Source organism: Sabethes cyaneus, chromosome 2 (genome assembly GCF_943734655.1).
Source record: "Sabethes cyaneus chromosome 2, idSabCyanKW18_F2, whole genome shotgun sequence".
Classification (NCBI taxonomy): domain Eukaryota; kingdom Metazoa; phylum Arthropoda; class Insecta; order Diptera; family Culicidae; genus Sabethes; species Sabethes cyaneus.
In genome coordinates, this window is record NC_071354.1 from 48538185 (window position 1) to 48604459 (window position 66275).

Below are 66275 nucleotides of genomic sequence, written 5' to 3' on the forward strand. Positions count from 1 at the left end.
TGCCATCTGGTAGGCTGGGAGGGTACGTTTCCTAATATTCAGACATAAAAGTAAGGTGCTACAGATGGGCATTCCTCTGGTCGTGGCAAGGTTTGAGCATCAGACCGTTTGTTCGAATCAGAGCAAACATTGTTTTGTTAGCAGCAAAGTATTCTGCAGCTTCATACTGTCATTTTAATTTTGATTAACCTTTTAACAATGTACATTTTCTGTTCAACTTACATTCAGTGTTCTCGTTTTAATTGGCTGGCAGTCTGACTGCCAATCAAACGAGAATATCAAATTCTACAGTCGACATAACAAATACATTCAGTGTTTCAGTAAACTTATTCTTCCTCTTTCGCTCAAATCTACTTTACTGTAAATCTCCTACTTTCTCGTTATCTATAAGTTTCCAACTTCTTTCTTCCTTTATCTGTATATCAAGTAATTTAAATACATATTATAATTAATATTTTAAGCCCACCCACAACTTTCGCCAGCACACAATTCCACGTTTTAGTTTTAGTTTAATCAAAATATTCAGCTCTCAACCCGTCAACCGTCATCTGACCTAGAGCTCGGCACGCATACTCACATCAAGCCTTTACAGTGGTCCAAGTTCCAATTTTACTGCAACCCCGTGTGGTTTCGGGAACTTGCTCAGTCTTCTGGCTCGTTTCTTCGTTCTTATCTGCTTGTACTTCCAGCAATGCCAGTCTAACAGCAGGTCGCCACAGTAACCCATCCTTGACTTGAACTAGTGTCGTCTACCACCACTACCAACACCATTATTCTGTATTTCGAACGGATCTTTATTTCGTTCAACTTGTTTCGAACGAGTTGTTTTGCCCATTTGACTTTGCTGGCGGGATGAAGAATACCATCCACTTTCGTTCGAAAAACCAATCCGTTCGAAATAGGGATGCAAATCTCCAGGCTCTAACAGTTTCACTGGATAACTTACTGCTGACTTATTGGTTGCTCGATTCCTTGTGATCCGTATAGAAGGAATTTATTTGGTGTTAGAGCCTCCTGTTGTTCTGTCTTCAGGGGAATATAAGTTAGAGGTCTGCTATTGACGATCGATTTCGCTTCCAATACTACCGTCTCCAAAATTTCGTCACTAGGATGGTCTACCATTTCCATCGCTGTCTTTACGAATCGCACTAGTCGCTCCCACGAACCTCCCATGTGTGGTGCAGACGGGGGTTTAAAATGCCAAGAAGTTTGAGCTCCGATGACGATTTTCGCGTCGTGATTAGGGCAGTCTTCATAGGTCAGTTCTAGCCTGTCGCAGAATTGGGCCTTAACATCATCGGATTTATCGTTTGTCAACGCGTGAACGTTGATTAGACTGCAATTGAAGAACCTGCCCTTAATTCTCATTGGATTGGAGAATGGCAACCAAGTTCCGCCTTTGTACCGCCTCTGTAGTAGATGTGATACTTGCATAAAGTGCCTGTAATTGGGTCTATTGCATGGAAATTCCTTACTCCGGAAATTGGCCATCGAACCTTTCGAAGATCTCTTGCAAGCAAGCCTGCTCGCATCGATTAATGAATTACTTAGGCATTCCAGTAACCGAGTTTCCTTCTCGTTATCCTTTCTGTATTTATGGTGCCATATCAAGCTCTCGTCGCCACTTCACTTGCTTGTCAGCTTTGATTTGGCCGAAATGCACATGGACTTAACAACGTAGAGGTGATAGCAGTATCAGACTACGGGTTTGCAAACCGTCAAATATCGTTTCAGGAAAAATTGTTCTAAAAAATCTATTATATCGTAGAAATTTCTTTCAGTCTAATTCTCTTCTCAAGAGATCGTTCAATAATCTCAAACAGAAAAAAATATAACGAATACTTTTGTTTCGTTCATATCTAAAAAAAATGTATATATTAATTATGAAATTTTCAATCAATACAAGCTTATCGGTTATCAACTATATACTAACGATCTAGTTTTGTGTAATGAACGAAACAACCCTCCCACTAAGAACAGCGCACAACCAACCTCTGGCCGAACCCCCAGGCCTTGGAAAGATGGCGCTTTCTTACACTGCTTTCCTTTGCTAGGTCCTTTTTGTCTGTTTTTTTTAGTCACTCACGCACTTAGATATTCCGCCCGCTTTCAGCAGAGGACTTGGGCGGAAGGGAAGCGAAGATGATCACTAATCAACTTTAGTCACACTTTCCGGTAGATAATTGTCTGTTTGTTTTTCTATCAATACTTATCTCACTATTTCCGATTAGCACCAGAAACCGATTTACTGTTTGTGGGCGAGTTCAACCTGCGCTTCGGCAACGGATTTCATGTTTTCCTGAACAAGGGTAAGATTGGCTTTCCACGCGTGCAACAAATCACGCAGCTGCTGCCACTGGGGCCGCCCGAAGGTTCGGTGCATTGTGCTCGATATGTGCACCTTGCGTGCCTTTTGGTCCATACGCGCCCGGACCAGTTTCGTCTTGAGAACCTCGATTATGAACGGTTCCACCTCGTTTTCACCAATCTGCAGCTCTTCCTGCAGTTGCTGGAACGTCATTTCCGGATTGCTCTCAGCCAGCTGCATGAACGACAGCAGGCGCATTTTCTTAATGTTTTGCTCGTGGTTCAAACCTGCCAAAGAAATTTTGAATTATTTTTTATGAATCCGACACATATGACACTACAGTTACCTTGAGAATTCACAAACTCCTTATGGTTTTGGTAAAACTGCAAATAGCTCGGCAGTTTTTCCGACACAAACACGGAGAGCAGATCATGAATCAACTCTCCCTCTAAGAACCGAACCGGTTTCAACGAGAGCAAAGGATCCAACAGAAAAGTGTTAGGATCAGCCAAAGCCGTTACGATGCATTTCATTGCGTCTTCACGCGCATAGGAAGCATTTTCGGCGGTATAGGTTCCCAGCAATTCGATCATTACCTTAGCAGCCAACTCACTGTTACTGTCCTTGAGGACATCATGTAACAGCCGATAAAGCTTCTGCATCTGCTCGTTCGACGGTGGGCACTGAGTAAATTGTGTTTTAAGCTGTTCTACACCGGAAAACACTTCTTTAACCTGGTCAGCCTGTTTCGCTACCTGAACTAAATGGTAGTAAACATGATATCGCAACGGGGAGGTCGCCTCCAAGTTGCTAAACAGTCGCCACAAACTGAAAACGAATCGGCAAGTTTACAACAGTTCACAGACGTTTGTTTCAATACTTACGATTGAAGGCATACCCGCGCCAGGGTTTGATCCGGCGCTTTGGTCATCTTTTCGCAGAATGCCAAAATTAGGTTTTCGCCGCGCTCCAGTGGAATCGAAACAATTATCGATACAACACTGTTTAGCACGGCATCGATTTCCTCGACCGTGTGCGGACTCGGTTCCTTAAAGCAAACGTCGCAAACACCGATGATTTTGTGCAAATCATCTTCGATGCCCTTAGAAGATTTCTCTTCGCTGATCTCCGCACCAAGCTTTTTGAAGAACTTCCTGAGCTCTTGTGCCTGAAAAACAACATACGTAGCGCTCATTCGAAAAGGTAACCTCACTCTTTCTGTGCGAACGCCGTCGAGCCATAAGCCCGTCTTAAGCCGTTGGGATCATCCCAACGGTATACAATTTCGTCACTAACCTGATCCTCGATCTCGGCATCGATAAATATAGCTACTCCTTGCATTTTTACGCTAGATTTTCACTAAAATTTGCTAGCACTACGACCGCAACACGTCGCGAAAATCGAAAGAATCTTGCTGGAAAGGATTAAGTTTGACGTTTACACTCCGTCAATGAACGGCGCGGGAAAGCTGTCACATTCGTCGATAACGCAGACCGAAGCGTTGCCATCCGTAGGAAAACTCACCGCATCAGCAGACGCGAAGTTTTCTCGTTTGTACACCAGAAAAATTGCATTAAATTTTTCTTGAAATTTTCAAGCGACGAAAACGTTCCTTTCCCCATAAGCAGCAGCAAGGTGCTTCAAGAAAATTTCCCAAAAATCTGTTTGTTTGAGAAAAGAAATTCATAGAATCTCTTTTTATTCCAACAATTTTCTTTTCTTTTAACCGCATTCTGAGCAACTAAAGAGAAAGAAAAATATGTCTGTGGAAAAGGAAAAAATGTAGCCTTTTTTGTTTTCCGCTAGATGATTCCGACAGCTTTTCTTCAGTTCCTCCCTATTATAGATTGAAATAATCTTACTTATTTAATTGGCCTATCGTTTTACGACAAAGCCTGCGCAGTATAATTTCTCCATCTGTTTCGGTCCATGGAAACTGATCTCCAGTTCCGCGGGCACCCAGTGCTAGCCAGATCTCGCTCAAACCTGGTCTTGCCACCTCGCTCACTGCCCAAGCAACCAAAAGTTCGAATATTACTTGACACGCGAACTCGAAAGTTCATAATTAGTTCAGATTCAGTTCCGTGGAACTTTCACGCTGATTAGTAGTGTATATCAAGTATATGTGGAACTAAATGCTTGAAGAAATGCTGCGAGTACTTCATAGATACTTCAAAGCTATTAGGATGCTACATGAAGTTCTGAAGTAACTTTAGTTGCTAACAAGTGTTGCTTTTTTGTTTATATTTCTGGTGATCAAACCAGCAGAACCTGAAACTATTGGAGATTAATTTTTATTTCACTTGAATAAATTTAATCCTCGCACATTTCTAATTACAAATATAAATTAGAATGTAATGCTCTTCATTATTGTGTTGTGTAACATATGCTGTCGGTATCTCACTACTACAGTTAATTGCCTGGTTCCAAACTTTATGTTCTATAATTAACTCGCGCTGCTTAAAGCTGCTGCAAGTTCTAAATCGAACTTTTACTTAACAACTCATTGGCAAAATTCACATTGCTTGTATACGACAAAGGTGACGCAGTGGATCGGTATAGGTTTACAACGCGGAGCACCCGGGTTCAAACCCAACAGCAGGCAAATGCAACGAATATAGAAGTTAGGTAGAAGTATAAAAATAGAACATAGAAGTGCTGCTAAATTTGTTTTTTCTTAGTTTTTGACAGTTTATTTCGAAGCTGCTTAGCGTTCTATGCAGTGAACCCAAGACAGCTTGAAAGTTCGGTTAATTACTTAAAAGTGACGCTGCTTAGCAAGTTATAGATTGATATACATAAAGCTGTTTAACCCTTGTTAGACACCATTATTCGAACTCTTGGTTACTTGGGTGTGCCCCTCTTCGTCTTGTTCCTACCAGATTCGATGCGAAAACCATTTTTGCAGGATAGTTGTCCGGCATTCTAGCAACATGTCCTGCCCAACGTATACGTCCAGCTTTAACCACTTTCTGAATACTTGGTTCGCCGTACGGACGCGCGAGCTCGTGGTTTATTCTTCGCCTCCATACACCGTTCTCTTGCACTCCGCCAAAGATGGTACTTAGCACCCGCCATTCAAAAACTGTGCTACGAGTGCTCGTAGGTCCTCTTCTAGCAGTGTCCACGTTTCGTGCCCGTAGAGGACAACCGGTCTAATTAGCGTTTTGTACAGTGTGCACTTTGTACGGGGGCTCAAATTGTTCGACCACAAGTGTTTGTAGAGTCTGTAGTAGGCCCGACTTCCGCTGATAATACGTCTTTTAATCTCACGACTGGTATTGTATACGGTCGAACTCGTCGACTACCTCGAACTCATCCCCGTCGATTACCACGGTACTGCCCAAGCGAGCCCTGTTGCGCTCGGTCCCACCCGCCAGCATATATTTCGTTTTAGACGTATTTATCTTCAATCCAATCTTCTCTGCTTCGCGTTTCATTCTGATGTGCTGATCTTCCACCGCCTCAAATCTTCTCCAAAATTTTCCATAGCTTTTGTCGGTATACGCTATCATATGCGGCTTTGAAATCGATGAACAGGTGGTGCGTGGGGACTCGTAATTCGCGGCACCTCTGGAGGATCTGTCACATGGTGAAGATTTGGTCCGTTGTAGACCGAGCCTCCATGAAGCCGGCCTGGTAACTTCCCACAAATCTATTGGCTATTGGCGATAGTCGATGGAAGATGACTTGCGACAGCACTTTGTAGGCGGCATTCAGGATAGTGATCGGTAGTTCTCACAATCCAGCTTATCACCTTTTTTGTAGATAGGGCAGATAACCCCGTCTTTCCACTCCTCCGGTAGTCGTTCCGTATCCCAAATCTTGACAATCAGTTGATGCAAGCAGCCGGTCAACTTATCCAGGCCCAAGGGGTGTCTCACTTCGCAATTTTGCATTAGCTTTTTACATCATTTGCATCCATTGCAAAAATGCAAGCGAGATTTTTTTGCTACAAATTTTTTTTTATTGGCTGCAACCTTGGATGCAAAGCGATATTTGCAGTGATTGCAGCAGTGAATATATTTAATATAAATCTAGTGAGACGCCCCTAGTCCAGGCCCATTTTAATAAGTTCGGCTCCAATGCCATCCTTTCCCGCTGCTTTATTGTTCTTCAGCCGCTGGATAGCTTCTTTAACTTCTCTTATCGATGGGGCTGGCACATCTTCGTTGCTTGTTACACCAATATGGTCACTTCCTCCGCTAACATGGTATTCCGCCTGTACGCCATTCAGGTGTTCATCGTAGTGCTGCTTTCACCTTTCGATCACCGCACGGTCGTCAGTCAAGAGACCTCCATCTTTATCTCTGCACATTTCGGCCCGCGGCACAAAGCCTTTGCGAGATTCGTTGAGTCTCTGATAAAACTTCCGTGCGTCGTGAAAGCGGAACAGCTGCTCGAGTTCTTCGCACTGCTTCTCCTCTTGGTGGCGCTTCTTCTCCTTGAAGAGTCGGGTTTGCTGTCTCCGCTTCTGTTTGTATTGCTCCACATTCTGACGGGTGGCTCTACGCAACATTTGTACCCGCGCTGCGTTCTTATCAGCCAATATCTGCTGGCATTCTTCGTCAAACCATTCGTTACGTCGATTTGGTGCCGCACGGCCTAGGACGTTCTCCGCTACGCTGTTAATGGCTGTTTTCGCGTCATTCCTACAGTCCTCAAGAGGTGCAGCCGAAACGAATTTTTTAAAACTCAACATTCATGATTTGGTGAAAAGAAACCCAACATTCTTGCAATGTGCATTGTTTAAAAAATCGTAGTAAATTCTAGAGTCAACGAAAAAATATATTTTTGCACCATTGTCACTCGTATTGGGACTACTTTCGAGAAAAAATAAGAAAAGGAGGGACGTATGATCTGACGGAAAACCTCTATTGAACGGACAAGAAGTTTTATGGATTGTGGCTTCGCAGTTTTCGCAAACTTCAGGGAGAATGTCCAAATTCGCAACGGAAAGTTTCTTATCAAATCGAGACGCGGTTCGAGAGGAAACTTGACAACGGCTCGACCAACATGAAGTTAATGTTTGCGTTAATTTGTAATGTTTCGAATGTTTAATTCGCACGATCGTGAAAAAGTATTCTGAGCCAGTGCCTTCAGCAAATTACGGCCGCAAAGTGGCCGCAAACCACTATAAAAGTTCGAGTCCGTTTAGTTATGTTCCACTTCAGCTGACGCAAAATTAAACAATGTTTACATTTTCAACTCGAACAACAAACAATCATGGATGTTTCCATATATAGTAACTTCTGCAATGAATGTCAAAAGATTGGGCCCACTTGTGCCCAATATCCGCCATTATCGCTCGTGCAAAGCTGAATAGAGTAGATTTTTACATTAAGGGGTGGCTCCGCTCGTTACTCCGAAAATATAATAAATTAGTATTTAGACTCCGACATTTCTTTATTCAACTGAATTATTGAGGAAATCGAGTGAACTGGCAGCTCTGCTGATGGTAAAAAACTTTGCTGTCAAATTTTTTTCACCGGCTGGCTGTCGGACTCCCAGAACACACACACAAACCGACGAGCAGAAATCTTTTGTGCAACACGACACGAGTTGAATCAAAAGAATCGAAACTTTATGGTTTTCCCTTTTAAATACAAAGAAAAGAACGCTTCGCGGAAATCGTGACTAATCTCGTGCTGCATTTAGCTACATTCGTTTCGTCAGTAAAAGGTATGTTTTGATGTTATCTTTGTGATATAAAATTCATTACAAACGTTTCATCAGCCAACAGTTTTTGCAACTGACCAATCTTTATCGTGACAGCATGGCAAAAAGAGGGCAACCAACGTGGCAACTGCCATCTCCGACTCAGGAAGAACCTAAATTACGCTTGTACAATAGCCTAACCCGCCAGAAGGAACTATTCGTTCCAAAAGATGGACGAAATGTGAAGTGGTACAGCTGCGGTCCGACAGTTTATGATGCCTCACATATGGGACATGCTCGATCGTATATTAGTTTCGATATTCTCCGAAGAGTGCTGACGGATTATTTCGGCTACAATGTACTCTACGTGATGAACATAACCGACGTGGACGATAAAATCATTAAGCGAGCCAGACAGAATTACCTATACGACCGGTATGTGGCAAAAACGACTTCACTGGAGGAACTTTTGAATGACAATCAAGAGGTTATGGAAGCTTTCTGTGTAAAACTCGGCACGACCAGTGATCCGGACAAAAAAGCCATGATGGAACGGATGCTGGAAAAGGTAACGGCCGCAGTGGGCAATCTAACGATTGCTGTCAAAGGGGGTGAAGCTGAACAAATCAAAGAAGCGCAGCAGCAGTTTTTGGAGGAAACCCGAGACCCACTTTCGGATTTACTGGACAAAAAAGAGGGAGCTTCGGTTAATGAAAATTCAATTTTCGAAACCCTGCCTCGATACTGGGAGGACGAGTTTCATAAAGATATGAATGCCTTGAACGTACTGGCACCCGATGTGCTGACCCGGGTTAGCGAATATGTCCCGCAGATCGTAGAATACATTCAGAAGATAATCGATAACGGGCTAGCGTACGAGGCCAATGGATCGGTAAGTGAATATGGTTTGAATTGGTTTTTAAGTTTATCCATACCTTATCGGTTTTAGGTATATTTCGACGTGGCTGGATTTGATAAACGTGAAAAACATTACTATGCTAAATTGGTTCCGGAAGCCTACGGCGATACAAAATCACTGCAAGAAGGCGAAGGGGATTTAAGTACTGCTGAAGATAGACTCTTGGAAAAACGCTCTCCTAACGACTTCGCTCTTTGGAAAAGCAGCAAGTCGGGCGAGCCATGGTGGGACAGTCCCTGGGGCAAAGGTCGTCCTGGTTGGCATATCGAGTGCTCTGTTATGGCTTCCGATATTTGCGGGGATTATTTAGACATCCACACCGGTGGTGTGGATTTAAAGTTTCCCCATCATGATAACGAGCTAGCTCAAAGTGAAGCTCATGATGGAACTTCCGAGTGGGTGAAGTACTTCTTGCATACCGGCCATCTCACAATTGCTGGCTGCAAAATGTCCAAGTCACTGAAGAACTTCGTAACGATCCAACAAGCTTTACAGAAGCACACGGCTGCTCAACTACGTCTAGCTTTTCTGCTTCACTCTTGGAAAGATACTCTGGATTATTCGGAGAACACAATGGAAATGGCCGTGCAATACGAACGTTTTCTGAACGAGTTCTTCCTCAATGTGAAGGACTTAACGCGCCATGTGGTAAGTGGTAAACCGCGTGATCAATTCAACCAATGGACTGCCGTAGAAGCGGATCTGCAGAGCAAATTCAACGCCGCGAAAAAATCAGTTCACGAAGCCCTCTGCGATAACATTGACACTCGGACAGTGCTGGACACTCTACGGGATCTGATTTCGCATAGTAACGTCTATATTCGTGACCATAAGCAAATGAATGCCTTATTGTTGAGGCGCATTGCCAGCTACATTACCGATTTACTGCACATCTTTGGAGCTATCAATGGACCCCGTGGAGGAATTGGCTTCCCCGTTGGTGGAACAAGCCAAAATGCTGATGTAGGCAATCAATAAAATATATTAAATTTATCTTGTTTAATTGACTGTGACTTTTTAGCTCGAAGAAACTGTCATGCCGTACTTGTCGGCTTTGGCCGAATTCCGCGCTCGTGTCCGCGAGCAGGCTCGAACACTAAAGGCGACTGCCATTCTCGATCTATGTGATCAATTGCGTGACGATATTCTGCCGAATCTGGGCGTTCGGTTGGAAGATCGCGAGGGTAGCAATGCGGCCCTAAAGCTTGTCGATCGGGACGTACTACTGAAAGAGCGGGAAGCGAAACGTGCAGAAGAAGCTAGAAAGACGGAAGAAAAGGAACGCAAGAAAGCGGAACAGGCGGCAGCTAACGCAGCCAAAGATGCACAACGTAAGATCGATCCGGTCGACATGTTCCGAGCGGAAACGGATAAGTATTCGGCGTTCGATTCGACCGGACTGCCAACGCACGATGCTGAAGGCAAAGAAATCAGCAAAGGGCAGCAGAAAAAACTGCAAAAGCTGCAACAGCAACAACAGAAACGCTACCAGGAATATCTGGATACATTGAAAGCTTGAAACTTATTATATTTATTGGCATTTAATGAACGTGATAAAGGTGATCAACGATGAAAAAAGTACTAACTAAACTATTGTTATAAAATATGTATTCATCGATAAATAAAGTACTAATTTTAATTATTGCTGCGGAAAAGTAACCACATGCACATTCTCTATACATTTTTCCCACGATTTCTCAACTTATCAAACACAGACGACATATGCATATACGAACTAGTTGTAAGACGGGATAAATTCGGATCGCACTGATTAAAAGCAAACACATGGATTGGCTATACAAATTCAACTGACTCGTAAATCTATTTGTTCCCTCACCTGTCACCTTTTATCCAACAATAAGCACAATGACAATCAATACAAAGGTCTGTTAAAGTTTATTAATATAATAGTAAATGCAAGTTAGGGTTGTTCATTAATTAATTTGAAATTCGTATCGCTTCAACATCGGACACCACAGCTTTTATTCCGACCCGGCAATAAGCTAATCTTCACTCGAACCATTAGATTGGGTTTTGTCATCGTCACTGTCTTCGACCAACCTGTTGATTAACCATGGCTTCATCCGTTCTGCAGCGAACACTGTCGACGTTCGACGCTGTGTCAACTGTACCCCAGGAACATCGGCTATCGAATAGCGATCATTTCCTAGCGCTTTCTGAACGACGTACGGCTCCTAGTATCGTGGTTCCAATTTCCGACTCTGCCCGGTGGCCTGCAGATCTTTTTCAACGAGCACGAGATCGCCTTCGTAGTATTTCCTGGGTGGCTTCCTCTGCTCATCGATGTATTTCTTTTGCTTCTGCTGCTCCACCTTTATTCTCGTTTGCACTAACTGTTTTAGTTCATCTGATCGACCTTCAGGGTACTCACTGGCGAACATCATCGTTAGCTGGTTTTCGACAATGTCTCGAGGATTGTAGCTGAAGAGAAGTGTGTTTGGTGACAGCTTGGTTGTGCTGTTGACCATCGAGTTCAACCCCCACTGAATCATTCGCAAATGTTTGTCCCAATTCTTGGTATCCTCCTTCACCATGCACCTTATAGAATCCAAAACGCTTCGATTGGCACGCTCTACTTGACCGTTGACCGCTTCGCATTCGGCGAAACCAGAAATTTTTCTTCACCGCTTCAATCACTTTATCCACTCCCTTATGACCAAGGTCATCATGGTAACATCGTGCCACTCGCCAACGTGCACGATTTGGTACCACCCACTTCAGTCCGTCACTGCATCTTCGCATCACGCCCTCCTCCTTCAGAGCATATTCTTTGTAAATTTGTCTGCCACTGTTATCCACGGATGAAGCTGATAAAATTTTCATAATCTCGTGCAGCTTTTCGTCCTCACGCTGCAACAGCTCCAGCCACTGATCTTCACGAATGCTCACTTTCATGACATGTGCCACTACTGGTTCCGGTTCTTCGCATTCCGGCTCTTCAACTGCATTACGGCTTAAGCAGTTTACATGTTTCATCTTTTTACCCTTCCGGTGCACTAGTTCATAGTCATATTCCTGTAGTTTTAATAACCATCTTGCCACTACTGGTAACATTTGCTTCTTCTCCACAGTCTTTTTAACGGCTTCACAGTCTGTTACGATCAGAAACTGTCTTCCTAGCAAGTATTTTCTATACCTTTCCACTGATTCCACAATCGCTAAAGCCTCTAGCTCATATAGCTATATTTTCGATTCTCGGTGTCAGACGTTTTGCGACTGAAATAGCTGATGGCATGAAGACCGTCATCCATCTTTTGCAGCAGAATGCCCGACAGTCCATGCGAGCACGCATCTGTGTGTAGTTCGATATCTTTTTCGGGATCGTACATAACTACAACCGATCGACTAATGAGCACTTCTTTAGGGTTCTGAAAAGCTTGCTACTGCTGTTCGTTCCAGACGAATTCTGCCTCCTTCTTGGTCAGTCTAGTTAATGGCTCCGCTGTAATACTGAACTCCTTCACAAACCGTCTGAAGTAGTTAGCGAGACCGAGAAACTCTCTAACATTTCTCACGTTCATTGGAATAGGAAATTCCCGAATTGCAACGACTTTCTCAATTCCCTGTCAAATCTCACCTTCACTTATCTCATGACCCAAAAAGTTGATCGATGCGTTTTGAGAAAATGCGTCTTCTCCAAATTAGCCATTAAGCCGTGTTCGCTCAGCCTGCCTAGAAATATTTCAAACTTCTTCATAACGTCTTCGATGCCCATGCGGAATGGAAAACGCGGTAAATTTACGATTGTTTTCCGCGATAGGGATTTGATGATACCCGCGGAATAAATCCATGGCAATAAACAAATGTCCTCCAACCAGTCTGTTTAGACAATCTTCGATTATTGGCATCAGCCATTTGTCTTTCACCGTTCTCGCATTTACGGCCCTGTAGTCGACGGCCATTCTCCAATCACCATTCTTTTTTCGTACAAGTACTGTCGGACTATTATATGGTGACTTCGACGGCTGAATTATGTTCGCTTCCATTAGCTCCTTCACTGTTGATTCAACTGCTTTCTCCCGAGAATATTCCAGGGGATATTGTTTTGTATAAACGGGGTTTTACGAACCAGACATTTCGATCACCATCTCGCAGTCCTTTGCCGTACCCTTTTCATGATAATTTTTTTAAACACATCTCGCCGGTCACCACTAACAGCTGCATCTTCATCTTTATAGTCATTGGAAACAATTTGTTCTATTCTGGCATTACCCTTTTTTTTTGATGAAACGTATGTCTTCACGGTCAAGAATATCTCGACCGATAATTACTGCATTAGCTTGTACGTGATTCGGGACTACATACACAGCCGATTCCAGATTTAAACCATCGACGATTAGCACTTCAGTGCTTTCCGTAACTGTTGACGCTTTTGCCAACATATAGAGATGGGTGGGTGCGCGGTACCTCCTAACCGCTTACTGGTTTGCTGCTAACCAGAGATGCCAGAAGTGAAGACATGTCTTCATTTTGAAGACATTTTGGTTACAAAATAGAGAAATGTCTTCACTTGAAGACATGTGAAGACATGTCTTCACCATGCAATTTAAATGGGCGGAAAGCCGAAAGCAGACAAATGAAGACATTTTTCCTTGATTCGTGAAGACTTTTCAAAAAATCACCTGGCATCTCTGCTGCTAACTGAACAGGTTCAGCGCAGCGGACACGGCAGACTGCTTCAGCGCAGTACTGTACACAGTGTGGGGAAAGCACGCAAAGGACAGTGGCAACAGCGTGCCACACGGAAAGGATAGCGGTGATCAGAGATGCCAGAAGTGAAGACATGTCTTCATTGTGAAGACATTTTGGTTACAAAAAAGTGAAATGTCTTCACTTGAAGACATGTGAAGACATGTCTTCACCATGCAATTTAAATGGGCGGAAAGCCGAAAACAGACAAATGAAGACATTTTTCCTTGATTCGTGAAGACTTTTCAAAAAATCACCTGACATCTCTGGCGGTGATAGCTAACTCGGGAAGCAACGTTCTTAAAAGAACGATGCCTAAAACTCTTCAGACAATGAGCAGCTATTCACCACTAGTACACGAAACACAAATCCAATGCGGCTCTCTTCGGCTTTCTCAGGATACTTGAAATGAGGGAACACTTTATCTTTCGATTAATACCGTATAATGGTCAGAAAACTTATGAACTAAATTGCGCTAGAGCGCCACTATTTATACCTAAAACTGCGCGCTGCAGACGCTGCTGGTCGCTGATTGGCTGGGGGCTGATTGGCTGATCGTATGCGTGGTAGGTTTTCGCTCGCTGTCCAACAGCGCGTACTTGGACGTGTTGGAACGTGTTTGCTTCCTCGTTGATGCGTCGTTCGTTTTGTCTCTGCGGTGGTGGCGTGATGCTTTGCTGCACGTAGAGGAATTTGATGATGCGTGGAATATTCCGTTCGCTAGTGCGAACAGTAACATTCACTTTATTCCCGCCGAACCCGATTAACACTAGATCACATCGTTCAATATTACTCAAAGCACGGCGGCAATTTTGCTTTATGGTAGTAATTGCTGATTCACAATCGTACAGCGAGTCTAGGTTACAGTCACCAATTTGCACACTTTTAACAAAATTGCTCTGTTGGTTGATCTCTTGCATGATTCTGGCTTTTTCCTTAGAACCAAACTTGCCACAGTTTTTCGCTATGTGGCCCGTTTGATTACAGCGAAAACATTTAACACTTTGTATTTTAGCACTGGTTTTCTCACTACAGGTTGCAGCAATGTGTCCCACAGTGCCACAACGATAGCAAGCAAGTTAGATGACCTCTCCAAGTGGACCTAGGCAGCAGGTCTCACAGTGAATGTAGCGAAAACTAAGTCTATGGTAGTGAACACTGACAATTCCACCAACTTCACAGTAGCGGGACTACAAGTTGAGCTGGTAGACGCCTTTCAATATTTTGGCAGCCAGACAACGCCCGATGGTGGTACCAAGACTGATATAGCCACACGGATCAGGAAGGCCAGGGATGCCTTTGCAGGTCAGCGAAACATTTGGCGCTCAAACCAGATCACTCTACGTACGAAACCCCGAATCTTTAATTCAAACGTTAAATCCGTACTGCTGTATGCCTGCGAAACGTGGTTCGTCTCAGCGGAGACAACGCAAAAACTGCAGGTATTTATTAGCCGGTGCCTGCGATATATCATTCGTGCCTGGTGGCCTGGCAACTGGATATCCCATGAGGAACTCCATCGTCGGTCTCATCAACAGCCAATAGTCACAGAAATTCGTGAACGTAGGTGGAAGTTGATCAGACACCCCTTGAGGAAAGGAGCGAACGAGGTCTGCAGAGAAGAACTCGACTGAAATCCACAAGGACAGCGTAGAAGAGGTAGACCCAGAGGCTCATGGCGATGCAGCTTAGCCAACGACATCCGGGCTGTAGACGAGAACCTGTCCTGGCGACAAAAGCCATGGCGGATAACCGTCAGCAGTGGAGATATCTGATTTTATCCCTTTGTTCTGCCGGACCGGCGGACATGGACACATAAGTAAGTAATTAAATCCTCAAAACCAGTCTCGAATCTGCTACAAACTCTACCGCAAGCCAGGGCATGAAGAATTTAACTCCTGGGTTTGGCTGAAATCGGCTTTCTCTGAAGCTTATTCCCCATCGAGTCAGAGACACATGCATCGCGTTTCGTCACCAATCTAGCTTTGTTTATCTTTGTTTATTATTTGGGGCTTCTGCTGGGCTCCCAGTGTTACCGAGCACACTTGTAGCCATTGCGAAACGGATTCGCCGTACAATACAGCGGTCAGTATTCAGTTTTTTCGCCAAAGCACAATCCGTGATGCTGAGATCAGCCTTGATTTTCCGAATGACCCTCAACCGCAGATCAAGAGTTCAACTCCAACGTCTGACCTGTGGAGCCAGCGCTTTGCAGACAGCCCTGAGAGTTTCATTGCACCCCTCAATTACTCACACCACAGCTCTTTCCGAATAATCCGTCAGCTCCGCCGATAATTATCGGCATCACGCATCAGCTTTGAATTTTATCACGAACAGAACCTCATTGTGAACATCAGAATTCGTTCAAAAATTGAATATTGACCATTGAGTGTGTTCGATTTAGCGGGTATAGGATGCCTGGGGACACCAGGAAGTATTCAAAATATTATAACCACGAAAAGGGAATACTTTAAAGTAGTGTTAGTGGCTTTAAAGGCAGCAGAAGGTGCTATTTTGCACTTTTACGTTGCACCCGATATTCGTATATTCAGCGATGCTATGAAACGTGAATGTATGTAGCTCATTGTTATAGGCGAGTTGAATCACTCGCGTCGCTGTTTTCTCATGATAAAGTGATAAAACCGTTTACCGATGCTCGGTGTATATATTCATTTTACGCGTTTTGCAACCTCTGCTCAACCTGCATGATGAATATCTCGAAATCACGTGTCCTTTAAACTTAAAAAATATACCGAGCAAAACTGTTTACAAATAACACAGCGCTACTAAAAGCTAGCCCCACGGCCACCGGGAGCGCCGCTATCGCCAAAATAAAGTGCCCAATTTCTAAATGATCCCATCTTTACTATATAGAACCGATTCAGCAAATAAGTCATCCAATATGTCCCGCATTCATCAAAAAAAATCTCACTTTATTCTAACGACACCCAACTTTCTCCTCTCGTCGCAGATTTTTCGAACGTATTTAAAAAATAAAAGTTTGTATTGCCCTTATCCACCTTTTCGCGTCCGTAATGGAGGCTAGTGGGTATAACTTTCGGAAAACCTTAGCATGCCTTTGGCAACTTTATTCACGTCAAGTTGATATTTCCAGGCTTAATTGCTGTTGTAGAACTTTCAAACATACGTGAGCGGAGTTCCCAAAAGCAAATAAACATTGTCGAAAAGTATACCCACTAGCCGCCATTAAGCGCGCGAATAGGTGGATAAGGACATATTTTAGTGCTTGGTCCATGGGTATTTCAGTTTTTACAAAAAAGTTTATTTACAATTACAAAGTTATCACATACCTGGTACATATCAATTTACTTTGGAACCTAGCTGCAAATAAATTTGACTGTCGGAGTTGAATTCACGCAAAGAAAAAGGGAGAATCAAGCAAAATGTCAAAATATGTTCATTTCAAGCAGTCCGTGTACTTCTCGGGCTCGGCGGATCGCTTCCGAAATCGGCTCAGTGAGTAGTGAGCTGGTTGTCCGTCGAGAGGTATTCCTTCGCACCAGATCAGACCGGATCAAGACCTTTTTTTTATGGAATTCCAGATTCTATAATCTTAATCGAATCGCTTAATTCGCACACCAATCGAAAAGTGCTGGAAGACGTAAAGTGAAGTTCTATACCGTGTTGATAGTACCTAATATTGCGCAGGAAGTAAACAAGAATATTCATCGAATGTGCAGATAGTGAAAAGAAGTGTAGGTAGTGGATATCCGAGAACATTGTGCAAAAAAAATTCGACAAATTGCTGCGGAGATAAAAGAGTAATCGGAATTTTTATTTTTCCGACTTAAGTTTGTTTTCCTGCATGTGGTATTAGGATTATAATTATAAGTGAAATATTGTGATAAGTGCTGGAAGCAGGCGTAGTCTGAATTGCACAAAGAGCGCATCGGTGCAAACATGTCCATCAGCTGCAAGTGCTTGAACGTCGTGGTAAAACTGGCCGAAACGGAGCCCGAATCTCTGGCCCGGTTTGATTTGGATGCATATTTGACTCGGAAACGACAACAGCAGCAGCTGGCGAAGGATTCGGCCACAAAAGCGACGACACCCAGCGACGACCATTTTCTATTTTTCAAAGAGGTGAGTGCTGCTGTTGGTGTTTTTTTTATGTCTCCCGTTTTCGCTTTTCCTGTCTGTGTGTTTGTTGTTTATTTCACATCCACTGCCCTGCTGTGCTATAGCTCATCAGACATCAGCACAGGCACACGACGGCAGGCAGCTCAAAAACAACTTGGTTCGATCTGTTTCGTCGTATTACGAGAGAGTTGTTCCTCCGTCCGATTCGGCGGGCTCTGGAAAGTGCCGCTACGCAATGGTCGCTCAGCGTTGTTCATGGATATCGGATAATATTTCACGATTTTAGTAGCGTTTAGAAAATGCTCAAATATTATCAAATTACTGCTATTTGATTTATAAAAGTATTGCCTGATAAAATGTTTGTTCTTCGTTGTATCAACATATTCTGTTTCGTTTTCATTTAACCTTGAAACAGATTTTGCCCAGATTAAGAAAACAAATACCAAAGCTATAGGTACCTACTATACTTTGGAAAGGAATCTATGAATATTAAGATGCAACAAAATTTTGTTAAGTCATGTTATCGTATAGAAGTCTGAACAACAACCAAGTTCAGTACTAATCTTCAAATATGTAGTATGCCATTCAATGATTCAAAATACGAAAAGCAAAATATTTGCAGTAGTTCAGCTTCTTCGGTCTTAGACAAAATCTTCGAACTTCAGATGTGGGTTCCAGGGTCCCTAAGATGTACTAATCAGAGCAAATTAATACTACGTGACGCTGGTATATCGTTGTGCCCGATCCATAACTATCAAAATATGCTAAAATCTGAAAGTAGAACGAGACCTTGAATAAGCTACCAGTCCTGGTAGGGGTTCCATTTTTGCTTTCAAATTGGGACAACAAGCTTGCCCTATTTTTTTGGCTGGCAATTTTTTTTGAGGCAGTTTTATTATTAAAATATAGATTATTAACTTTTATTTTGAACAAAAAGGTTTCTTGAACAAAAGGCGAATAGAAACGAACTGCAACGGGCTTCTGTACAATTTAACGTCGTCTTCGTATCGGCATATACACCGGAATACATAAACAGTTTGTGTTTTCAATGTCAATCCTGGCAAACTGAAAAGCAATAATTAGCTGATACAAAGAAAAATGATCCACATTTGCTTTGTGCAGTGTTTGTACGAATCAGCGTAGATATCAAAAGCTTTGTGACTTTTGTGATCAGTATTAATCTGAATGTTGTGGAATGGTGACCAAACAATGAAGCCTGTTTGTTAAATGGTTTTAGTGCGACTAGTAATGCGCTCTAAAGAATAAAAAGTAACCATAAAAACCGTTATCTATTTGAAATACGAAACCTTGCTTTATTGTAGTCAACATGGAAGCGCAGTTTCCAAAATTAACTTCCAGGTCACAAACCTACGTCACTTGCAGATAGGACCTGACCAGACATAGTGTAACTGAACTTAACTGGTTTCTTTGCTAGGTGCAAGCAGATAGTAAAACTTTTGAGTGCTGCCCGAAAATGTCTGGAACACCAGCCGCTTAAGCTCACTATAATCTGCAGCATTTCGATTCGAGCAAAGTTTAAAGAATTAACGTCACCCAAATAAAACTTTCAGCAACCATTCAGAAATAGGAAATATTACAGCAAAGATAAATAGCGTGAAAAGCAAAGCTCCCAAAATACTACAATGTGGAACTCTGGAGTCATCCGAGAACTGTACTGAAAGATTCTTTACTGGTGCCAGAAATATATATGTAGCGAAAAAGAACGGTGCCAAAAACGAGAAGTCGAACCAATGCCGCCGGAAAGGATCGACTGGGGTAGAACTTTACAAAAATGGCAAAGAACCACTAGCAACAGAACTTCACAAGATAATTTCAATGACTTGGGGGGAGGGATCCCAGATTTGCTCTCTCTGATTTTGCTACGTCGTCTATCCCGAATAAAGAGACAATTCGCAGGTCAGTATCAGGCGGGCTGTTGCTGCTGCTACAAATCAAATTTTTGCTCTCCGATAAATCCTCCGGAAATGTCAGAAGAACAACGTACAACGTATTTCAGGGCAGCACGATACAGTCGAGCGCGAACAACTATAGCAAAATAATGCACGAAAACAGTATTCCGAACAAACTGACGCGGGTGATCGAACCTACTCTGGATCAAGTGTTGTGCTAAGTGCGTGTTTCTATTTAAAGTGTGATTCAACGAGCGGGTATCGAAACGAGAGAAACGATCTTCAGTAAGAGTACCCCACTCCCTGCCTTCGCACACGACCTCGACATCATTACTAGTAATCATGGAACGGCGGAAACAATCTATGCCAGACTAAAAACGGAGGCTAAGAAGATCGGGTTACAAATCAATGCGTCGAAAACCAAATATATGGTAGGAAGCGGCTGCAGAGAAAACAACGTTTGCCTCCCACAGACAGTAACTATTGATGACGATGAATTGAAAATGGTTGATAAGGTTATTTATTCGGGATCTCTGGTTACCACCAACAGTCGTACGAGTAAGGAGATTCAACGACACATTCAAGCTTTTCTCTCTGCAGGACGCTTCGATCAAAGAAATTTGTGTGAGTTCACTACAAGAGTCACAGAATGGATGAAGACAGGTTACCAAGTTGATTGCGCGTATACAGACATGACGAAGGCCTTCGATCTTGTAGGAATTCAGGAAGTGTTGAGCGCGGTAGCGCATGCTGGCATTGGTGATTCGTTGATGAGGTGGATCCATGGATACTTGGCCGGAAGAAAGCAATATGTTAGTTAGTTAGAAGGTGCATGTTCCGAACCACATACTGTAACGTCAGGGGTACCGCAAGGTAGTCATTTGGGACCACTTCTGTTCATCATACTAATGAATGAGCTGCCTACCGTAATTAACAATGCTCTTATATTAATTTACGCGGACGATGTGAAGCTTTTTTATCCAGTTAGAAAAAGGGAGGATTGCTTAATGCTCCAAAGTGACTCGCAAGTTTTTTGGCAATTCTGTTGTAGATTCAAACTACAAATCAATCACAAAAAATGTTCTACAATAACGTTTACCAGTTGTTCGAGCCCAGTTGTATTCGATTATACCTTAGATTGAAATGTGATAAAGAGGATGAGTAAGGTTAAGGACTTAGGAGTTAACCTAGATACAGGTCTAACTTACAACGTTACGTTAATTACCACGTTAATACACTGGTTTCGGAGTGTCTTGCAGTTTTTATTGTGGTGAGGAAATTTGCAACAGAACTAGATGATCCTTACACATCCAAGCGTTGTGTGGAGGCCAGTGTACGCTACATTGAGTCCGTACAGAACAATTTTATTAAATTTGCTGTGAGAAATTTAGGATGGAGAGGGCATCTGCCAGAATATAGAGACTTGTGCGCCCTCCTACACACATTGGAAAGTAGATACCAGATTGCGGACATTGGTTTTTTTTCTCAATCTGCAGAGGGGACGATATGATAGTGATTATTTAAAATCTAGGATAACAGTGAACCAAAGTTCGGTAGTTCTTAGGAGACCTAGGCTCTTCACCTTAGACAATCGACGAGCTAATTATACACGATGCTCATGAATAACTTTAGAAATGTAATTAATCTTAATATGTCATTGGACACTATAAAGCAAAAACTTAGGATATTTTTAAGAGGCCAATTATATTAATTTTGAATTAGATGACGGGCAAGCCCATATATCTGGACAAATAAATAAATAAATAAAGAGCATGCACTGCCGTATAAAGCTGACGATGTACAAAACGCTGATGAGACCGGTAGTCCTCTACGGACTTGAAAAAGTAACTTTGCTTACGGAATACATACGTGCATTTGCCGGTTTTGAGCGAAAGGCGTTGCGGACTATTTTTGGCGGAGTACAAACGGATAGCGGGGAGTGGTGTAGGCGTATGAAACACGAGCTGCAGGCATAACTTGGAGAGATTCCCATTGTACACCTGTCGAAAGTTGAGAGACTACGGCGTGCCGGCCACATCGCAAGGATGCCGGACGATTGTGCTGTAAAATCCGTTTCCTTCAAGAACCCCACCGGCACGAGCAAGTCGACCAGCTTGAAGCCGACTTGACCTAGGACCGAGTAGAGTGGAATTCTTGATATGGCAAGAGCCATTTTGGCTCTATGTTGCTAAAAGTTAAAGTGAAACTGTCTGTCTCTTTTAACTGTTACACTTAATTTTGTTCAGAACTAGCTCGGGCACTCAGCTCTTCCTCAGGGCCTCTTTGTCTCTCAGCGCTTTGTATATCTGTTATTTTCTGGAATGCAAGTAACAAGACCCTTTTTCTTCATTTAAACGGCTTTACTTCTCTTGATAACTCTCCCCGTCCGCTTATAAATCTATCTTCTTTTCAGAAATCCCTATAAAGAGAGATAAAGTTTTTTTTTTTTTGCCAAACCTCGTGATTTTAGTCATGACCTTGAAATGCGGTCAGGCACATATTAATATTTTTTTGAAACGGTGGATGAAGGGACGGTAAGGGAAAGTAATGAAGAAGGATTTTTTGGGAATGGAGGGGAAAGAGTGGAAAAGAAGGGAGGGGGGGTAATAGGTAGCTACGCTTTACAAGTTGTCGTTGTGACTCCTACCTTTTGTTCAATGCTGGAAGGTGCATGGGTCGAACCAGGCTATAATCTAAGATTATAACCGGAGGTCGCTTGTAATAAAGTAAAACAATCAGTGACCCGCTAAGACTGCTTAAAACCGGTCCTTTACCCTATAAAAGAATATAACACGGGGAGGAGTTCGAAATAAGGAGAGAGTGTTTTGTTTGTCTTACATTATGTAAATTGCCGGATCGATAACAAATGTACAAATAAGATAAGAATTGAATCTAAAAGAAACGAAGGATTTTTTGGGAATGGAGGAGAAAGAACGGATAGCCAGCATACCAATCTTCTTGCTACCTTTAGTTCTTCAAGCTGTTACCACTGGAAGACACTATTATTGAGCTAAACTTTTGATTTTTTGCTTTAAAAGTTAAAGCGATGGAACTAATTTTGATCAGACCGAACATATTTTCACCCTCAAGGTGCTTTTTTAAGCAGTCCTGAAATCTGAACTTTTATACGCTCCCATAAAAAATCTCTCGAACTTTTCCCCCTATTCGGTGAAGTTCGCGTTCCTTTTCGCGACCTACTAATCGGCATCTGATGCGTAATTGGCATAGCGTATCGGCATAGATGCGTGAAATGCCATCTGTCTAAATTGTTTATCGGGGCATACACTCACCGCACCGTTCGGCAAACGGTATTCGTCGTCTCTTTTATTCTCTAGAGTTCTTATGGGAAACTGCGAGTTTGACGTCTCACTCGCTGTTCATAAGAATGGTGGTAGAACAAAGGAGGCAAACATAGCAGTGCACACGGTCCGACTACAAAACAGTGTTGTCAAAGCAAATAACATTGAAACACATCGTTGCTTCATTAAATCACTAAGAAAATCGTCGAAAATTATTGAAAAAACTGTTTTTGGACAACAATTTTTAATTCATCATAACACATGTCGGAAACACAGTAAATTGTGTTTGTGAAAATCAAAACTATTGTTAAGTGATTCAACTATTGTTAAGTGATTATCAAAAGATTTTAAAAATATGAATAAAAAAGTACATTTTTGGCTCATTTATTTTCAACTGATAAAAACAGGTGACACTGTCTAACTCGTTCCTTACTCTATGTACTTAGATTGGTTCTCCCCAAGTCGTTTTTATATTCCAGCCGCATCTCTCTTCGTTTTGGAAATTCTTATAATACAACAAACAAAGCTTTTCTTCCTCGTTTTGACGTCCCTTTGTACGTCTGTTTTCTCTCCGAAAATCCTATCAGTCCGAATGCAAGAGAAACGCAACCCCTTTTAGCCTTTTTGGATCTCCTACTTATTGGGGACCTTACCCCGTTTTGTCAACCTCCCAGTGCTGGTTCCCTTATGTCAACCAACATGCATGCCTAGTTTGATGAATAACGGTCAAGGCGTTCATACATACTCACGATCACAAGTAGGGTAAAAAACCGGTTTTAAGCAGTCTAAGCGGGTCACTGATTGTTTTACCTTATTACAAGCGATGGGTTGACTAAGTGGGGGATATCAGCATACCAATCTTCTTGCTATTTTTAGTTCTTCAAGCTGTTACCATTGGAAGACACTATTGTTGTGCTAAACTTTTTATTTTCCGCTTCAAAAGTTGGAGCGGTGGAACTAATTTTGTTCAGACCGAACATATTTTCACCCTCAAGGTGCTTTTTTAAGCATTTTCGGCTCATTTATTTTCAACTGATTATATGTACTGATGTACAACTGATTATATATGAAGCATATGTATTGCGTGTGCAAATGAATTTAAAAAAAGTCTCGTGGTTTTTGGCATTTCGGAAATTCCATTCGCGACGTTACAATGGACTAGTTCGATGTTGAAGTACTCACCATAGATTCTGATATGGTTTTATTAGCTGCAAAACAACCGCAAAGTTCGTTTATCCCTGGCCATGTTGGCCTAGCTGCAATTTTAAGATGTCGCTGTATAGAAATTTTAGCGCACCCATTATGTAAGATGTTCAATCACTCCTTACTTTACTTACTTATTCAGCTGAGAGCCGGGGTGACTCTTGCCGTATCAAGAATACCTCTCCATTGTACTCGGTCCTGGGCTACTCGTCGCCAATTCGTTGCGCGTCTCGACACACGCAAGAGACGACTTCAACCTAGTCGAGCCATCGTGCACGTTGAGCCCCTCTATTCCTGGTGCCGGTGGGGTTCTTGAAGAGAACGGATTTCATTACACAGTCGTTCGGCATCCTTGCGACGTGGCCGGCCCACCGTAGTTTCCCAACTTTCGCCAGGTGTACAATGGGAATCTCTCCAAGCAGTGCCTGTAGCTCGTGATTCATACGTCTCCACCACTCTCCGCTTTCCGTTTGTACTCCACCAAAAATAGTCCGCAACACCTTTCGTTCAAAAACGGCAAGTGCAGGTATGTCTTCCGTAAGCAAAGTTACTGTTTCAAGTCCGTAGAGGACTACCGGTCTTATTAGCCTTTTGTACATCGTCAGCTTGTGCGGCGGCGTATGCTTCTAGATCGAAACGTCCTGCGGAGGGAAAGTAGGCTCGATTTCCAGCTTGAATGTGCCGTTGAATCTCCTTAGGGGCCGTCCATATACCACGTGGACAGTTTAGAGGGGGGGAGGGGTATGAAAATGTCCACGCTTGTCCACGGAAGGGGGGAAGGAGGTACGGAAAATGTCCACGTGGCCAAGTTTTTTTTACAAAAAATAAATATTAGAAACAGAAATATTGAATTATTTATCCATATTAGCATCAACCATTGATCTATGTTTGGTTTTAAGCTCAAATAAATAGTATGCATTAGTACACATAGATGTTGATTGCCCGGCCTGAAAGTTGAAGTAATGCAATAATAAAGATAATATTATTTTACAAACCTTGCCTCTTTTGGGAAATGACAAAGGTAACGGAAGTATAGCCAAAATATTTGATCTCACTCTAATGTGCGTCACAGAACCCACGAATATTCACCAGTCACGTGACGTATTTAACATTTAGGTCGCACTTGCATCAAATATGAATTGCATTTTGCCTCAAAATCAAATGCAGGTCGTCACAAAAAGGGCATCCATGGGCAAGGATTCGCCTTCAAAAACTTTTACGAACCACATCACGTCGGAAGGGTCTTGTGTTGTGTTGAAGTAGATTGTCAAGCTCCGGTTAGACAGGGATACTCTTGACGGAAAAGAATCGTCAAGCGAAAGTCAAGCTGAAACGGACTTTCTTACAGTTGATAACCCAACAAACATTTTGGTTGTTAGCTATTAAATGCTATTATGGTAATTAGCTATTAAATTAAGCGCCTATTACCTGGTAATCAGCTATACAACGGTTGTATAAGGTACTATTCAACAAAAATGTTTGTTGGGAATGATTCGCAGTAGACACGATTACTATGAACAGAAGAATCAAGGTCATAACACCTTGCATATGATGTCAAGGTCGCTTGCAAAGGCTAGGAGTTGGCTATTCTTGCTGAAGATCGCTCCTCTCGTTTCGATGCCCGCTGGCCGGATCACACCTTCAATAGCGATATTAAATAGCTCTGCGCGATTCGAATGGAATCGAGAGTGTCCCCGAAACGCGCACGTAGCACATCACTCGCTCCAGAGTGGCTTTGATCAGCCGCGTCAGTTTGTCCGGAAAATTCGTGCATTATCTGCCATAACTGTTCGTGTTCAACTGTATCGTATGCTGCTCTGAAATCCACGAAAATATGATGCATGGGCACGTTGTACTCTCGATATTTCTGGAGGATTTGTCGGAGAGCAAAAATTTGATCCGTAGTAGCACGTACACATGCATTTAATGCTACTTGCAACCGAGATTGCGCGTACAGTGAACTTCCAAAAAGAAAAAACCTTAGGAAGTGAAATGAGATAATATCAGACTTTTAAAAAGTCTTGGTTTAGTGTGAGTATTAAGGAAAATAGTACTGACGTACAACGTACGAAAACTTGCAACTTTTCTGCACCGTTTAAATATAAATTTGCAGAGACTAAAACTGGATTGGAAGGTTATGCCGAGATCCAAACTACCGCCAACGAGTTTTAGTAAAGAGTTATTAAATTATTATGTACCTAGGATTTACGTGTTGGATTTATTGTTATCTATACCTATAAAAATGGATTTCAGTCTGCCCTACGTTCCTTATAGAATCGAAAACTACTGCACCGATCGGAGTGAAAATTTGCATTTGTTGGCACTTGGTGCCAGGGAAGGTTCTTATGATGGTTAGAGATCCTTCTCCCCACTAAGAGGGGGGGCTCTCATACAAATGAAACACAAATTTTTGAATAACTCGAGGACTAATCAAGCAAATGGGATAAAATTTGACATGTGGGTGTTTTTGGAGACAAGAATTTTTTCTATGGTGAATTGAGACCCCTCCCCACTTTAGGAGGGGGGGGGGGCTCCTATACAAATGAAATACAAATTTCCTCATAACTCGAAAACTCATTAATCAAATGGAACCATACTTAGCATGTGGGTGTTTTTGTAGGCAATTTTCGGAAAAGTCAGAAAAACCATGTGCCAATTCTGCAGAAATATTTCTGTTCTAAATTCTGTTGATAATGCATTCATTAGGTACAGTGATACAAACTCGTATTCGTACACCAACATGCAGAATTCGTCTTTCTACATTTGAAAGTTTAACAGATGTTTTGGGACATTTTATTTAGGTAAAATCATAGTGTCAAATGTCAATATTAAGGTGATATCTGGTTTTGGAAAAATGGTTTTATTAGAAAAAAAAGTTATAAATTAGCACATGCAAAAATCCACTCAAATTCATATTCGTACAGGACTCGAATTAACAGTTTTGATTTCGCAGATGTGGCCTAATTTCAAGGATTAGTATTTAGTATGGTATCTCTTGATCATTACAATTGTCTTTAGTCATTTTGGAATGCTGTCTATGAGTTTTTTCGTGGAAGTTTTGTCCCATTCGTCCATCAAGTGCTTTCTAAAATCGTTTTTGATAGAAATCTGATGGTTTCTAACTTTTTTGTCGAGATATTCCCAAAGGTTTCCATCGGGATGGATGTCTAGAGATTGCGTTGGAGTATATCAATAACTTTTGAGCAGTTGTAAAGTAACCATGTGCGTACCTTAAGTGTTTTGTGCTTTGAGTTATTGTCTTGATAAAACTTGAACCTTTGACTAAATCCCATTTTGTTGGCACTTGGCTTCAAATGTCCAAAGAGACATATTGGTCCATCCATCGATGAAGACTAAAATGCCAACACCTTTAGCATAGATCCACCCCTTTACCATCACTCCACCCCTGCCGTGTTTTACCGTTGCTTTCAGATTTTTTACATTTAGTTCTTCGTTTGGCTTTCTCCACACAAAACGGCGACCATCTAAGGCAAAAAAAAGGCAAAGCCACAACTTGAACCTTCTTTATCGACAGGCTTCGCAGCCGGCTATTAGAGTACAGGACGACAATTTACGGGGCTAGTGCAACGATCCCACCGACTCCCAGCCGAGATTCGAACATATGACGACTGGCTTGTCAACCATCTAAGTCAAAGATGTTAAATTTTAACTCATCTGTAAAAATAATATCTCACTGGGAAGATGTTTGGCTCGGATGGCCCAGATGGTCATCGTTTGCTATGGAGGAAGCCAAACGAAGAACTAAATGTAAAAATCTGAATGCAACGATAAAACACGGTGATATATATTTCAATAAATATACAGATATTTGCTAATTTTCCTAGAATAAATCGATTGGCTGAACTTGTTCGGAAGTCTTAAACAAAAATTGGATTATTGTAGCAAAATTAATGCCTTTTCTCAATACTGAGGAAGTTAAAAGAAATTAGCTTTAAACATATAAAGTAAATCCTAGTCATCGTTTCCACTGCGGTCAGTTTTACTGTCAAAAGTGCTCCGGACTTTCAAAGCAATACCCGGTCCGGTTCCGGATCAGTTCGTTCCGGTTCCAGTCCGATAAAAAATCGGACTCTAAAAATTCGTTCCGATCGGACTTCGGACCGGACTTTCCGGATTTTACCCGGCCCGATGTCGATCACTACATTGAAGTACGACAACACAAGAAGTATTCTGTAGCATGGTTTGAAAATTCAAAGCTTTAAGCCAACTTTTTGTACAAAATGTTGTAAAAAATCGTATCAAATACTTTCGAAGAATCAAGAAGTGTTAGGCCAATTTGGCCGTCCTTAGGTAAATCCTATGTCATCTATCGTACAGGGTACATTTTGTGTGGGGACTTGGGGAGTCTGTTCGACCACAATTGATTGTAAAGCTCTGCATTCACGGTCTTTTTGGGGGATGCCACAGTGTAAATAGCTGGATCGTTGACCATATTCAACGAAGCCGGCTTGATAAATGCACACAATATCGAGGGGAAAATTTATAGGCATATCATTGAGAACGGTAATCACTCGATAGTTCACGATCCAGCTTGTCGCCTTATATATCGGACAGAAAACCCATCGCTCCACTGCTCCGGTAGCTGTTCAGTATCCTATGTTCTTACAATCAGCCAGTGCAGACAAGCGGCCAGTTTACCCGGTCTCATAGTCCTCATATTTCTCGAATCTTTTCGGTATCACCCAGGGCAGTAGTCTTTGACCATGCTGTTTATAAACGATGTACCTCTTCTAAATCCGGATAATTGCTGCTGTTGTTAATGGATAATACCCGTTATGTAAAAATCGTTATCTTGACATCCATAAAAAGTTTCAGCACAATTCAAATTGACAAATTAAACAATAATATTTTATTTTCGTCATTTGCCATGGAATGTCTCCATAACTAAACAATCCATAAATATGCCGTCTGCGTACATTGTCGTCTTCCAGCTGTTTATGTTCTGATCGCCAGGAATATGCTTGCCTTGCGGTTATTGTATTTTACAGTCGTCGTAATTGAAAGTGGACCTCTCGTAAAGACTGCCCCCAATCACTATCGGAATCGGTTGACTAATTCTTGCTCTATCATCCATTTTTGTACTCGTCATGTACGCACGCTCTATCTCTGTCTCTAGAACCTCATCATTATCGCTTAATGTGACCACCTTTGATCTGTGGCTGCATGGTCCGATGGTGATGCGAAGGTTTGCGTCGACTTCATCGTCGCGGGGATGATCTTACAATATGCTAATGTTAGCCGATTTACACGCTAATTTAGCGATTACTGAACCGCAGTGAAATGCCGCACACCGGTGCGGTTATTCATTCTCGGCGGAAGAGAATGGCGACTAAAAATAGCCTATCATCGAATCGTTGACGTTGTCGCCGCCGCCGCCGCCAGAAATGTAAGTCCGTTTCGGTACAGTATCGGTGAGGCAAACAACACCCCGTAGCCCGGTCAGTAAAACCTCAGATGGAAAGTAAAATATTTTGACTGGCGCTAATCACAACAATATGGTATATTTTTAAAACAGCGACCGTAAGAGCCGTATACTCATTCACTTTCGATTTAGTGCATCGATTCGGGCAAACAGCTTCTCCATAGCGAGTTTAGTCGAGTTATGCAAGATTCGTCGTTCAAAGTTTTACGGAAAATAATAACTAATCATGTTGTTTTCACCGGAGGAAGAGTCAGTAACTTTGACGTAAGAAAGTTTAGAAACAAACCTATACAACGTCCCATCAATAAACAAAGTAAAAATCGTTAAAAAGTCGCCACGTGTTTAACAACATACTGATTTCTTTATTTTGGTACATCAATCACCGCCAATGTTGATCTGATTTCAAGATAGTTTATATAGAAGTGAGCTATAATCTAACCTCATAAAACTGATGCACTAATAAAGGAAGACACATTCGCACTGCTGGGTGGAATATTCAATCTAGCACACGAAAGGCAAAAAGATGGATACGTTTATTCCAAAAATAAAATGAGCGCGATAAACCGGTAAACACAACAGGATCATTAATAAAAAGAAAAGACGACCGCCGGCCAAGATATTAGGTGTATCTACTCGTCTGAGTAGGTCAACTTGCGTGGGTTTTCTAGTATATGTTTACTTCCTATTTTGCAGCGTTGTTTACTCATCTATCTAATTGTTGTTTTTTTTTTCAAACTATTATTATTTTATTTTATGCGGTTCGCTACAGCAATTAGCAATGGGGAACACGAGTTGTTCCCTGATGTACGTAGGTACTGGTGTCACAAAACAAAAAAAGTGTCCATGAACATCATGGCAAATCGCTTGACGGGTTGTTTTTGTTTTCATTTGCCACACCCCAAGGTTATTTTCTCTTTTTCAAGATCTTTGTTTTTGTTGAGAACAGATGATTGATGCACGGTTTAGTTTTACAATCACATTGCCGTAGAAAAAGGTTGCGGTGTTTCAAATGTTGATTATGCATTTAGGCGAATCGTTCAATTGAACTTTTTAATCAGTATATTTTTGTTACCACATTTATCAAAGTAAAATAAAACGAAAATGCGATCAAAATCCAGGAAGAAAAAATTGTTTGTATTTTGGGTATTTCCCAAAAATCTAATACAAAATGGACCGAATGGTCCCTTCAATTTCATAACATTTTGTTTGCGCACATAGCTAAGCCACCCAGGAAACCTCGAAGTCACCTCGAGGAAACTCGTCGTCAATTCGTTAGCCGTCTCTACACATACATGTCGGCTTCAAGCTGGTCGAGCCATCTAGCACGTTGGGCTCTGGCGCCGGTGGCGTTCTTGAAGACTGCTAATAGTTCTTGCAACTCGTGCTTCATACACCTGCACCATTTTTCGCTTTCTGTTTGTATTCCATCAAAAATAGTCCACAATACAACTCATCAACCTTATTGAATTTCTTGCCGTCAATAGTCAGTGCTGGTGGGAGGCGAATTGTTTTCCTTGGAGCATCTTCCTATCATGTAATTGATTTTTAATGCATTGTAACCCAATCCTCCTAGCCTACGTTCTTAGTCTGGCGTAGATTGCCTCCGCCGTTCCAAGGTTTTATTTTAGTAATGTCGTCTGGGAAGGCTAGGAGTCGGCTACTTTTGTCGAACATCATTCCTTTCGTTTTCCAGACCACACCTTCAATAGCCATGTTAAAATAAAATGCAAGATATCTCCTTGTCACTACCGTCTGCGCAATTCGAAAGGACACGACAGTACCCTAGAAATATGCACGTAGTACATCACTTGCTCCAGGATAGCTTGGTTCACCGTGTCCGTTCGTCCGGAAAACCGCTTTCGAGCATTATCTACTATAGCTGTTCCCGTTTAACTGTATCGTATGCTACCTTGAAATCCGCGAAAATATTATGCGTAGGTACGTTACGGCGTTGCGTTGTACTCCCGACGTTTCTGAAGGATTTATCGGAATGTGAAAATTTGATCCATAGCAGCATGGATTTCCATGAAGTTCGCCTGATTCTGCCCAATGAGATCTCTTGCTATTGGGCATAGACCTTGTAACAAGCGCTGGGAGACCACCTTGTGGGCGGCGTAGGTCAGCGTAATACCGCGGTATTTATACAAAGTAATCGAGCCGATCGCGCTTTTTGTAGACGGGACAAACCAGACCATCGATTCACTCCCCCGGTAGTTTCTTCTCCTCGTTGCTAACAATTTTTTTTAACAATTTTGAAAGAATTCTGCCGGAAGTCCGTCTTTTCTATACACGTATATCAAGCAGCGGTGTGTATCGTTTCTCAGGCAAATTGCGCCTGCCATTATAGTTGTTCTAGCTCTTCATGATCTCCTTCCAGCGCTTTTTCCTCCTTAGGATCGAGATCAACTCATTCCGTGCTCATCGGTACTTGACCAAATTCTCCCTCGAGCCAATGCTTAGAGTTTTTTCCTCTCCATCACTTGTTGGCATTTCTCGTCAAACCAGTCGCTTCGTGCACTCGTAGATTCTTCACCTAGCACTGCGGTTGCGGCATCTTTGGCGATCGAGCGTATCCTGCCCCATTCGTCTTCGTGAGTGAAAGCGACCAGTTGCGCGTCATGGGAAGGAGGAGGCAGCAGGCGTGCGTAGTTCTCAGCAACTTGCGGGTTTTCTAATTGCCGAATAGTTAACTGAAGAAGATGGCCATGAGGTCATGAGGTGTATAACGTTGATAGTTTTGAGCGAACATGTACTGCTACGAAGTAATAATCCGAGTGGATATTCGCACGTAGGAAGCGTATGTTGGTGATATTCAAGGGAAACCAGTCATTGATGAGAATATGGTCGATTTGGTTAAATGTTCATTGGACATGTGATCTCCAGGTGGCTTTGTAGATATCCTTGCGTAGAAAGAAAAAGTTTCTGATCACCAAGCCTCGAGAAGCTGCAAAATTGACGTATCGCTGGCCGATATCATTCGTGTCGGTTTGCAGGCTATGGGGCCCGATCACCGGTCTATAGTTTACTTCCCTGCTGACCTGCGCGTTCATATTCCCGGTGATGATTGTAATGGCCCGTGGCAAATAGCTGTCATAGGGCTTGAATCATTTAATATACGAACGCAAAAAAACGGATCTGTCTCGGAACCATGTGATGATATAAAAATGTTTGGTACTTAAAATGAAGGTCATTTATTGCACTTTAAAGGAAAAATACCGAAAAAATTACTCCGATTTATTTTGCTGAAACCTCATACTTTTGTTCGAATACGTCTTATGGCCACATAAGTTCTGCTTCAACATCCTATTTGGTTTCTTGCCAACCCCAAACCCTAAACACGTCGCGCAGACGAATCTTTCTGACGGTGATTTGGCTGGCATTAAATTTATTGGCGATATCATAATCCAAAAGCCTTTATCGCTCTCAACACATTCAAATGAAGCTTCCGATCCTTAGTTTCACTACGACGCTTGTTATGATCCGGCCACTCACGGAAACGTATGAGAACGCTGCACACGATCCAATTACAACGGTTTCGCGATTTTTAAACCTGACCACTTCAGATTTTCGGAGTGGGTGTCCAAAATTAATTTTCCTTTCGCGGCGACAGGTCACTCCACGACGGACCGGGACGGACGGATTCCAGGAATGCAACTTGCAGACTCACCATTTGTTTATTAGACTTCAAGGCGGTGTACGATTAAGTTAAACGAAATGAGCTGTGGCAGATTATGCTTGAACATAGTTTTCCAACAAAAATCAAGCTTCAATATCTAGCGTCAGAATAACGGGAGAGACATTGGACTCGTTTGTGATGTTAGATGATTTGAATATTGCATTGGCAGGTGCTGTTCGAAGGGCAGACGTGCAGAGAAGCAGTACCATCATCACAAAATCTCGCATGCTTCTAGAGTTCGCGGGCGACATCGATATTATCGGTGTTAACCGTAGAGCTGTGGAAGAGGCGTACCCACATCTTAAGGAGGAAGCAGCGAGGATAGGGCATAAACTCTGCCAAAACGTAGTATGCGGTGGCTGGCAGAAAATGTGGTTGATCTTCAGATATTGGAAGTGTGGTGGTGATAAGTGACATGTGACAACGATGTGAGCCGTGAAAAAAAGCACAACAGGGCATATAGTCTTAGTAACTGGCCCTTCAAAAACCAAAGTGAAGGCGGATAGCGGTTGCTACCAAGGCTTTCTATCGATTACGTAGTCAGCTGAGATCGCGTAGCCTGCAGTTCTGTTCTATAAGATGCCAATTCTCCCAGTGGTGCTCTACGGCCACGAAGCGTGGACGTTGAAAGTGCAAGTTCCTCGCGTTTCGATGCCCACTCGCCGGATCACACCTTCAATAGCGATATTGACAAAGTTGTGGTAACCGAAATATGACTAATTTCAGTCGTAATCCAGTTATTTCAACTAAATGGACCTAAAGTGTGCTACTTGGGTAAAGTCCCAAGTCGCAGAACAAGATTTCGAAAATGATACTTGCTCGAACAATGTCTCTAAGTGTCGCTTAGCCGTCCGGAAAAAAATTCAGATATTAGCACGTTTGTATTATTATTATTTTAGACGTAGGACTACGTCTTTGTTTACTATACTGGGACTGGGTATCACTTTGTGAAAACGAAAATAGAAGTGTAACGTTTGAATGAAAGATTTCAAATGCTAATAACTACTAAACTACTGATCGATACTGAACAATTTACATGTCGTTGGAAAGATAAAATGACCAGCAATTTTATGGGTGGGATGAGAGCAAATTTAAGGAGGGCGTAAGAGGGGGGGCTCCTATCCAAATGAGACACAAATTTCCTCAAAATTCGAGAACTAATCAAGCAAATGGAACCAAATTTGGCATGTGGGAATTTCAGAAGGCAAGTTTTTTTCTATGGTGAATTAAGACCCCTCCCCTCTTTAGGAGGAGGGGGGGGGCTCCCATACAAATTTCCTCATAACTAGAGAACTAATCAACCAAAAGGAACTAAATTTAGCATGTGGGGGTTTTGGAAGTAAGAATTTTCTCTATGGTGTACTGAGACTCCTTCCCTTTCTAAGAGGGGAAGGGGGGGGGGGGGCTTCCATACAAATAAAATACAAATTTCCTCATAACTCTAGAACTAATCAAGCAAATGGAACCAAATGTGCCATGTGTGGGTTTTAGAAGGCAGGATTTTTTTCTATGGTGTACAGACCCATCCGTCTTTCAACAAGGGGGGGGGGGGGCTCACATACAAATGAAAACCAAATTTCCTCATAACTCAAGAATTATTTACGCAAATGGAGCCAAAATTATTTTGGAGGCAGGATTTTTTCTATGGTAAATTAGGACCTTTGCCTTCTTTAAAAAGGGGGGATCCCATACAAATGTAATACAAATTTCCTCATAACTCGAGTACTAATCAAGCAAATGGGACCAAATTTGGCACGTGGGGGTTTTTGGAGGCATGAATTTATTTTGTGATGGTTGTGATGGTTGGATGGAGACCCCTCACCCCTGTGGTAGGAGGATTAGGATTCTCATACAAATAAAACTGAAATTTTTACCTATGTGCCATATTTCCTGCTATGCAACAAGCGGTGAGCTGTGAAAGTAAACTAGTAAATCCTTCTCGGAGCAAAAGACAGTGAATCGACGCCGCTAACTTACGGGCCGGTTGCCATTCATGTCAAAGGAGGACATTCGAATGGCACGTCATATTTGCGATGAACTTGCTTTGGCGTTAATGTTATTTGTAACCAATTAAAAGTTAAAGTAAATCATATTTAATACAATAATCTGTGGGTTGGTCTGGTCATTCATTACTATTTCAACCTTTATGATGCATACAAGTGATTTTTAAAAGAAATCTCTATGCCTCAATGGTTGCAGGCGTTGTATTTATAAACCACCGTCCACGTATTTTCAAAGCCACCATTGCATTCAATGAAGAATTGAATCTGAATATTTCGCTCTTCTCTTTTAAACATTCACTTAAACAATGGCACTCATAAATTCTTATAAACATACATATGCCAGAAATGCAGTTTACATTAGTCTTTAATCTAATGATCTGATATTGTCCAACGTCACACTTTCGTACTACCCTTAGGGCTGTATACCTTGCAGTTTTTTTTTTTTTTTTTTGAAACAGACGATTGTACATTCCATTGTAGTTAATGGTTAATGGAGTTTAGAATTTATGGGGATTGTCGATAATATTTTTTTCGGCGATATTTTATTTTTTGAGAGTAAAATGTAACAAATATGTGGTTTCATTTATTGAGTGCCATCTTATCCATTTGTTATACAGGGATACCTTGATATAAGACAATTTATAATTTCAAAAAGTTGTTTTATATCGAAATTGTCTTATATCGAAACATAATGTTTTTTAAAAAAAATGCATCTGCGGTCGCCAATTTTGCTCCGTGTTGTATGTTTACGTTTTTTGAACTATTTTATTGTTTGAACTATTAGTTTTTTACAATTTTTTGGGTTATTCTGAAATAATGAACATCTTAATGGCGCCGATTTTGGAATGGAAAATTAGCTCTGGTATCGTTACCAACTATGTCAAAGGGATTTGTTCGATATAAGACAACAATTGTCTTATATCGAGGTTGTTTTACAACGAGGCTCCTTATATCGAAGTATCCCTGTAGTTCGAATGGTAAATAGTTTCGACCTAGGGTACTAGCAATTAACGGGAAGTCCTGTATCCTCGGACACTTTAGGTTTTCAGATTAAACTAAAAAATAACAGCTTTATTATTTATTACTATCTATTTTCACTTTACTGTGGAGAAAAACAATATCATAAACAAAAAATTACAAAGCAACAAAATTTGCGCTACAAGGTTAATTAGGTGGTATTTTGTGTACAAATTAAATCAAATCGAATCAAAAACTAACTCCTATGCTCGGACACGATAAATTGCTCTAATAAATCCTGCGTCAATAGAAGAAGAACATCCTAGAACAATTTAAAACTCTAACACCAATCTTATGAGTCCAGTCTTTGCAGGTTTGCGATACCAAAGTTGAATAAAGTTCTATTCACATAAAGCAGTGGTGCCCAGGCACAGGCATGGTGCGGGCCAAATCAGATCGCTCCATGACGGCCGCGGGCCGCAATGACCTCTGGCCATTCCTGAGCATAAGAAAATGTAAAATATGCGGCAGCCAAAACCAGAAATTTTCCAGGAATCACCACAAGCTTTAAACCGGAAAGTATTCAGATCCACAACATGTAAGAGGCATTACGACTAAACTGTGTAACTCTTGTGTCATCAAAAAATTTACTAAAAAGTCCTCTATCCCTGAAACCACTCCGCGGGCCGCACGAATCATTCCGTAGCGCCGCAGTTTGGCCATCATTGGCATAAAGTGTTTGTTGGGAGTGCTGGTAGTAATGCGAAATGCATACGAAAATGTACGCGGCAACTCCATCATTTACAAGGCACGTAGATAGGTTGACACCAAACTAATGTCTTACTGCAATTTTTTTTTCTGATTTTATCTACCTTTTTCATTACTTATCTAATTTTGTTTTGTCATAGGAATCAAAGATACAGAAATTCTAGACTAAGTAACAAATATTTTGCTGATTACTTTATTGTCCGGTCTTAGAGGACACGACACAGTTTCAACAAATTAAGTTATTTCTTTATAATCTTATATTTTCATGTTAAAATCAAACCTTTTTCGGAATATTGCACTTTTTATTTTAATAAACATTTGCATCTGTACTTTTATGAAATTTACTCGATTCTCTTTGCTTTGACGGTTGAACCGTTTGACAGTTCTCATTTGTTTACCTTTTTAAATAAAGTCATAATTGGGGCACCGTGAAATTACACAATTTGCTATTGTTCCATGCTTTCGGAATATTTTTAACAATCTTTGTTTTTGAGAAATCCGATTGTCTGGCCATAGAAAACTTTCCCCTAGATAACATATCTTTATTAAATAACTGAAAAACATAATAGATTTTCGGCGGAAAGGAGGCAAATCCTGTCGGGAAAATATCCGAAAAAAGTCAGGAGGTTTTTTCAGGGAGTTGAGGAGCATTCTCAGCGGAACTTTAATAGTTTTTTTATGGAATCTGTCAAATTCTTCAGAACCAAACCTTCCAATGCATTTAAAATAAATTTCCCAACATAATTTGTAACGCATCTTTTTGGTTTAGCAGAGGCCTTGTGAGAAAGACAAAATAAGTGGGATTTTTTTTCATCGCTGCTTCAATGAATAATTTAACCTTTTCAGTTCATAAATTGGTTAATTGTTTGAATTAAAAATTAAACGAAAAACCAAGGAAACTTCATCCGATGCGTGAGGGAAAGTTAGGGGATTTAATTTTGGAAACCTAATCGACACCTTGATAGCGATCAAGTGTATCATGCTATTTTTACTCCTCATGGCTCTCCTTCACAAACGGAACAACAACAAAATGCCCGGTCACCGTCGCATCGGGGAAGGTGACACGGTCTTCCAAAACTTCGGACCGATTAAAAAAGCAATAAATTGGGTAGATTATCTTCCGCGCCGCGCCTCTGCCCGCACCCATCAGACATTGACTGTGCTGTGACTGTGACTGTATGTATAATCATCGCTCGTCGGGTTCAAGGTTTCGTATGGGCAGAAGTTTCAACTCGTTCTTGCTTTGGTTCGAACGAAAGAGTTGTTGTTTATTTTGTCTCATCTTTTCGAATGCGTTTCACCAGCACTCAGCAGCGCCTACACAACGCCTTGTACCTACTCGCGGTTCAACCGTCCGGCCGTTCGGCCGTCCAGTGCGTTGCGTAGTTTAGCAGCGAATACAAATTGGATCGTTCTGTTGTTGACAGCGGACTTTCAAATCGCAGCGGGACAGCATGGAACGGAAAAAGTTTGACCGAAAACAAGGCCAGACATGATACTGGCTGGGTCACGCCGGAGAATATGCCCTCTGAGCGGCGGATCGGCGACCGCCACCAATAATTCGCGGGAATTAATTGTACATTGTATGTTCGAGCTGATTGGTGATAATGATTGGTTCCAATTAGTATTTCAGATGCTAACTGGATTGTAACTGCTAATCTTCCTGGACATTAATATGTAATGTAGAACGTCTCTTTGGAGCCTAATGTGGTCTAATCAAAGTTGGTTTTATTTGTTGCGTTTATCTGCCAAAAAAACTTTTCTAATTTTCATAATAATTTATAACAAATTTCATAATCATCTCTAATTGAGGACGTTCACTCTATCTATCCTCTAACGTTACTGTAAAACATTGCAACAAAATATGGACTCAACTTGATAAAACCAACTGACAAAGTTGTGCTTATCGTTTCGTACTTACACAAATTTATTGACACGGTTCACTCTCGCTCGATTGCAGCACAGCCCGCGCCCGCCTTCCTTCGGTATTGATTTAGCTCTGGTCCAGCTGACCTCCTGTCGTTCGTCCGTCGGTGTGAATCGGAGGTGCGAATCGTATTGCGCCGCGCTCTTTTCCATTGATTGATTTTTGCAATTTACTCTATACGATTATTTATTAACATTTCAACTTACATGTAGTATGCGAACTGCGCTTATCGCTTACTAACCGCGTTCTCTTTCTTTCCCTCATTGCAGGCCCACCGTCCGGTTCGGTGCCTTTCTATCGAGGTCCAGTTCGATGGCCTGCTGCGCAAAGTGCGACTCTTCGATGAGTGGGATCTCAGCCAGTGCCGGAACTGTGCGTGCTGCGTTTACGCCTTGAATGTTAACGAAAGTACGCCCGTCTCCGCCGGCACCGTTCTGGTCAATCCGAGACTACTGGTTAGTTTAACTTTCCTTACCATTTTTAACGGATATTGGAACAAAGTTTTTTTTTCTTCAGACAAACCAAGAGCAGTTGAACGCTCGGATGGCCGACGAAAACTATTCCCCTGCATTTGGCATCCTGCTGAACGGATTCAGCCCGAGCTACAGCGACCTGGCCGATAAGGGCAAGCTACTGGCAAGAGCGAAAAGTGATAATCAGTATGTGCGGCTGCTCCGCGCCTACATGGAGCAGGAAACGGAAGCAGCCAACGAGCGGATTCATCGTTTCACCGAGCAGGAGTTTGCTGTTCTTAAATTGAAACGGGAACGTGCCGAACAGGACTGTCTGATTCTGGCCAAGCTATCAAACAACGTACCTGAGCTACTGCACAGCATCAGCAGTAGCAGCGATGTGGTTGCCCAACCGGCCACGACGACGGTGGATTCTGCTGAGCAAACAACAATGCTTCGCAGCAGTGTGAGCCCGATGGTTGCGACCACTGGAACCAACGATTCGAGTGCCGGCAGCCAGCTGGAGACGCCTCCACCAACCCCTGAGTATCTTCCAATGTCCACCGGTAATAGTCCACCGATGATGACAGCCGCTGTCACCAGTGCCAATAGCCGGCAACAAGCCAATACTGTGTCTTCTACGTCCTCGTCATCAGTATCAGCCGCCGATCAGTCATCTCCCTCATCCGGCGCGAAAATTTCCAGCTCGGCAAGAACGTACAACAGAGCTAGTCTCGGCTACAGCAACAGTCAGACCAACAATAATATCGTTAGCTTTAACAATACTCGCGGTGCCATCAGCAGTAGACAAACGCCAAGCGTAATGATGACGGCGGCGGCGGCGATTACACCAACAGCACTGCAACATTCCAGTACAAATTCTCAGCAACAACACCGTCGCCTAGTTGCAACTAGCTCGTTCGAATCGGACTGCATGTTCGATATCGACGGCATGGACAACGACAAATCTCCACTGTCGAATACGCTTTCCGACGAGGAAGAACTTGGATTCGATGGTAGGATATGGCGCTCACCCCGTACTCTACGAACGAGGGAAAGCAATAAATTAATTCCGCTCTTTCTTTCTACTCCGCATAGAATCTATTGGAAACAATAACGACGACGGGATGTACATACCGTCACGCCACATGTATGGCCGCCAGAACAGTTCGATTGCGAAAAGTCTTCCAATCTCAATGCCTCAGGTGATGACGCAGTTCCGAGCGAACGAAGAGGATTTCGAAGAGGTAAGTTTTATGATGGGTGAGCCGGGGGAGTTTATTATTTTTAGGATTTGATCGCTCGACCGCTGAAGCGGTGTTTGTTTTGGTAGAAGCAAGGCAATGTTGGATGGAATGTGAAAATTTTTTACGGTTTTTTTCAAAAAAAAAATTAAACTTTCTCTAATTTTTATGAAGCAATTTTTGGTAACATATTTTTTGGGATTTCATTAATTTTAATGAACGAGAATGCATGGATTCCGTACCGTAAAACTTTTTTCTATTATATTTGGATATTTTGATATTTTTTATCATTTTTTACCTCATTTACCACGAAAAACGAAATTGGAAATGGGGAACGGATCAATGGCATAGTATACGGCAAAGAGAAAGGAAACGATTAATGGATAACGATTGGAAAATTGAAACCTGGAATGTTAGAACTCCCTATGAACCGGCACGAGCAAGCTAGCTTGCTCGCGTGCTACATCGACTTGGTGTTAAGATCGCTGCTATTAATGGCCAAATTGTGAAAAAGGGAGTTCCGCGCAGTAGACCCTATCGCAGGCACTTCTTTCAAGTACCACATCTGTATGCGGAAGAAAGGCAGAATTTGGAGTCTGTTTTGTAGTGTTGGGAAAGCAAAAGCAAAGAGTTATCTGGCATATAGATTTCGCCTCGGCCAGAGGAATGGCCATCTGGAAGCATCCAAATGAGGACTCCAAAAATCCGAATGGGAGCTCTCAGATCGATCATGCCTTGATTGACGGTCGACACTTTTCGGATGTCATCGATGTACGGTCTTTTCGGGGACCAAATATCGACTCTGACCACTATCTCGTCGTGTGTCGTGTCGTATCTTAGTAGAATCAGGTCATTCGATGTCAAGTGAGCTTGGCATGGATTTATTCTCAGGCCCCTCATTTGCCTTTTTTCATGTTGAATTCTAAATTAACCGATGAAGCCTCTTGACAGTGCACAAGTCCCTCCTATAGTTAAGTGTACTGGTCAGGGGAACTAGTGAGTCCACGCCAGGGACGGCTATAATATGAGACAGCACTGGCAGCGAGGAACGAGTGGGTAAAGTATAAAGAAAGTTTTGAAAAAAAGGTAAACCCCAATACACCAGGGTGGCAACAGACTCGGGAATTGCGGGAAGAAGTCGGGAATTCGGCAAAAATGGTTGTAAATCGGGATTTTGTGAATTTACGTGCAGATGTTCAAGTTGTATTCCTTGTTAGAATCTGAGAGACATGTTGACAACTCTGCCATTCTGAGACAAATGAATCTGAAGATCCTGAACGAAAGCTTCGTACCATGAATTTCCTCCACCTGCAAAGATGAACTGAAAACCGTGTGCAACTGGGAGTGAATCGTGCTCTCTGTATCAGCTTTTTCATAGTTGTGGTGAGGGTACAGCCTTCCAGTTGGCTTCGAGGTCATTCGTCGTAAGTCAAATATTTTGAATTGGGGTAATATTTCCCGTTTTTGTCTTCTTGCTGATGACTTAATTACTGATGTGTCCATGTCCTTTGGCTTGTGGTTTAACAGAAGGAAGGGATGAAGTCTGGTTTCTCAACTGTCGACGATCATCTGCCATGGTTTTTACCGCCGCCTGGAGAGAATCCAATAATAATCTGAATACAGTTGGCAAGACCACGCCGTCAGTAGCCTCTAGATCTGCTTCCTCTGCTCTCCTTTGGAGTGTCTTCCTGCAGATTTTGTTCATTCTTCTTTTCAAAATATGTCAAATCCTTCTTTATTTAAGCTTCCGAATTTCTGTTTCTATCTGAGGTCTGAGGCCACCAAGCCCTAATGATGTATAACAAACGCATGCAGTTGTCTCCACCGATACGCACCACGTCTCGCAGGTAATAGAACGAATTTCACGCTTAAACTGAAAATTCGTGTTAGGGGCTGTAAGGTGATCTGATCGGTGAGCCGAGCATTCCAAAGTTTCAAACCTCTGGCCATCCTGATTCGTGTGTCTAACCTTCCAACTTCTCAACCTTTTGTCTCCCCACTGTGAAATTGGATGGATTTCACTATGAGATCTGCTACCTTGGAGTTGCTCTGCGTATCATATTGTCGTTAGCAGAGCAAGAGAATTTTGTCGGCTATAGTCGAAAGTCTAGAGTAATCCTCGGTTTAGTTCACTGTCAATAGCTCCAATTAAAATCTCGTCCATCACGACGAAAAACAGTTGCGGTGACAGTACATATGTAGCCCTATCACATGTCACTCCTGCAGTCCAAATAAAGTCCGACAGGAGGTCGTCGTGCAGTAATTTGCACTAAAACAATGAGATAAACGACCTTATCGCTCATCTATGCCCTTTTTTTACGGGTAGGGAAATCGGTTCAGCACGTTAGAAGGTACGGTACTATCAAACACTTAAGAAGTCAACTCAGGGAATGGGGTCAGGTATCCCGACCCCCCTGATGGGGCGTGAGGATCCAGACCCACTAAAACCCTACTCGAGTCTCCAGCCTCAATCCCCCTTGGCACCACCTTATCGATATCATTGCAGAGAGGGGCTATTGTGCTTAACGCACTCTCTTAGATAACTACTGGACTATGGCAGTTAAGCTGTTTATTCGCCGGTTTTGTAGCTCAAGTACAATTTGGGTAGCAGCCGGCAGCCGCATTGACCGCTATCCAGACGTCCGAGCTAGAACACATCCTTTGGACTTCCGGAGTTATCCGGAGTAATGTCCCGTTCGCTCACTGCCATCATGTTGCTTCTCCCGCCCGCGAAACGACGGCATATGAAGAAAGCATGTTCTGCAGTTTCCTCAAAATTCACGCATTCGGGACACGCGGGGGACCCCGCATGCTGAAACTTGTGCAGATACTGTCTAAAACAACCATACCCTGACAGAATCTGTGTCAGGTGGAAGTTGACTTCGCCGTAGCGCCTGTTGGCTCACCCAGGAAGTGGCCAGCTTCCAGGTATCTCCTCATTACTGCCCCGAATAATTCGGGAGCCTCTAGAATAGCCGCTTTAATGGCCATATTCCGGACCAGACGGAAGGCCCCGGTGCCTTGCTCATCTTTAGGGATCTAGCGATCTCAATGAGTTCCTCGCTCGTAACCATCCTACGCTATCCGGAGGAGTGGTTGGATGGCCCCATGTGCCCTATATTCAAAAAAGGACGTCAACCCGAGTGCTAAAACTATTGAGCCATTACATTGCTCAATTCTGCCTTTCCGTGTCCTGTTCAGTAGACTAAGACCGTTAGAGGAGTCCTTCGTCAACGAGTACAAAACTGGTTTTCGTGAGGGTCGTTTCACGACGGATCAGATGTTTACCCTGCGTCAGTTTCTAGACAAGTTCCGGAAGTACAACTTGCAGGCTCATCATCTGTCTGCGAACTTCAAGGCGGCGTACGGTTCGGTACGGTACGGTCACACAAAATGAACTGTGACAGATAATGCTAGAACTTGGTTTTCCGACTAAACTAATTACGCTGATTCGTGAAACTTTGGATAAGTCAAAATCATGCGTCAGAATAGCAGGTGAGACCTCAGTCACTTTCGTGACGTTGGATGGACTAAAGCGACAGAATGCACTATGTAACGTGCTGTTTAACATTGCCTTGATGAATGCAATACGAAGAGCAAACGTGAAAAGAAATGGAGCTATCATCACTATCAACACTTAGTGGCAAAATATAAAATGGAATGTGATGCAGCGCATATGAACCACGAGCTGATACAGTTTACAAATATAGTTGATATAGTGAAGATAGTACAATGTGACAGGCTGCGGTTGGCTGGGTACGTGGCCAGAATGCCCGACAAAAGAATAGCCAAAACTATTTTCAGCAAAGAACCAGGCCATAGACTGCGGAGCAGACCCCGCACCAGATGGATATGCGCTGTCGAGAACGATGATCGAGAGGATTGGAGAACGGCGATTCATGACCGACAGTACTGGAGGACCTTAATTCTTTCGACGCATGATCGATGACGGATCATCAATGAATGCATGTAAATGCAAATGCAGATATCTATAAGAAGCTATCAGCATTTTTGGCTCGAGCAGCTAAAGCTAAGTGGTACAGAAGCGATTCAATTCCTTACCGAAGTTCAAGCAAGAATATGAGGTTTTTATACGAGAATATTTTGAACTCAATCATATGGAGCAGGTACCAGCTGAGTTGGTCGAGAAAGAACCAACGAATTGTTACTATCTTCCGCATCATGCCATTATCAAAAAGAATAGGTCTACGACGAAGGAAGTGTATGCTGCAATACTTTACGAGCATCGAGCGATCTATCGACGCTCTTGGTAACAATAGTGTGGTCTTGGTGGCAGCCAAATCAAGGGTGGTTCTAATCAAGCAAGTTTCTGTTCCCACGGTTTGGTTTGGTTTTGTACTATATATTCGTAACCTAAGAAGTGGAAAACGTACACCGTAGAAGAATCACATACTGAAGATGCTGCTGATTGTGCAAGTAGCGGTATGCTACCTGCCGATTTTATTGGATTCGATTTGTGGTTTCAAGGCCCAGTATGGTCGAAATGTGAGCAGTCTATAGAGATAATGGAGATTACCTCGAGTGCAATCTTTTGATGAAGAGAATTAGGAAATGCGACAGCAGAAAATTACGCACGTTTCAGTAATTCCGACACGGCAGAAAAATTACACCGAACTTCAACAGCTGAACAGATGCTCTAGTTTTATCTAGTCTAGTCTAGTCTAGCTCATGAACCATTTTTTAGACAATATTAGCGAAAACAGTTCTGGCAGAATACGAGAACTTACTCCATGTGAACTCAACCAAGCAACGTTACAGCTAGCAGGAGTGGTTTGAGGAAAAGAGTGAAGCCCTGCGAGCTAATTCTATATTTTTAGCTTCATTCGTTTTGTGACAACAATGGTACGATGCGCTTGGGCGGAAGATTACAGAATTCGCCTTAACCTTACGGTATTTAACATCCGATGATTCTGTCGCATAACCAACGAGCAACGAAACTCTTGGTGCATGAGTTTCCATGCAGGATCGTTTCTTCTAACCGCAGTTGTCAATCAACAGTACTGGGTCGTTGATTGTCAGACGACAATTCGCAGAATTATTCACAGTTGTTCCAGATGCGTTTGTATTAAGCGGAAAACTGCTACCCAATTGATGAGATGTCTTCCGCGAGTATTGACTACTAGGCCATTTCCGCACGACGGTGTAGATTCCGCAGGCCCACTGAAGATTAAGGTTACATAGCAGTGTACGTGTGGCTGACGATATGTTAACGGACACTTTTCTTGTTGGGCGGCACGCACTAAAGGGAGTTACTTACTAAGTTACTTTTTCCGTGACAGTCCAGTTATCAAACCTGGGCCGAATGTATGAGTCGTCTCTACGCTTCTCGGTCTTAGGCTTCCGCTCTTCAGTCGCTGTTCTAGAAACCTCGTCAACAGCACTCATCCAATGAGTACGGGGTCTGGCTCTATCGGTTTCTCTGCTGAATATTGTGGCCAGTCCACTGCAGTTTGTAGTTTGTTTTATCTGCTTCACAATATCCGCGTCTTTGTATACTTGGTAAATTTCATGGTTCATGGATTTGCACCACCCTCCATCTTCTATCTAATATGTTGCCCAAGAATTGCTCGCAAGATCTCATGCTCAAAAATACCAAAAGCTCATCGCCGCTCTCTTTCAACGTCCACGCTTTGTGGTCGCAGAGTACCACCGGGAGAATTAGCATCTTATGGAGCGCGAGATTCGTACGGAGTTATAGGCTACGGGACCTCAGCTGGCTACGTAATCCGTTGAACCATGAGAGGTAGCACGTATCAGACTAGTCAGTTTTGTTGGAAAAATATGTTCAAGCCTAATCCGCCACAGCTCATGTCGTTTAACGGAATCGTACGCCGCCTTGAAGTCTATAAACAAATGGTGGGTCTGCAAATTGAGTTCTCGGAATTTATCGTAGATTTGTCGTAAGGTGAGGTTTGATTCGTCGTGGAGCACCCCTCTGGGAACCCGAACTGGTATTCGCCAACAAACGACAATTGCTGCATGCATATGAGACCCTCCGTGGATAGTTCCTCCTCAGTCCATACTTTTAGTATAACCTGACGAACTGCACAATACAATCGTGCAATCCCGACTTTCAAATGTTTGGCGGGGATACCGTTCTTTCCAGCTGCTTTACCGTTTTTCAGCTCTCTAGCTGCTTTTTTAACCTTGCTCAAAGTTGCTTAATCCACAGCTTCACTATCATCCTCAATCGTTAGCCAGCTTCGTGTTATTCACCATTCAACAGTACATCAAGTTGTCAAGTCGTCAAGTCAAGTGTCAAGTTGTACATCAGAAAAGTGCCGGCCATCAACCAGAACGTGGTCGATCTGAGAGTAGGTCTCTCCTTTAGGGTGTTCATGCAAAATGGGTACTACAGATAGTCATTCCTCTGGCTGCAGCGGCGTTAATTAGCGTTGATTAGGCCATTGTCGTTTGTGGTAGGATGGAGTCTTTCTCTACCAGTAACGGGGCGAAAGAACTCTTCGTATTCGACCTGTGCATTCGTATTCCCGTTGACTATCTTTATGTCATGTCCTGGGCACTCTCCATATGTCCTTTCGAGAAGCTCATAGAACTCCTCTTTCATCTGTTTACCTTGTGATACGAATCAGACTCCATGCTCTGCTTTATTACCGCCACTGCAGTAGATGTTCTCATGCTAGGATACCCGCGCGTGCCGGTTCAAGTAGAGTTCTGACATTCCAAGTACCAAGTTTCCAATAATCGTAGTCTGTTTTCGTTCGCCTGGGTTCATACCGATTATTCCGTTGTGGCTCATTTCCTAAATTGTTCGTAGTATGAATATTTTAAGTATGTCGCTTTCCTAGGGCTGCGATGCCTAGTCTCGCAGACAGGTCTACCGTCTTAGGCATAGCTAGCGAGACACAGCTTCTGATCAGTCGCTATTGACGCCACTCCTAACCTGCAATCCAGTCGCGTGCTTGGTAAGGAACCGATGTTATGAGCCACAACCTGAAGACTGGGGCTTATGGTTGACAAGGCTATTTCTTTTGTCAACGCTCAGCGAAAGCATGAGTGTCTCCTTCCATGTCGATATACGTCCTTAGTTTCCGTCGGGGTTAGTTGCCCAATCTCTGGTACTGGTACTACGAGAAGGTAGCGATGGGTGTTGCTGGATAAGAGGCTGAGGACCACTGCGGAGTCACTACAGGAGTTACTGAATAAAGTTCAGACTAACGACAAACTGGCAAGCCTTGGTATCAAATGGACATTTGGACCGTCATCTGCGCCGCACATGGGCGGTATTTGGGAGGCTGCTGTGAAAAACGTCAAACGCCAAAAGGGTCGTGCAGTCCAATGAATATTCTTATTAATCAGCCTGTTTTGGTAAAAAATTGTAAAAATTTTGGTAAAAGTATGGTAAAGAGATTATAACTAGATTATTGGAGTCCCAAGTTCTGGAACTGAGGCTGTTTTCGAATGACAGATTTCCCGTAAAAGTAAAAACTTTTTGAAGAAATAAATTAATAAATCTAACTGCTGATAAAAAAATAAAGCTTATTCATTTCATTGTAATCGTCTGGGTTAGTACTGCGTGGGTTGGTCCTTTCTTTAAATCACCTTCGATAGTATATAATAGTAATAGTAATAAAGAAAATATTCCCATTCGGAAGCAGACGACAAAAAATCGAACAGAGCCTAACTCATTTTTTTCCTTACCTATCTTTACAGATAACCGAAGACAACGTCGACATTGCTGCCAGTATCAAAGCATTGGCACGGAGTGTCCACGGGGATACCGTCTTCGGTGATCTACCGCGTCCGCAGATTCAACGGTTCAGCACACAGATCTAAAAGAAAAAAAGCGCGCATGACCCTAAACTTAGTAGTGCCAGCGCCAAGTCTGCAAGCAGCAGTCAGCCGCTTATTAGGACTAGCCTGCTGCAAACATTTATTTGTTTCAAAGGTTTATTTTGCGAAAAATTGAATCAGCCTCTCAGAATGCTGTTTGATGATGTTTTTTTTAGTTGTTTAGGTTTTTTTTAATCGTTTAGGCTAAGACACTTTTGTTTCTCCTTTACATTATTGATCGTGAATGATTTCTCTGCCCTTGGACACGCACATGTCTCTAACGTTCTCGAACGCGAAAACAACCTGCTGAAAGTTAAGTCGAAAGTAAACTACACAGAATTATTAGCTTCCTGTGGGAGCCTATAAGAGTTTTGCTCGTATAGAATTCGAGAATTCAACTGCTCGAACACCACTGAAGTGGGTTGAGCAGAAGATTAAAAAACATCCAATCTTTCTGTCGAGTAAACGTTCTGATAGGTTTAAGTTTTTTTTATCATTGCTTTTTGTAATTAATATATAAGAAGTCTGGGAAAAGGTAGACCATAGTCAAAGTTGAACATTGACAATGACGTTTAGCGGACGAAGGCGCTAGTATTCCAGCTCAAAACGGGCAGGACAAATATAATGTTTTGCATTAATCAACGTGCTGAGTTGTAAGTGCAGTATACTGTAAAAGCTACAAGTTGTCCACAAAATAACAGTCGCGAATGATAGCTGCTAATTATCGTGGTGTGAAAACAAGGCCAGATTGATCTTCTCTTTTTGACAACAGAAGCTGCAAATCAAAATAGGTTCTTACAATTGCCTGTGATTTTGTGATTTTCCATTGCTTCCGAGTTATTAAAAAGATGTTTAAAACCGTATGAATATTTGATTTATTGATTTGTTATCGTATCGAGTTGTGTGACGTACGATCAATCGATGGCGAGCAAGCAACGAGGAACTGTTATACTGAGTTTAAACTATGTTGCATACTTACTCTGATGCTCGATAACCACATTTTCTCTACAATCTATCTACTTTCCATTTTTTTTCTCGCAAACAACTAATATAATAATCACTTTGAATGCCGACAAAAAAACTACTTAAACTTTAACTACCTCCTAGATCATACATTTACATCCGAAATTTTCTACGTTCATAATCCTTAACAACTTTACAAGTTACAACTACAATCCTTCCTATTTTGGATGGCTTTCCTTCGGGGTAGACGAAGATCCACAATGATCGTTGATCAAAGATTAAGTTTGTGAGATTTATAAACAATCATCATAACAAATGTAAAATCTCCCATCAGCAGTACGGAACCAACGAAATCAATAGACCAATCACAGACAAGTGTTAATTTGTTACACAAACGCCAGGCGGTAGAATTTTGGAACGAAAAATATCCGACTGAAAACGCAGAACCCAGTGCGGATGTTCGTGATGTAGATGATGAATACTTACTCACGCGAGAGCAGCAGTACCGCGTATCCATTGATATCTATTCCCCATAACTATCAATATTACGTTATACACAATAATTAGCCAGGAGAAAAAAAAACTAGTGGATAAATACATGCCTATTGACGGTTGCGAAAAGCGCCATGCGCGCTAAGTAGTTGTTTTTCTGATTGCATTATGAAGAATAAAAGATGAACCTAATACAAAGCTAATTATTGCCGACTTAGTAAAATTACATTGTTGAAAGAAAAATCCAAACCAATTGCGTTTTATAAATGTGACACTGAGTCCAAAGAAGGATTTTGCGTCAACTCGACCAGAGGTTGGCATGACCTTAGCAGGCCTTGGTCTGCCGGTGCTATGAGTTTGAGATAATTTTTAGTTGCTCCGGCGACAATTGGCGACGAGAGAAAAATTTAGGAGCATCTCCAAGTCTTTCATATATCGCGAAATTTTCAAACCCGAAGAAAATATCTGATGTGGATCTGAAGAACGCGATTCTGCAGTTCATCAATCTTATCGCGAAGCAGCAGATTAATTAACTTCGGCTGGAAGCCGAAGAAAGCGCAACAGGCAGGGGCAGGTAAAGTAAGTCTGGAGAACCTTGTGGAAGAATATCATCGCGTGGCCAACCCCAAGTAGGACACACTAATAGTAAAGAGCAAAGTTGTTGGAAGTACGGTGACCAGCACTATGTCCGTGGGTATCGTTTCGCTTCGCATACTTGCTCCAGGTGCAAGCAACAAGGGCACAAGAATTGTCTTCCTTCTGGTTACGGTAGCAAACTCGGCCCATTGAAGCTGTCGAAACCTAACAAGAGGAGAAGCATTTTCACGGTTTGCAACATCGAAAGCAAGCGGAATTTCGTTCCGGCTAAGCTTTAAGGTACAGCGGCCAAGCTTTAATATGACGGCGTCCGACTTCCCTATCATTTCGTACGAATCGTGAATCAATATCGGACAACCACCCACTCAACTCAAGATCAAGGGCACGAAGCGCAAGTGAAGCTGTCCTGTACCTGAAACCCGACGCACGTCCTGTCTACTGTCCCAAGCGACCTATTGCATACGCTGCACTGCACAAAGTAAACGCTAAACTCGAAATGCTTGAGAAAAACGGTATGATTTCACTGGTATGCACCGCCCCAGGGGCTCAAGTCCGCATCGCGTCCTGAAAACAGGATTTCTTGCTACGCATAACCTCCTTGTTGAGCGCCCAAACTGGCTGCTCTAAGTTCGACCCCCCGAGCTTCAGCATCTGCATCGGTCCGGGCCCTCTGCGCTAGCCTTCTCGTTCTGTGGCACCTGGAGCGGAGCTGGGCAATGGTATCACTCCACCAGTATGCCGAGCGACGACCGTTCGTTGACTGCCCCATCCTGGGCATAGTGGTATCACATGCCCGTATTAGGACGTTGGTCAGCTCACGAGCACTCAGGTTCGATCGGTTGCTCTCTGCGCTGAGTGCTTCAACGGACAGGTCTTTGTCGAAGGGCTTCACTTTCCACCTCCTCCTTATCGACTTCAACCCGCGTGGCCGTAGCGTCCGTCGTTCAATCGTGTACCATATAGCTTGGTGGTCGCTATGCGTGTACTCATCTGACACCCTCCAGCCCATGTTGGCAAGCAACGTTGGGCTGCAGAAGGTAATGTCGATGATCGATTGTTGTACCCCCCTATAAAAGGTCCTGACGGATCCCACGTTAATCAGAGTTACCTCCAGCTTGGACAGTGCTTCCAACAAGCTTTGTCCCCTAGGGGTAGTGCACCTGCTACCCCACTCGACAGCCCAAGCATTGAAGTCACCTCTAATGACAACGGGCTTGCGGCCCGTGAGCACGTCTAGCATCCGGTCAAACTGCTCCGGCGACCACCTAGGTGGAGCGTAACAGCTACAGATGCAGACGCCATCGACCACAGCAATCACAAACCCTTCTTGGTTGGACGAAACCACCTCCAGGATCGGATATCTACCCATCCCTGCAATCGCTGCCATCCGACCCTTGTCGATTACCCAGTTTGCGCCGCCCCGGGGGACCCGGTAGGGATCCGCGATAATGGCAATATCGCACCCCGTTTCGGCTGCCGTTTGCCAAAGCAACTCCTGTGCCGTCTCACAGTGGTTCAGGTTAATCTGTATAACCTGAACCATTATCGTTGCAAAGCCCTCTTGCTGTCGTCTATTCGTCTTAACCTAAAAACGCCACAGCCATCCTCCTTCATATCTACAACTTCATATCTAGGTGCCTTGTAATGTGTCAGTCTACGAACAACCCGAAGCCCAGCACTTTCTGGGGACGTATTGCAACTAATATTCAAAAATCCGTGGTTGGCAAATGCTATAAAACGTGGGGAGCTGTGACCTATTCTTCCCTAGGTTTTGTTAATAAGCATATAACATATGATAAACATATATACATAGCATATAGTAAATACAGTAGACTCTCGGAAAAGTTAACTCTCCGAAAAGTTAATTGTTCAGAAAAGTTAAGCGAACATCAGCTCTCATGCAACGCTCTAAAAATTTAATCCCCGGCTTAACCCCTCTGAGAGTTTAAATTTATTGGTTGTCCAAAGCGTTCATTCACACACGTGTGTTTCCTTCTACCTTTATTTCTCATTTTTCGGCCTACTATCGCCCTTCCACAGCCTCATACAAAGTATCATCATAGCTGGGATCAAATTAAACTCTTGTACCGGACAGCTGCAGTAATAGTTCAACACGGGCACACAATTGCTTCAGGATCCCTAATAACAAACTGGAAAAGTGCAAACTCAGATTGAACTTCAAATGCAAAAGAAGGAACAGCAAGGAACAAAAAATAAGCGCGAACATTGTGAAAACGTTGTCGCAGACTACGAAAAATCAAAAGTATGTTCTGGTTTACCGACAATTCTAAATTTTCTGAAAGGAACCAAGTATCATTTCATAAGGAACCCGCTACACACCTCTTAACATTACAACTTCCAGACTCCCAAAAATGTGTATCCTGTACCCGAGAATGCACCTCTCGCTCCTGTATCTATCATTTTCGATGACCCCTAGGACTACTCAGAAAACCTAATATTTCGGAAAAGCTAACCGACCCATTTCCCAATCGATTAACTTTTCCGAGAGTCCACTGTATATGTATATATAATATAATAGATATTGACGATCTTTTCTCCTTCCAACATACCTGTTGTTATTTATACTTATCCTTATTATACTTATCCTTATTTATCCTCTCTCCATTTATCCTTATTCTTATCCTACTCCGGTTATTATTTATTTTGGTCCGTTTATCCTCGACATCGATTACATTGTTCGTCTCCATTCTCTTTCGAAGCGATCTCTTCTATAGTTATTCTCGTTACCGGGATTGAAATGAAAGAAAAAGAAAGAAAATAGTAAGTTTGTTGGTTAACTTAATCTTTGTTAAAAATAAATAAATAAATAAATAAATAAATAGATATGCATCTAATATAAAATAAGTAAATAAGTGGGATAAGTAAAATATAATAAATAATAATGTATACTAAGCAATATACTTAAAAAAAAAAAAAAAAAAAAACGAACTAAAAAACTGGTGGTCTGGTCGACGTGCGAGACAGTGTTCTTCAACTCTAGATCCCAAGAATTACTGAGTCAACTTGCATAGATATAGAATCGTATAAACACCGCCCACATAAGAGACCAATCAGAAGCAAAGTAAAAAAAAAGTGACTTTGACTCCTATTTAGCTCCCACTCCCATCCGCGAACCGGAAGTACGCCCCCAAAGGCTGATCCACCAAGCCCAGGGTGAAATCAGTTCTAGAAATGTTGCCAGTAATGTCTTACCTTTATGACCATTTTAAAACATGACCAAAGCCATTCCAATATGGATGTCAAACTTTAAAAATTTACGAGGGTTGAAAATCCTAAAGTTTGACACCCATATTGTCATGATTTCGAATATTTCCTGAAACGACCACTTCCGCCGGGGTACCTAGAACCTGCTACAGGGTTGCCACGGCACGCTGCGGACCTGGAAATGCTTCCAGTTTTAATGGCTTGTAAAACCTTAACGTTTGATGCTCATATGTTTGCGTCATGTCCTAAACTGGTCAGAGCAATAGATGTTACTAGTGGTAGTTTTACGAAAATGGCTGTAACTTGGTTGTTTCTCGTTGGATTTCCGTTCTTTTTCGACCAATCGACTGGAAATGAAATCTAGTTTTGGGATAAAATATGAATATGAATTTTCATGACATTCATGTCATTTCCATGACAGAAAAAGATACAAGTGATGAAAAAAATCAGTTTTTGATAGATAACCCGGAATATCTCCGTTGTCCGCTGACTATTGCGAATCTTGAAATATTTTAGGAAAACTAGATTCTCCCCATCGAATTCAATTGGTTTCATCTAAAAATGCCCAATTTTATGGAAGTTATGGGCGTTTCAACTTCATCAAAATTTTGCCTGTCCCGAACATTTTGGCTAACCCCTGTATGTTAAGAAGCTCCAGGGAAAACTAAAGAACCCCACCGAAACCAGGAATAGAGGAGCCACGCGTCCACGCGTGCTAGATGGCTCAGTTAAAGCCGACTTGCGAGTGTCCGTTCGCTCAACGAATTCGCGACGAATAGCCCAAGACCGAGCACAATAGAGACAAACTTCTGATACAATAGAAACCACCCCGACCCTATGCTGCTAGAGGAGATTAAATGAGAGTTTCCTGGTTTGTTGTAAATGTTTTGCTAGTCTTCTGCGGACTTGAGACTGTGCCATGTAACTGCAACGAACTAAAGATATTGTGGACTATTTTTAGCGGGGTACAAATAGGAGGTTGAAGGTGGCGCAAACACATGAACCACGATACATATATTCGGATCCGAACCAAATCTAAAATCGGTTGAAATGCAATGAGAAAATGTACGAGGTACAGGCAATTTTGTTCCTGAATTACTGAGGAAATTTTCTTAAAAATATTTTTTCAACGATGATACCATTGAATGGTTAAAAATAGGGGAAAATATTGCATTGGTGTTTTATTTCAATTGATCGACCGTTCAATTCGATCGAATCATTCAAAAATACCATTGTTATCGATCCAAAACTAGCCAGTTTGTTGAACAGCTAGTGGTCGCTACGGTCCTGTTCCTAGTTTTAATTCGCTTAATAAAGGAATTTAGTTTAAATAGCTTAGCATATAGGTACCAGTAAATGAGGATAGGATGCCAACACGTTCACTCTCAGTGACCAGCGAAAGGGTCAATCAAATGAGAATGTCACTGACGTTGCCTATTCACAAACTTAAATCTTCGTTTGCAACATATTCACATGGCAGTTTTCAGCCATATCAACCTAAAAATCAACTAGTGAAGCTGAGGTTCCACACAGTTAGGTTCCCACGATGCAACACAAACACCAAAACGTCAACAGCTGGACTTTCTTTTGCACACAAATCATTACCACTCGTTAAATTCTCACTTCGCACAGATGGTTTCCTTTACTTCCTAGCCAAAAAGAGCGGAATTAACAATACACGATTTACATGTAATATGTGTCCGGTCGGCGGAACGAGAACAGCTTCCTGTAGCGTTTGTGGTGGTATCTTTGCACCAGCGGGAAGCGAATCTTGGAATCGTGGAACTGTTTGATGTGAGCACGACGAGTCTTCGAAGCTTCAACAGCCTCCACCTTAATGATCTGAAATTTTGAATGTCCTTTTTAAATAAATCTGCTCTTATAAACTATTACTCATGTTTACCTGAATAGAGTGAGCTCGGGCCCGGTGGCGTGAAGCCATATCGCTGTAGCACTGCGTAACAGCACCACCAACGGTCAGGTCACGGTACTCACGATACATGTTGTGGGTTCCGGAACGGGAATCGTAGCGCAGCCAGATTCCGAAATTTTTCACCCGAAGCTTGTATTTCTCCTGGATGCGCTTGACCGAAACGATTTCGCCGGTTGCTTTCTTGAACTTACGCAGTTGCCGCAGGAAATACCAGAAGCGAGACTTAGCCACTATCTGGTCCGGTGCAAAGATGTGCATCTTAAACAGCGGTGGGTTCGGGTCCTTCTCCGACGGGAGCTTGCGCCCGATAACCTGGTATTCCTTGAGCTAAAAATAGGCAATCATTAGCTTACGATAAAAACCTTAGCTTTGTTTGTTTTGCAATGCTACGCTGTGTTGAAATAAGGCCGAGTAATATCACCTAGTTTTTACAATTAGTCATTATTAGAGTCAAATATTCCACAATCATTTATTTTGGAGCCGCTCGAACGAAAAACATACGTTCTTGCGAGTATTTTAACCTTATCACGGCGACCCTATGTACATTTTTCATTTTAAATCATGAAACACAGATAGATTTACTTGTTGGAATCTATTTAAAGTTTACACTATTGCAAAACAATACAAAAATATGGATTTTTTAAAATATTTACCACTCCTTTAGCTTTCATTTCGACTGCGTTTCATAAAAGAGGAAACGGAAAAGGGATTTGACAGCGGCAAGCTGAGCCGAGGTTGACAGCTGGAAGTGAAGCGACGCTGCAAAGATAACACGTTTCGAAAACCCTCGCACTTTTGGTAAATTATTACTCATTTTCTCCGGCAGTGCTGCAGTGGACACCGCAGTCTAATAACGAATTCATAAATTATTATCAATTTCCCACCCTTTCGTACGCGATGAATTATAACCATCGCGGGCGAGACCGTCGCCAAAATCGTCGCGGGGGCGAATATCGTTTATTTTGTCAAGTAAATCAATAGCTTACGTATTAGACAAGCATAATACATACTTATAACTTACATACAGCCAAGCAGATTATCTCTGCGACGATTTCAAGCTATCAAAAAAGTGAGCAGCGCGTTTTGTTACCAAAGAAACGGGCAATAACCTGGCTAAGGTCGATTAGCACTCAGTTTTAAACGGAGTGCTGTCAAAGCGTTCATAAATTAACCGGAATTGCATCTCGGTTAAACTGACAGCATTCAAGCGCAGGTTAAAACTGTCTAGCATTACGGTTTACGGGTCGATCTGTCAAACTGCCCGTATCGTTCATAAATTTCGGGTTCAAGTTACCCGCATAGTCAAATACCATACGCCAATGATTTTCCGTATAGTTTTCTAACCATTTGCTGTATAATCATATAACCATATGCAGACTATACCCAGCAATGGTTTTGACTATGTGCCAAATGGTAAACTGAGAAATAACCATTGTACGAACTAGTCGTTAGGTTTGGTTACCATACAAAAATGCTGATTTTCGCGAACAAATTTTTCGCGATACCATACTTGGTATGGTGGACATACAGTCGAAGAAATTGTACTAAAACTGCTACATATATAGTATTATTATGGTATTTCGGAAAAAAACGATTCACATTGAATGACAGGGACAATGATAATTATATGGTCTCTAATGGTGCATGTAACATTGCTCTAATGGTTCTGGCATAGTTAAATGATTGTACCGGAAATCGTTGGTTTATTCTATTTAATGGTATAAAAATTGTTTTGTAATGAAATAGGATTCATTTATTTTCTCATAAATTGTACAAAAAATTTGTGAGGATGCTGAACAACACTGCGGCAATATATGTTCACTTCGCCAACCACGAATAATGTCCCAACGTGAAAGATGTTTCGACGACAAGATTGAAGCGACCCGTATTGAGTGTCGGCGACGAGTAGCTCAGGACTGAGTGAAGTGGAGACGAGTTTCTGATACGGCTGACCCCGACGGCTGTAGGCCATGAAGAAGAATACGTGGCCAGAGTAACCCTTCTTGTGTACACATTTTTGTGTATCGATGTGTACTCTGGGTCTTTTAGAAATTATCTATAATAAGAAAAGAAAAACTATATGATATGAATTAAATAAAATCATATTTAGTATGTTTTACCTGCATTTTTAATATTGTTTGTCGGAGGAGTTGACGACGCACAACATCTCACTTGAAAATTGTAAAACAAAATGGCTGTTTTTGCATTTAGCATACTATACAACAAATGGTAACAATAGGAAACATAGTCCGTATTTCGTTCTCACTATTTATTTAGTACTAACTATATACAATATCGTACCTCAATGGTTAAACAACCATGACTTCGAATGGTAGCAAATGATATGAAACTATATGACGAACAATCACTATTAGTCATATAGTACATTTATAATACCTACCGTTTTGCCAATAGTTTTTGATTATGCGGGTAGCACGAACCCAGGTTAATTTATGAATTCGCTATAAAAGTGCGACTGGCACAAAAAGTGCGACAATGCGAATGCTGTGAGTGAGAAAGAGAAAGAGTGACAACTGCAATGTTGCTGTTTTGTTTTGTCATATACATTGGCATTAGAGAAAATAATCTGGATTAATTCAGGTAGGGGAACTGTGAGTAAGGCGAACAGGTTAAGAAGAACATCTAATATAATACAGAGAAACTTATGATTTACAAAAACGAAATACAGTTTTTTTCACCTAAAAATAAAAAATAAGAAAACTTATCCAATTTAATTCTACTATGTGTATTTTATTCAATGACAGATACGTATTTCGCCTTCGACTTGCAGGCTTCCTCAGTGTCTGTTTTCGAAAAAGCCTGCAAGTCGTAGGCGAAATACGTATCTGTCATTGAATAAAATACACATAGTAGAAATAAATTGGATAAGTTTTCTTATTTTTTATTTTTAGGTTTCGTATTCTACTAAGACGCTCCAAAAACTTCAGTTTTTTTCAGTTCAATATATTGTTTTCAAAAGCAGCTAGTGAAATATTTAACAAAAAATGTTTTTCAATGTGTATTTTGAGTTTTAAAAATGGTCCGAAAAAGTGAACTTTTTTAGTACTGCAGGTGAAACGAACAATGTGTGGGGGTAAGATGGACAGGTATTGTAAATCGCCCCAACAGTACATATTATTATTTTTGACCCTTAACAAATTGAATACATAAAATATGGTGGTGTAGCGTGCAAAAAGTGAAGGAAGCAGTCCACCCCCTCCCACCACTGGCAGCCAATCGAAAATTGTTTGGCAGCGGCAATATGAACAAGCATTCCAAAGTCTATTTCATGCCTAGCTGCTGCTAATTTGTTTGGTATCCACATTTGCCGGTTAAATTTTCATTTTTTTGCATAAGGTAATATTAAGAAGCAAAATCAACAATTTTATTATAATATCCCGCATAATCAAAAACTATTGGTAAAACGGTAAGTATTATAAATGTACCAATAGTGATTGTTCGTGATATAGTTTCATATTAGTTGCTACTTTTCGAAGTCGTGGATGTTAAACCACAGACTTACAGACGTAACACAGGAGCCTCATTCCATCGGCAATAAAAACGATCATTTCAAATTTTCACTTAAGCCAAGACTCAAACAACAGTCGCTGCGTGAGAACCCGCTAGCCTGTGCTGGCGCTGTTGTAAGATAATATACAAGTAAATTTATAGCATTGCTAAATTTATAGCAACCTACTCTGCGTAGCGCGAAGACTGCACCAGGTGATGCTAGTGTTTTTTCTAAGTTTTAGGGGTGTCATTGTGACGATGTTTTGTTAGAAAATTTGTTTGAGGTGTTACGTCTGTTAGTCTGTGGTTAAACCATTCAGGTACGATATTGTATATAGTTAGTACTAAATAAATAGTAAGAACGAAATGCTGACTACCCAGGTAACCAATAAGCATTAAAATAAGCAGTAAATCAGTCGTTTATTAGCATCCCTGGCGTTTTATACTGCAGGTTGTTGTTTATCAGCTTTTTGACTGCATAATTGTTGTAAATTGGCATCCACAATTCTATTTAAATTCTTCTTGTTGGTAACTAGCTGCAAATAAGCATTGTCAGCACTATAAGAGGGCTAGCAGTAAAGTAGCCGCATATTTTGCCAAAATAGCATTTAAGTAGCATTTAAGGCAACTTAAATGCTTATTGGCTTGCTTTTAAATTGCATTGGAAATGGTTGTTGGTTACCTGGGTATGCTTTCTATAGTTACTATTTGTGGTATAGTGCATTAAATGCAAAACAGCCATTTTGTTATACAATTTTCCTCGATAAATTATATGAAAAAGTGCAGGTAAAACATAATGAATATGTTTTCATTTTAAATTCATATCATATGCAGTTTTTCTTTTTTTTATTACAGGTATTTTCTAAAAGACGCAGAGTCTAGGCCAGAGTACACATCGCTTCACAAAAAATGTGTATACACGAAGAGGTTATTTGGCTACTTTCTCTGCTTCACGGCCTAGATCCGTGCAGGTTTATGCCGTATCAGGAACTCGTCCCCACTTCCTGACCTCGGTCCTGAGCTACTCGTCGCCAATCGCCTGGGTGTTTCGACACCTACTGCGGACCGCTTCAATCTTGTCGAGCCATCTCCCGTTGGGACTTTATTCGTGAGTTTATTTGGTGAAGCGAACACATATTGCCGGTTGCCGCATGTTGTCCGGCATCCACACAAATAAAACTTTTGTTTGTACTATTCATGAGAAAATAAATGAATCATTTAATTACAAAACAATATTTAGATCATTAAATATAATACACCAACGATTCCCGGTACAATCCAGTAACCATATTAGAACCATTAGTGCAATGTTACATACACCATTAGAGACCATATAATTATCATTGTTCCTATCATTCAATGTGAATCGTTTGTTTCCGAAAAACCATAATAATACTATATATGTAACAGTTTTAGTACAATTTCACTGACTATGTCCACTTGCATCCCCCGCATAATCAAAAACTATTGGCAAAACGGTAGGTATTATAAATGTACTATATGACTAATAGTGATTGTTCGTCATATAGTTTCATATCATTTGCTACCATTCGAAGTCATGGTTGTTTAACCATTGAGGTACGATATTGTATATAGTTAGTACTAAATAAATAGTAAGAACGAAATACCGACTATGTTTCCTATTGTTACCATTTGTTGTATAGTATGCTAAATGCAAAAACAGCCATTTTGTTTTACAATTTTCAAGTGAGATGTTGTGCGTCGTCAACTCCTCCGACAAACAATATTAAAAATGCAGGTAAAACATACTAAATATGATTTTATTTAATTCATATCATATAGTTTTTCTTTTCTTATTATAGATAATTTCTAAAAGACCCAGAGTACACATCGATACACAAAAATGTGTACACAAGAAGGGTTACTCTGGCCACGTATTCTTCTTCATGGCCTACAGCCGTCGGGGTCAGCCGTATCAGAAACTCGTCTCCACTTCATTCAGTCCTGAGCTACTCGTCGCCGACACTCATTACGGGTCGCTTCAATATTGTCGTCGAAACATCTTTCACGTTGGGACATTATTCGTGGTTGGCGAAGTGAACATATATTGCCGCAGTGTTGTTCGGCATCCTCATAAATTTTTTGTACAATTTATGAGAAAATAAATGAATCCTATTTTATTACAAAACAATTTTTATACCATTAAATAGAATAAGCCAACGATTTCCGGTACAATCATTTAACTATGCCAGAACCATTAGTGCAATGTTACATGCACCATTAGAGACCATATAATTATCATTGTCCCTGTCATTCAATGTGAATCTTTTTTTTCTGAAATACCATAATAATACTATATATGTAGCAGTTTTAGTACAATTTCTTCGACTGTATGTCCACCATACCAAGTATGGTATCGCGAAAAAATTGTTCGCGAAAATCAGCATTTTTGTATGGTAACCAAACCTAACGACTAGTTCGTACCCAGATAACACAAAATCGTAATAGAAAGTTCACATTAAATCGTTTTCATGTCAATTTCATATTGGAGTTGTATAATGATTAGAGTATGTCAAATCGAAGTGAACAATAAGTTGTTTTGCAGTCGTGCGTGTCTTCATATACAATTCATGACTGTGAATTATAAAGCAGGATAGACAATTACAATATTTGATTATATCTATATCATATATTCAGGAGTATTTAGTTGCGTGTTATAAAAACTGCGCAAAATAGAATTACAAATAGTTGTCAAAATTTTCGCACGTATATCGCCTCCACTTTGGTACATATATGCTCTTATATGGCGTGAAATATAACATTTTCGTTCAGATATGATTTCGTATACCTCAGTTGCAATCGAGATATACAAACCAAATGGTTTACTGGGTACAATGGTTATTTCTCAGTTTACCATTTGGCACATAGTCAAAACCATTGCTGGGTATAGTCTGCATATGGTTATATGATTATACAGCAAATGGTTAGAAAACTATACGGAAAATCATTGGCGTATGGTATTTGACTATGCGGGATGTTCACTGACCGTCTTACCCACACTAGCAGCTGTCCATTTCACCCCATCATAATACATATTTTTAAAGCGTTCACAATTTTTTATATGTAAATAAAATTACCTATTTTTTCAATGCAGACCCAAGTAACAATTTCAGGCTGATCAAACGCTTTTATAGCTGATTTTATTCAACCTGTGGCTGATCTATGGTTTAGGTTTAGAAATAAAAACCTTTTTTCAGCTCTTAAACATCTAAATCTGGTGATTTTATCAAGCTTCAGGCTAATTGATGGCTGCTTTCGAAGCTGCAATGAAACTTAATAGAAACTGTTTTGCGCTTTTAAATAGCCAATTTGCGCAATGCTGTCAATTCTATTTTTAGAACGAGAATAGTTTTGCAATCTGCTTTGCCAGTCGCTTAATCAACGCTTCGTCAACCTTTATGCAGCTAAAAAAAATCTATTTTTAAATTTAAAAAAATGGAACGCAGCCTTTTTTTTGCTGTAAACATGTTTCGAACGCGATATTTTTAATTTCGAATAACTTTAATTCGTATAATTAAGGAGCTAGCTAATTATAAAAATGCATGTCTTTTTCCGGGAATTGAACCCGCCGTCTTTTGATCCATAAGCACTCACCGTATGATCCGCCCCATTTGCATCTGCAGAACAGACAGTAAGAATAGCTTTACACCTGAAGCCTAGCCCGCCTAGCGTGAAGCAGTCGATAATGCCGATAACTGCCAAACTTTTGCTGTCAGCCGAATTGCGAAATTCTACGCTCTGACAGTATGTGTGCTGTGAGTCGAAAGAAAACTTAGAAGAAGTTTGTAAAGCCACTTTAACACCTTTAAGCAACCTTACAGTAGTTTGAAAGCTGTGAGCCTAATGAAAACTTCCACTCTACACTTTAACACCTTTAAGCAGCCGTAAAACGGTTTGATGTTTATGGTAGAGATGGTCGGGTAGCGGAAAATTTACCCGAAACCCGCACCCGTACCCGTACCCGCCGGGTACGGGTCGGGTTCGGGTATTGAAAAAAAATAATTTGCGGGTTCGGGTCGGGTACGGGTTTGGTTTTGAAACCGGGTACGGGTCGGGTCGGGTCTATTGACCTCGTTTAACACTAAAGATTGTCGGGTATCCGGACCCGTACCCGTGCCCGACGGGTTGCGGTCGGGTTCGGGTATCAAAAAAAATAAACTTGCGGGTTCGGGTCGGGCACGGGTTTTTATTTTTTTTCCTAATCGGGTACGGGTCGGGTTCGGGTATTCAAATTTTCATACCCGACCATCTCTAGTTTATGGCTGTTTAGTAGCAGATTTTTTAGTAGAAAAATCCGCTATTAAGCTTGTTTATCAACTTTTGGGAGAGAACTGGTTTGAAAAACTTAAAGTAGCTTAAACATCGCTTATTTAAACACCATTTAAGTGCTTACTTTATGCAGCTTTGATCGCCTTAAACCAACCCGTAAACAGCCATTGCTCTTGCAATTCAGCTACCGTTGTTACTTGGGGACGTTACTTGAAAAGGTATTAAATCGAAATACTTCATGTTATGAGTAACATTTTAAAATTAAACCACCACAAGCTTAATTTCGATGGGAAAAAAGTTACATCCAAACGCAGAATCACTTCCAATTTTCAGTTTTTCTGTACTTTATCAAAATTTGAAAGTTCTAAATGATGATGGGAACGTTCAGAAATCATGAGATAGTAAGATGGTTGGATGCCCATCAAAACATTTACGAATTTTAATGCTTAACTGATAGAATCAACCATCTGTCCATCTTACCCACCCTGTTCGTGTTACCCACAATTCCCCTACAGCTACAAAGCACAATATTTTGAGTAATAAAAATGGTCCGAAAAAATGAACTTTTTTAGTACAGCGGGTAAAACGGACAATGTGTGGGGGTAAGATGGACAGGTATTCTAAATCGCCCCAACTGAGAGCATATTATTATTATTTTTGACCCTTAACAAATTGAATACGTAAAATATGGTAGTGTAGCGTGCGAAAAATGAAGGGGGCAGTCCACCCCCTCTAACAAGAGCCAATTTCTATCTATATTTTCTAATTGTTTGTAAGCTGTAAGCTGTAAGTTGTAAGCTGGCCGCTGCTAATTTGTTTGAAGTTCACGTTTACCGGTTAAATTTTCATTTATATGCTTGAGATATCACTAAGAAGCAAAATCAACAATTTTATTATAATATGTTCACTGACCATCTTACCAACACTAGCAGCTGCCCATTTCACCCCATCATTATACATTTTTTTAAAGCGTTCACAATTTTTCATACGCAAATGAAATTACGTTACTTGAAAAGGTATTAAATCGAAATAATTCATGCTATGGGCAACATTTTGGAATTAAACCCCTCAAAAAGCTTAATTTCGATGGAAGAAAAGTTACATCCAGATGCAGAATCATTTCCAATTTTTAGTTTTTGTGTACTTTATCAAAATTGAAGAGTTCTAAATGATAATGGAAACGTTCAGACATCATGAGATAGCAAGATGGTTGGATCAAAACATCAAAACATTTACGAATTTTAATGCTTAACTGGTAGAATCAACCACCTGTCTGCCTTACTCATAGTTCCCCTAGGCGTTTCTCGTCAAAGAACGAATTGTAGAACGATTCCAGAACTTTAAATTGGTGGATAAAAATAATCAACTTTATCAGGCTTTTTAGGAGAAATTTGATAAAACGCCAAGAGAAACACTCATTTCTATGCTTTTTGCTTCTGAAGTCACTAAAATTCATAAGGTATAAACCTTCTACAAATTTTAATACAAAATTTTCTCAGCTTTTGGATTAAAAACATAACGAATATACGTTATATACGGGGGAGGGTCTCGTAACTCACAAACTTTGTGGTTTTTCATTTAATTGATCATAAATTCGAATAGAGCATACAGATATCAGCAATATAACATGAGAAATTACATGTTTACTCCAAAAGTAAAAGCATGAGAGATTTTAGAATTTCGGGAATAGGGATTCGTTATGAATCAGGTGACACACCCGCTTAGACGCGTCCGGCAGAAATCGAACAAAAATCTGGCAGCGAAAAGCTTTTTCTGGCCGCCGTCACCCGTGAAAACTATCAGAAATGCAACATCCGATTCGGGCTGAAGCTTCGCCTTACGGGTTTTCTGCCAGAGGTTTTGAATAAAAACCGGTTTTAAACCGATTCAGCTTTCCCTCCTTTTTTGGAGGGTAACAGCCGCGGACTGTAGCAGCAAGAAGCGTGCAATAAACATGTTAACAATAAAATTATACCTGCTTTATCATGTTCCATATTATTCTCTTACCTTTTGCTCGAAACTGCAAAGCAGACGAACCACTTTTCTCCTGCCTCAAAGTGACACATTTGACATGAAGAGAATCGAGCGAAAAATGAAGACTGGTCTGTTCGATTTCTGCCAGGCAACCGACTTTTTCGTAAGCGGGCAGTAGCTGGCATAGTTTTTATCCAGCTTTCCACGAGCGATAATGGCGGATATTGAGCACAAGTGGGCACAATTTTTTGACATGCATTGGAGGAGCGTCGAGTTCGCCCTGACGGAGTTACTATGGATACATTTATAATTGTTTGTTGTTCGAGTGTAATAATGTAAACATTGTTTGATTTTGCAGATCAGCTGAAGTGGAACATAACTAAACGGATTCAAACTTTTATAGTGGTTTGCGGCCATAATTTACTGAAGGCACTGGCTCAGAATACTTTTTCACAATCGTGCGAATTAAACATTCGAAACATTACACATTAACGCAAACATTAACTTCATGTTGGTCGAGCCGTTGTCAAGTTTACTCTCGAACAGCGTCTTGACTTGATAAGAAACTTTCCGTTGCGTATTTGGACATTTTCCCTGAAATGTCCAAAAACTGCGAAGCCACAATCCATAAAAATTCTTGTCCGTACAATTATGTTCCTCTTTAGCTGATCTGCAAAATTGAACAATGTTTACATTTTTACATTCGAACAACAAACAATCATGAATGTATCCATAGTAACTCCGTCAGGGCGAACTCGACGCTCCTCCAATGCATGTCAAAAGATTGTGCCCACTTATGCTCAATATCCGCCATTATCGCTCGTGGAAAGCTGGATACTAGAGTGATTTTAGGGCAAACAGAACCGAAAACTAAAAATGTTTAATAACTCTGTAACGA

The 66275-nt window shown here is 41.5% G+C and overlaps 4 protein-coding genes across 6 annotated transcripts; 2 read left to right on the top strand and 2 right to left on the bottom strand.

Moving 5' to 3' along the window:
* Positions 1 to 1848: 1848 nt before the first annotated feature.
* LOC128734058 (eukaryotic translation initiation factor 3 subunit M) lies at positions 1849 to 3726 on the bottom strand. The gene is made up of 4 exons (XM_053828046.1): positions 3605 to 3726; positions 3193 to 3476; positions 2655 to 3136; positions 1849 to 2595 (listed from the first exon to the last, which is right to left on the bottom strand). The coding sequence occupies exons 1-4, from the start codon at positions 3647 to 3649 to the stop codon at positions 2246 to 2248; spliced, it is 1161 nt and encodes a 386-aa protein (XP_053684021.1). The 5' UTR covers positions 3650 to 3726; the 3' UTR covers positions 1849 to 2245.
* A 4113-nt stretch (positions 3727 to 7839) lies between these two features.
* LOC128734395 (cysteine--tRNA ligase, cytoplasmic) lies at positions 7840 to 10538 on the top strand. 3 transcript variants are annotated; one of them, XM_053828575.1, is made up of 4 exons: positions 7840 to 7990; positions 8045 to 8858; positions 8916 to 9848; positions 9907 to 10538. In XM_053828575.1, exons 2-4 carry the CDS (start codon positions 8085 to 8087, stop codon positions 10402 to 10404), a joined length of 2205 nt encoding a protein of 734 aa, XP_053684550.1. In that variant the 5' UTR covers positions 7840 to 7990; positions 8045 to 8084; the 3' UTR covers positions 10405 to 10538. The 3 variants fall into 3 exon arrangements, with proteins under 3 accessions (XP_053684550.1, XP_053684551.1, XP_053684552.1); XM_053828576.1 differs by having other exon boundaries at positions 8052 to 8858; XM_053828577.1 differs by having other exon boundaries at positions 8084 to 8858.
* Positions 10539 to 17096: 6558 nt separating this feature from the next.
* On the top strand, positions 17097 to 50041 carry LOC128734439 (uncharacterized). The gene is made up of 5 exons (XM_053828640.1): positions 17097 to 17699; positions 39152 to 39337; positions 39399 to 40350; positions 40433 to 40581; positions 48274 to 50041. Exons 1-5 carry the CDS (start codon positions 17517 to 17519, stop codon positions 48394 to 48396), a joined length of 1593 nt encoding a protein of 530 aa, XP_053684615.1. The 5' UTR covers positions 17097 to 17516; the 3' UTR covers positions 48397 to 50041.
* A 5245-nt stretch (positions 50042 to 55286) lies between these two features.
* LOC128733734 (60S ribosomal protein L18a) lies at positions 55287 to 56301 on the bottom strand. The gene is made up of 3 exons (XM_053827503.1): positions 56257 to 56301; positions 55574 to 55930; positions 55287 to 55512 (listed from the first exon to the last, which is right to left on the bottom strand). Exons 1-3 carry the CDS (start codon positions 56272 to 56274, stop codon positions 55354 to 55356), a joined length of 534 nt encoding a protein of 177 aa, XP_053683478.1. The 5' UTR covers positions 56275 to 56301; the 3' UTR covers positions 55287 to 55353.
* Between the last annotated feature and the right edge of the window lie 9974 nt (positions 56302 to 66275).

Excerpts from the sequence above, each read along its gene's own strand:
- LOC128734395 (XM_053828575.1), top strand. The coding sequence starts at position 8,085 with ATGGCAAAAAGAGGGCAACCAACGTGGCAACTGCCATCTCCGACTCAG. Across the intron at positions 8,859-8,915 it reads CGTACGAGGCCAATGGATCG|GTATATTTCGACGTGGCTGG; the intron begins GTAAGTGAATAT and ends TATCGGTTTTAG. Across the intron at positions 9,849-9,906 it reads GAACAAGCCAAAATGCTGAT|CTCGAAGAAACTGTCATGCC; the intron begins GTAGGCAATCAA and ends GTGACTTTTTAG.
- LOC128733734 (XM_053827503.1), bottom strand. Across the intron at positions 55,513-55,573 it reads CCCGAGCTCACTCTATTCAG|ATCATTAAGGTGGAGGCTGT; the intron begins GTAAACATGAGT and ends TCAAAATTTCAG.
- LOC128734439 (XM_053828640.1), top strand. The coding sequence starts at position 17,517 with ATGTCCATCAGCTGCAAGTGCTTGAACGTCGTGGTAAAACTGGCCGAA. Across the intron at positions 17,700-39,151 it reads ATTTTCTATTTTTCAAAGAG|GCCCACCGTCCGGTTCGGTG; the intron begins GTGAGTGCTGCT and ends CCCTCATTGCAG. Across the intron at positions 40,351-40,432 it reads GGAAGAACTTGGATTCGATG|AATCTATTGGAAACAATAAC; the intron begins GTAGGATATGGC and ends TACTCCGCATAG.
- LOC128734058 (XM_053828046.1), bottom strand. The coding sequence starts at position 3,649 with ATGCAAGGAGTAGCTATATTTATCGATGCCGAGATCGAGGATCAG. Across the intron at positions 3,477-3,604 it reads ATGCCGAGATCGAGGATCAG|GCACAAGAGCTCAGGAAGTT; the intron begins GTTAGTGACGAA and ends GTTGTTTTTCAG. Across the intron at positions 3,137-3,192 it reads GCGCGGGTATGCCTTCAATC|TTTGTGGCGACTGTTTAGCA; the intron begins GTAAGTATTGAA and ends ATTCGTTTTCAG.